General features: G+C 35.7%; 1 long non-coding RNA gene across 1 annotated transcript; it reads left to right on the top strand.

Moving 5' to 3' along the window:
- Window positions 1-680: 680 nt before the first annotated feature.
- LOC129144303 (uncharacterized) lies at window positions 681-35,640 on the top strand. Its single transcript, XR_008548605.2, has 3 exons — window positions 681-907; window positions 6,100-6,153; window positions 33,586-35,640. It is a non-coding gene; the product is annotated as an uncharacterized LOC129144303 (long non-coding RNA).
- The last annotated feature ends 25,308 nt before the right edge of the window (window positions 35,641-60,948 follow it).

Genomic DNA, 60,948 nt, shown 5'->3' with positions numbered 1-60,948 from the left:
AGTTGCAGCAGCTGGGCTTGTAGAACATTTAATTCTAGGAGCAGGTGCTATGTGCCCTAAGTGCTTTATTCCCCTGGGCTCCTTGATGGCAGTGGCGGCCACTGTGAGGACGCCAGCTGCAGCGGGGGAGGCATAGCCAGTGCTGTGCACTCCACAGAGCCAGTGGGGACTGGGAATAGGTGATTCCAGCAGAAGCTCCAAGCCCTACCGAGTTGTTGGGGCAGCAGCCCGCCCTCCTGGGCGCAGCTGCAGCTCGGAACCTGGGCATCCCTGCACTCTCGGGGCCCCAGGAAGCCCCCTTCTTCGACAGGCTCAGAAGTGCCTGCTTCCGCTCCCCGACCTCTCCCTGCTCCCTGGCACCCGACCTGGTGCAGAGCAAAATTGTGTCAGAGCCCAGGCACTGTAGCAACCCAGCAAGGTGTGCGCATGCTCAGGGCGGCACTGACAGGCCGGCCTCCTGCTGCCTTCGCTTCCTCCAGATTTTGGGTGCCAACAAGCGTGGGAAGGAAGTGGGGGAGCTGAAGGGCGGGGGAGCTGAAGGGCAGGGGAGCTGAAGGCAGCTCAGCACAGACCTACAGGTGCCCCACAGCACAGACAGCCTGAGCGTCATAAACCGCATGTTGATGGTAACAGGAGGCAGACAGGTTCCTGGGCGGGAAGGCGGGTCCCAGAGAAACCCCACCTTCAAGCGAGGGATGGCCTGAAGCCTGCAGGCCGGACTGTCAGTTCCATGTGGAGTCCAGGACCCAGAGTGAGAACTTCACTGATGCCTTTCGGCCAATCGGATGGTGCTTTTTCCAGGCCCACCCATGACCGCCCATGGACCAATCAGCATGCACTTCCTCTATTCTGAGTCCATAAAAATCCCTGGATTTGTACACGCTCTCTTCGGGATGACCTGCCTATGGTAAGGATTCGTTAGGGTGTCCTGAGAGCTGTTCTGTTACTCAGTAAAGCTCCTCTCTGCCTTGCTCACGCCCAATTGTACACGTAACTTCATTCTTCCAGGATGCAGGAAAAGAACTCAGGACCCACCAAACGGCCAGAGCAAAAGGAGCTGTAACACGTTCCTGGCCCGCTCACCAAGCTGCAGATGGTGACACACTCCTGGACTGCGGGAGTAAAGGGTGGTGACCCTCCTGGGGGTCCAGACCTTGGGATTCCCCTAGCCAGAGATACTGTAACACTATAGGTCTCCTGCTCTTTGCCTAGGCTGGGCAGCCGCCCCACATGACAGGAAGCAGTGGCAGGGCTGGGCCAGCCCAGGGGTGGCGGAATTGAAGGAGCTGTAATACAAACGGGCTGCACCATGCCCCACCTCCCCACCCGCCTCTCGCCACACTGGGCTATAAGGAGAGAAGAGCTGCGGCCCTACTGGGGGCCCAGAACTCGGGGCTCCCTAAGCCTAGGCTGTGACAAGCTGTAACACCCTCTTGGGGGGCTCTGCGGTTACTAGCGTCTCCAAGCTTTCAGGCACCGCCATGTTTCCCTCTGCCAGCAGCGGAAGCTGCTTTTGGTATGGCTGGTTCAGCCGCAGCCTCCCACACAGCCAGCGCCTGTGCTGGTGCCTGGAGCTTCTCCTCCAGCCCAGCTAGTGCGCCTGACTGTGCCCATTGACCGCACCCTGATCTTGCTGGCTCACGCACCCCTTGCCACTCAGCTTTCCTTTTAGTTTACATTTAACTAACCAGCTTTTGTCTATTTTTAAGATTATTTTATTTTTAGATATGTCTTTCTAAAGAGACATCATTGTATTGTGCTCTTTTAAAATTCAAACCCTTAGTATTTGTTTTTTTAATAGAGACATTTTAAAGCATTTATATTCACTTTTGTAATGTTATCCTTGGCTTAGCCTTTGTCACTTAATTATCATAATTTCTCTAATGTTGCCTTCTTATGGTTTTGTTTGTTTTTCTCTTTTGCTGGTGGACTAGGATTTATTATCTATTGAAACAATCTGGTAGTTCAAAATTTCATTTTTGTTTATCCTCACTCCTTTTTAGAAACATTTTTATGCTTTCCTAATTATTATATTAAAATCTGTGTACTTATTTTAGCTGTACTTTATAGAAAAAATAATTTTACATTGAATCAAAATGAGGCTTTACACCTTTTTCATAAGACTACATTTGGGTTTCTTTTTTGCATTTTCATTTTAAGTTACCTTGTGTATATATATTTTTCAAAATTAATCATTTCTTTATTAATGAAGGCAGTGTAAGTGATTTTTTAAAAGTGTTTACACTAGGAACATAGTTACTGTGTATATTACTCGTGATTGTTGGGGCGCTTTTCTAATCAGAATTTGCAGCTATGCTTTCTCTTTAATATAAACGTGAATGTACTGTGTGAATAACACTTTAACCAATCAAGTTAATCAAGTGTAGAAGCTGTCCAATAGTGGCTTCTCCTTCCATCAGCTAAAAAAGGTTCCTAGTGCTATGTCAGGGAGTGAGGCCATTGCTCTGGGTGTTGGCTGCCTCTCTGAGAAACACTGTCAACATTTGACTTGGTAACTGCATGTCTTTCCCATGGTGAGTGGGAGTACAACAGATTCTCTAGCACAGCAGTCCCCAACCTTTTTGGCACTGGAGACTGGTTTTATGGAGGAAAATTTTTCACAAACCCAGGTGGCATGGGAGGGGATGATTTTGGGGTGATTCAAAGTGCATTACACTTATTTTGCACTTTATTTTTATTATATATAATAATTTGTATATATAATTTATATATAATGAAATAATTATACATTGTGCCATAATGTGGAATCAATGGAAGCCCTGATCTCATTTTCCTGCAACTAGACAGTCTCATCTGAAGGTGATGGGAGACAGTGACAGATCATCAAACATTAGATTTTCATAGGGAGCATGCAACCTAGATCCCTTATATGTGCAATTCACAATAGGGTTCATGCTTCTGTGAAAATCTAATGCTGCTGCTGATCTGACGAGAGGTGGGGCTCAGGTGGTAATGCAAGCGATGGGGAGAGGCTGTAAATACAGATGAGATAATGTAAATGATCAGGAGTGGCTGTAAATACAGATAAGCTTTGCTCAGTGGTCTGCCACTAGCCTCCTGCTATGTGGCCCAGTTCCTTAGAGTCCATGGACAGATACTGATCCATGGCCCAGGGGTTGGGGATGCCTGCTGTAGCAGACAGGTGAGTCTGGAGAAATGTGGTTACCATTGCTCTGGTAGATTACTGAATCATAAAATCCAGCAACTTTCAACTGTAAGAAATACCCTGACCTAAAAATAAGGGTGGGAAAGGGAATAATAGTGAAATTCATATTATCTTCTTTGATAATTTGCTCTCACTAACACAGTCTTCTGATTAAAGAAACTGGGTGTCAAAGGTGTTAAATTAATTGTCCACAGATGGGTTGTGGAGGATTGAAGTAATTATTCTTTCTGTTGGAGAGATCTGGCTTCACTATGGAATCTGTTGTTGACCTTAATATATCCCAGGGATACTAGAAGGATAGTAACCTTCAAAACTGAAAAACCTGACCAACATCAGGAGTGAAAGAAGGCATAGAAATCAATATTTCCAGAGTCTAGTATCGCTCCTATACACACTAGAACTAGCTTTGAGATAGGTAGGTATAAAAAGTATCCTGGCTGTCTGGCTTAACTTCCTCATGATGTTTGCTAAATTGTCCCAGTATCTTTTAGTTACATCAGAATTATTGCAGAACACTGTATGGTTTAAATCACACATGTCATTTTTTAAATCAAATTGCCTTGGATAATATCTCACTTAAATGCATGTTGCACCATTTCTTTTCTTTCTCCACAACCTTTACAGCTAAATTTTATCCATTCTTGCCTTATATTTATCTCATGGTAATTGTAAAAACAGTATAGAATAATTTTTTTCCTAAAAAAGTTATTGCTATTACATTTTCTGAAGCCTTAAATAAATTTTTATTAACACTTTGATCTGTTTTGCATTAATTTAATTATAAATTTTGCTCCTTGAGTGTTTAAGGCATTAACATTCTTATGCAATTGGTAACATTCTTATGTCATGTGTCACTATTTTTGTCTTTTCTTTCCTTATCTTTAACAAAGAGACACCTATGCAAATGCAATGTTGAAGAACAGGAAAAAAGGACCCTCATTTAATTTTGGCTAGGTGCTGTCAGGTTTTGCTTCACTCTTTTGAAGATGAAAGACAGGTAGTGAGTTAATGCCCAATACTGTGGATGACACAAACCAGATATTCAATAACTACTTTTTCTCCTTCTAAATGTGAGACGCCATTTAGAGCTTCCCATTTTTATATACAGAGATCTTTTCTGGGTTCTGCAGTGGAAACAAGAATTCCCTTTCCAAGGAGTTCTAATTTGGAAAATGGCAGTACAGAATAGGCTTAAAGTATCTTTGAGAATTCTAAGGCATAGAGGCAAAATAGAGGACTAGGGATTTAATTTTTCTTTGGAAAGCCTTTCTATATTTGTGTGTCCAAGGTTAATAATGGCTCCATTTTTCAGGTTGGCTTTTTTCCTATTTCCTTGAATTGGAAATTTTTGTTAAGCAAGTCAAAGACTCATCTTATTTACGTTCTTGTCCATTCTTATGGTGTAAGTCAAGGATAAGGATCCTAGTTACGTTATAATTGCCTAATTGACTTTTCTAATTATTGAGGATTTGGGAAAAAACTGATAAAATTCTGTATAATACTTTAATTCTATAAAATACTTTACTTAAGGTTTTTTTCCCCTTAGTATTTGGATATTCTCATGGAAATTTATAAAACAGTTAGGAGGTTGACGTCTTCTAGCAATTTTAGTGCTTCATTGTCATGCTGGAAGTCAGCCTTTCCACTGTCTTAAGACCCCTGAAGCCTGAGTGATTTTCCTGAAGACTGACGGCTAAAGCAGAGTACGTAACCTGAAAACCCTAGACTAACTCTGACCTGCAGATATACTTTAATAGGTCCACATAAGGGTTTGTTTTTAATGGTAAAATAAGCATAGCGACATAAGCTTACCATTATAATAATTTTAAGTGTACTATTCAGTGACATTAAGTACATTCATATTGTTGTGTAACCACATCACTATCTAACTCCACAACCTTTTCATCATCCCAAATTAAAATTTACTCACCAAATAATAATTTCCATCTCTTCCTCCCCCCAGCTCCTGGTAACCACTATCTGCTTTTTGTCTCTATGAATTTGACTGCTCTGGGTACCTCAAATAAGTGGAATCATGCAACATTTGTTCTTTTGTGTCTGGCTTATTCTGCTTAGAATAATGCTTTCAAGGTTCATATATGTTGTAGTATATATCATAACTTCCTTCTTTTTTTAATGTTGCTGAATAATATTTCATTGTATGTACATGTCATATTTTGTTTATTCATCTGTTCATGGATATTTGGGTTGTTGCCACCTTGTGACTATTTTGTGAGTAATTCTGTTCTGAATATTGGTCTGCAAATATCTTTTCAAGTCCCTTCCTCTGCTTTCAATTCTTCTGAGTATGTACCTCGAAGCAAAATTGCTAGATCAATGGTAATTCTATGTTTAATTTGGAGGAGAATCTCCAAACTGTTTTCCACAGTGGTTTCACCCTTTTACATTTTTTTTTTTCCAGCAATGTATGAGGGTTCCTTGTTTCTTTTTCTTTTTCTTTTTTTTTTTTTTTTTGAGACGGAGTTTCACTCTTGTTGCTCAGGCTGGGGTGCAATGTTGCAATCTCGGCTCACTGCAACTTCCACTTCTCATGTTTAAGTGATTCTCCTGCCTCAGCTTCCCAAGTAGCTGGAATTACAAGCACCCGCCACCACACCCAACTAATTTTTGTATTTTTAGTAGAGACAGGTTTTTACCATGTTTAGCCAGACTGGTCTCGAACTTCTGACCTCAGGTGATCCGCTTGCCTCTGCCTCCCAAAGTGCTGGGATTACAGGAGTGAACCAGCACACCTTGCCTCATTGTGGTTTTAATTTGTATTTCTATATAGTGTTTTGATACATTTTGAAAAAGTCAATATTGAAATACCTAAAGATTTTACATAGAAACCTTGAATTCCAGCTTATCTTGAAAAACCAGAAGGTATGATAATATATATTTCTACCTTTCAGCCATGAAGCTGAGGATTGGTAGCCCTTTTAGAGGAACACGTGCTTCCAGACCAGGTATATGCTTCCTATTTTGTCCCAAGCCACCCTATATGGCCCACTCATTTATGTTATTTGCATATCCATATAAATAGTAAGTTTGCAGTCTCTGTCATTTAGTCATCCCAGACAACATATGTTTTCATCTGGGATTAGTCCATAAATATTCTGATACTTAGTTGCTATGGGGTGATATTTAGTTGCTATGCTGTGATGATAATTGACACAAGTCATAAAAAGTAACTTAGCAGGCTAAGTGAAATTATAATATTTCAGTTGTTATTGCCATTTTAGATCAATAAACATAAAGTTTGTGGGCAGGTTTTGACTCAGAATGTGTCTTAAATTCGAATTATCCCCAGGAGGGTTGCTATTTTGAATGTTTAAAAAATCTAATTAAATTAAAGAAACGTTTGGAAATTGCCTGTAGTACTTGAACAAGCAGTTTTTGTAAAAAATAAGAAAAAGTAAATAGCTATTTTAATGGGAAAAACATCCAGCCATGAAGTCTATTTTTCTTGTCTTTTACTGTAACAAAGCAGGTTAGGCTGGAGTCCATTCACTGCCACAAAAACCAGCACCTCCACAATGTCTGCTTGAATTCATTGAAACTTTTCCTTTCTGTTAAGAAACGGAGAGAGATGAGATAATAATAGCAGTGATATGATGCATTCTGTTTCCCTGCATGGCCTGTTTTTGAGCCCTGAATGAAGGAGGAGTTAAAGGCAGAAATGTGTAGAGTAATTTTTGGCAAAGTCAAAACTGCATTGGGAACAAGGAAAACATGTGTTGTACAGAACTAGGGATAGCATGTTTTGCCTCTCTGTGCAGAAAACAACAATGCAGCCAGAATCTTAAAAACATTTGTCAATGTTTGGTGATAGCCAACTTTGCGTGAATATTATTTATTTTTCTGATGAGCACCACCAATGTTGAGGCTTCTCTGAATAGTGGGAAGAGGAGTTGGATAATCAGAAGACAGAGCAAAAGAACAAGACTAGAGCAGAGACTGTGCAGTAGCTATAGTTGAAAGAGTGATGTGTGGATCCACATATGAAAAACCTATTTGGGAACAGTCAGAAACAGTAGGGACACTTCGGAGGGTCTTAATTTTCAAGAATATATTCCTGGGACTCTTGCCATTATGATTTTAAAAAGAAAGAAATCTACAAAGTTACTTGGAATTATTGGGTTACTAATTTGTATCAGTTAAAATGCCATCTATTGTACATAACAAACAAGATTCTTTTCTCAATGGGATTGAAACAGTGAGAAAAATGGTATATTGCATAACAGAAGTCCAGAGCAAGTGTAGAGTTCAGGCATAGTTCACATTTCTGCAGTCATTTTGGTTTTGCCCTTCTCCCTAAGTCTGGTAATGGGGAATATGCAGCCGTTCCAGGTACCATATTTAGCTGTGTTCTGAGAAAAATTAAGGGAAAGTATTGCCAGAGGCCCTCATAGACTCCTCTTTGCATGTCATTGGCCAGAAATAGGTGAAATACCCTATTGCGAGAACACAGTGTTTAAGGAAAGGAGAGTTCTGAGCTTAGCTTGGGATATATCAGATTACCCTTCTGGGGTAAGAAGCAAAAGTCACCTTCCCCTCAGTCACATGGGATAGAGAATGAACTTGAACAGAAAAGGAATTCAAAGGTAGATGAAATAGAAGTTATTTAGACAATTAAGAGTGTCCATCCTTCTTTACATTTTTCCCACTCTACTTCACCCATTATTTCTATATATTATTATTTTGGGAGGTGTATTAGCATTTGTAAGCTGTCCTTGTTACTATTTGGTATTAAAAATTATGGTGAGACTATGCATGCCAAAGTAAATAAAGGGGAGATTCTGAATGAGAGAGAGTTTGGGAGGTAGAAAAGAGTTACATGACCTTGCTGTAATGATTTAATATTTTATACAATTTTGCTATAAAATACTGCTTTAGATATTGGATTGGATATAGCTGAGAATTAGAAATCGATAATTATTTCATTCCTTATTTTTTCAATTCAATGCTTTCATATGAATAGCACTAATAATGTGTTAAGAACAGATCATATATCACCTACCTTTTCTTTGCATAACTCCTAACATGTTAAATTCAATATAAATTCATATTTATTGTCAATCTTATTTATGAGAGCACTATTTTTCTGAAATTTACTTTAAACGTATTTACACATGTATAATGTATTTACTTTTTTATGTTCTTAATTATTAAGAGAGTAAGTCTACACTCATTAAAAAGTTTACAAGAGAATTACAAGCAACAATTTCTGAAATAATTGGCTTTCCTTTTATGCAAACAGAATTAAGAAAATGCATAAGGTGATAATTTTTATTTAACTTTCACAATTTGTTCCAATAACTGTTTGAGATATCTACAAAGTAACACAGTTTATATAGTACATGTTTCCAGAGGAAATAGATTTTGAGATCAGGGTTGCGAGGATATGTGTCAGGCCAGGATTTATGTTAAAGAACATGTGACAGGAAGGCCTCCTAATGGGTTCCACGCAAATATCAAGGCAAGGAAAATTGATTTTTCCTGTTAGAAGGAGTGCAAGAAAATTTGTTTGCTGCGTTATAGGAACTGTGGTTCTTGAGATGATGAGAAGGGGAACCTTAAATGTTTTGAACCTTTCAAAACCTTGTATTGAAAGCTTCAGAAACCACTGAGTGGCCACTTACATTTGCTTGGTAATGGCAGTTGTTTGGGGGGAAAGATACAATACAATTATTCTATTAACTCTAATCTGCTGTAAAAATTTTGCAGAAAGTAAAGAGTATCTATGTTAACTGATAGTGTTGGGATAAGAGCAAAGATATGCATTTTATTGCTAATTCATATTATGGTTGGTGCCTTAATTTCAAGGGGGCTTGATTTCACTTCATTGAAGTACTTGAAAAAAAAGTTTTCTGTAAATTATTCAAATTATACAGTTTAATATTTTCAATTGGCTATGCTTTATTGATTTCTAAAATTTTTGAAATCAGTGATGCACATTTTTATAACTTTATTTTTATATTAATCATATTTCTAATTAGCTTGTAGTCCTATATAATTTCTTGATAACATGATAGACTCCTTTAAAATCCTGAAGATACATTTAACTAAATTTTCATCACAATTGACAAGCTGCAATTTTACCTGACAATGATATTTTTAAAGTACCTGAAAATATACTAATTTTATTTTCCTTAAAAAGATTTAAAGTGATCATTAATTAGTGCACTTGATGTTTTGTCTCTTGTCATTGCTAGTTATCCTGTCAAGATGGTAAATACAAACCTACAATTCTGTCCATTTATAATGAGCCACTAAGTTTGCAATACTTGATTTGAAATTTGAATTCCAGGTGGCAAAACTCCCATTAGAAATATTTGTAGAACCTGCAACTTATTTAAAAGTTCTATAGATTTAAAATGTGCTTAGCCATAAATATGTGATTATTATGAGACGTTTTACATAGAAGTGCAAATAGTCCATAAATGCCTTTACATTTTCCATGTTAATGTGGATGCTGCTATAAAATCGGAAAGTATGCTGTGGCAATTTTTATCCAATTTGTAGTTCTTTGCTTTTAACATTGGTAACACACTGATGCACATAAGACTCTCTTGCTCATTTGATTAAAACATCACCATATCTAGGTCCCAAACTGCTCATTTCAAATATATGTCCTATCATTTTATAGTTAACTTGTTTCTTAGACCTAAAGGTATAGGTAAAAATTTGAAAATCCTTTTTACTCATAACCAACTTCAAATATTTTAAATCTATTTATTATAAAACAAAACTTTATTTCTCACTTACTAGATGACAAGTACTCTTCTACATGAATGATAAGATAATAAGACATAAATCTTACAATTAAGTTCCCTTGTAGATAAAGTACATGTTCCCTTGTGCTTTCTTAATATTATCAATACTTTAATCAATAATTTTCTTCTCTAGTCTCATGAAAATTATTTTTGTAAATAATTTTTGTGTTTGAAAATTGCAAGAAATGCAACAACCCCTGTGGTAGATTTCAATGGATATGGTATTTTGCAATTCATTACATCAAAAAGTGGAATCTATTCTCCCACCCATTGAATCTTGATTAGCCTTGGGGATTTGGATTGACCCATAAAATATCACGGAAGTAACAATTATATGAATTCTGGAACTTAGGGCATACGAAAACTTGCAGTTTCTGCTTTTGCCCTTGTGAAACATTGTCCTTATGATGCCATGTAAAAATGCTAGTTTGGTTTACTGGGGGACAGAGGGACACATAGAGTTGTACAAGACAGCACACACTATTGGACATGTGAGTGAGACCATCATACCCCATCCAGTCCAAATGGAGCCATCAGATGACTGCAACCACTTAAGGTGACCCCAGCTGAGACCAACATAACAACTAGCTACCTGAGCCCAGATCAAGTTGTTATACTGTAGACTCTCTAGCAAATAAATGGTTGTTCTAATTCACCAGGTTTTGAGGTGGCTTATTCTTTAGCAACAGATAATTGAAACTGACTCATACACTTGCTTTAAAGCAGACTCATTAGTCTCCACTGTCTTCATGAATCAGAATTTGTTCAAAGTTCTCTTGTTTCAGTCCTATGACATGCCTATAAAAATTGTCAGCAGTTCCTTTTCCCATATGTACACTATTTCTGTTCCCACGTGTAGACATTATTTTTTCATCTTTATGAAGAAAATTCCCAATCTTGTTTATTTACCACTAAACGTCATAAGGAAACCTAGAAAAAAATAGACATTAGAAAAACAGGAATAAATACATAGTATGTGTGCCACAAATTCCTCTCATTTAAAACTGACATCACTAGTTTATTATTTTTTTCTCATATAACGATGACATCGCTTAAGAATAAAAATTGATCTAAACTGGCACATAAGATACATTTCCTTATATCTAACCATTCTATTAGTGTGGCTTCTGCCACACTGAGACTATTCTAAATTCTTAGTTGAATGTTTCATCACTGCAACGTAAATTATCTTGCTTATGTAAAACTATTGCAATTTTGACCTCTTAACCCTTGTTTTAGGACAACATTATATTTAGTGCATTTCCACTGTTCTGTCATGTTTCTAAATTTCATTTTGCTTTCAAAGTGTTTGAGGAAAAAAATATCTCTTTTGCTTAATCCTTGATTTTGGTATACCAAGATTAGACCAAGATTTTCAGAGTTAACATAAAGAGCTGAGGATACTAAAAATCAAATCAACGTTTTATAAATATTCATCAGAAATCATTAAATTTAGACTTTTAAAAAATTTGATTTTTCTTTTTATTTTATTCCTTTGAAAATGTGGCAAAACTGATAAAAATAATTACCTAACATAAAGTAAAAATGCCTGTGAAGAAAAGCTGAATGTAAAATATAACTGATGAGGAGCATACTCAATAATTTGATAACTCCATTTGGAGCATTAGTCATCTCCAGCCACATTCTGAAATCTCAGTTATTTCAATGGCAGTTTTGTTAAGTGGGGTGGAATCTTATTTGTCCTTCTTTTTTCGCTTGTGGTTTTGGGGTCATATCCAAAAAATCATTGCCCAAACCAACTTCAACAAACTATTTCCTTGTTTTCTTCCAGTAGTTTTATAGTTTCAGATATTATATTTAAGTCTGTATCCCATTTTGAGTTGATTTATTTATAAGGTATGAGATACAGATGCAATGCCATTCTTCTGCATGTGGACATCTGGTTTTCCTAGCACCATTTATTGAATAAACTATCCTTTTCTCATTGTGTGTTCTTGGTACCTTTGTCAAAATATAATTGTGCAAAAATACATGAGTTTATGACTTTTTTTCTGGGCTCATCTGCTTCATTGGCCAATGTGTCTGTTTTTATTCCAGTACTATGTTGTTTTAAGTAGCTTTATAATATATTTTGAAATAAGGAAGTGTGATGCCTCCAATTTTGTTCCTCTTGCTCAAGATTGTTTTGGCTATTTAGTATCTTTAGTGGTTCCATATAAATTCTAGGATTTTCTTCGATTTCTGTGAAAAATGACATTGAAGTTTTGATAAGGTTGTATTGAATCTGTAGATCACTTTGGGTAGTATGGACATTTATATAATATCAATTCTTTCAATTCATGAACACAGGATATATTTCCATTTATTTGTGTTTTCCTCCATTTCTTTCACCAGTGTTTTATAGTTCTCAGTGTATAGATTTTTCATTTTCCTTGTTAAATTTATGTCCAAATATTTTATATTTTGTTGCCATTGTAAATTGAATTGTTTTCTTAATTTTCTCTTTAGATAGTCTATTATTAGCTTATAGAAACACCTCTGATTTTTTTCTTGTTGACTTTGTATCCTGCATCTTTACTAAATTAATTTATTAGTTATAACAGTTGTGTGTGTATGTGTTTGTGTGTGTACATGTAATCTCTAGGGTTTCCTGTATATAAGATCATGTTGTCCGGAAACAGAGACAATTTCACTTTTTTCCTTCACTACTTGAATGTCTTTGATATCTTCCTCTTGCCTAACTCCTCTGTTTAGAGCTTCCATTACTAGGTTGAATAGAAGTGGTGAGACAGGGCATTCTTGTTTTATTCCTGATTTTAGAGAAAAATCTATCAACTTTTCACTGTTTAGAATGGCATTAGCTTTGGGCTTGTCATATATAGCCTTTATTGTGTTGAAGTACACTCCCTCTTACTTAATCTATTGAGATTTTTTGTGAAAGCCTATTGAATTTTGCTAAGTACTTTTTTTACAACTATAAAGATGATTATAAAATTTTAAATTTTCATTCTATTAATGTGGTGCACCACATTTACTGATCCACATATGTTGGAACCTTTTTGCATCTAAGGGTTAAATCCCAGTTGATCATGATGAATGTTTATTTTATTGTATTGTTGAATTCAGTTGCCAAGTATTTTGTCAAGAAATTTTACATCTATGCTCATCAGGGATATTGTCCTGTAATTTTCTTTTTTGTGGATTGTCCTGTCTGGCTTTGGTATCAGGGTAATGCTAGCTTCATAAATAAGTTTGGAAATATTCCCTTCACTTCAATTTTTTGAAAGAGTTTGAGAAAGATCGGTATTAAGACTCCTTTAAATGTGTGTATAGTTCAGCTGTGAAGCCAACAGGACCGGGACTTATTTTGATGGGAGGTTTTTAAAACTAATTCAGTTTCCTTGTTTGTAATTTATCTATTCAGATTTTCTATTTCTACTTGATTGGGTCTTAGTATATTGTATGTGTCTAGAAATTTATCTGTTTCTTCTAGGTAGGTAATACAATTTGTTGGTGTAGAATTGTTCAGAGTAGTGTCTTGTAATTCTTTGTATTTCTGTTACATCTTTTGCAATATCTCCTCTTTCATTTTATTTATTAGAGTCTTCTTCTTTTCTTAGTTTAGTTCAGTGTTTGTCAATTTCATCTTTTCAAAGAACGAAGTCTTTCTTTCACTGATTTTTTTTTATATTGTTGTAGTCTCTAGTTCATTTATTTCTGCATAGATCTTTGTTATTTTCTCTTTTTTGCTATCGTTAGACTTAGTTCTTTTTCTAATTCTTTGAGGTCTATCTTTAGATTACTTTTTCTTTTTTTCTGATATAGGCATTTATTGATACATACTTTTCTCTTGAAACTGCTTTTGCTACATCTCATAAATGTGGTATATAATGTTTCCATTTTCATCAGTCTCAAGGTACTTTTTGCCGTCCCTTTTAATTCTTTAACCTATTTTTTTCAGAAGCCTGTTGTTTAATTTCCACATATGTGTGAATTTACCTAGATTTCTTCTTTTATTAATTTCTACTTTAATACCATTGTGATTGGGAAAGATATGAGATACTTTTTAATCTTAAATTTGTAAAGACTTGTTTTTTGGCCTAACATATTATCTATCATGGAGAAGGTTATATGTGGACTAGAAAAAATGTATTCTGTTGCTGTTGGATGTAATATACTGTTTATGTCTTTTAGGCCCATTTGATCTAAAGTAGAATTCAAGTTCAATGTTTCTTTAGTGATGTTCTGTGTAGATGATCTCTATTGTTCGAGGAGGGATACTGAAGTTTCCTATTACTTTATTGTAGTCTTTCTCTTTCTTCTGATTATTTAATAATTGCTTTATATATTAGGTTCTTTATATATTTTGTATGCATATACATATTTACAATTATGTTCTCGATAATATGTTCTCTTTATTATTAGATAATAATATTCTTTGTCTCTTTTTACAGTTTTTATCTTAAAAGTTTATTTTGTCTGTTATAAGTGTAGCTACTTCTGCTCTTTTTTGGTGCTCAATTTGCAGAATGTCTTTTTCCAACTCTTTACTTTCAACCTATGTGTATTCTTGTAGGGACATAAGTTGGATCTTCTTTTCTAAAAATACATTCAGTCACTCTATGTCTTAGGATTGGAGAATTTAATTCATTTATGTCCAGGGTAATTATTAATAGGTAAGGACATGCTACTGCCATTTGGTAATTTGCTTTTTGGTTATTTTGTAGATCCTTTGTTTCTTCCTATCTTCTTTTGAGGTTTGATGGTTTTCTATGCTGTTACGCTTTGGATTCTTTCTTTTAATGTTTATGCAACTATTACAGTGTTTGCTTTGTGGTTACCATGAGGCTTACATAAATCATTTTATACTTATAAGAGGCTGTGTAAGTTGATAATAGCTTAATTTTAATCACATAAAAACTCTATACTTTCATTGCTCCCTCTAACATTTTATGATTAGATATAAAAATTTACATCTTTGTATACTTTGTTTTTATCTGTAATTTTGTTTTTAATTGTCTTATGAGCACACATAATTTTTAAATTTGTGTATATCTCCTCTACTTTGATCCTTTTAATTTGGCAAAAGTACCATTCCCAGTCGTAAATACACAGCAGTTCTACAGTTTTATGTTTCTGAATGGCTGTTTAAAGACAGTCCTAAATTATAACTTAGTCTGACTTAGATAGTAAAGAATTCAAGAGTGACATTTACCTTGCTATTTTTTAAAGCATCTGACCTTACAGATGATCGATAAAATGTGAGAAGTGTTAAATAATCTTTATTTGATATTACACAGAAACCACACTAAAATGCCTTTCAATAAGTAAAAGGAACCATTTTAGATACAGGGAATTCTAATTACATTGGCACAGTTAAGACCAAAAACATAAAGTAGACATTTGCCACCTTATCTTTAGCCCTTGCCTTTAAGACACAAATGAACACAAAACAGTTGAATCTTGCTTCGCTCTGAGACAGTGAAGGAATTTCCCCAGTATTTAAATATATTCACATAGCCAGTTATATGTCTAAATATAAATATAAAATCAATCTCCAATAATTTGCCATCTTTGTAAAAAGTTGAACATTACTAATGAAGTCCAATTATGTCTTTAGAAGGAGTAAATAGTGACAGCATTTACAGAATCAGAATTACTATTAAAATTAAAAAAAAAAAAAACCGATTCATTTAACCACAAGCCAGTCTTAGTTATATCAGGACTACCCAACAAAAAATATTCTGTTCAGTCATTTATGATCTGAATTCTGGTGTATGAGATCTATTAAATTATGGTACCTATAAAAAGGTCATGAGACATTTCTCTTTTCTAATAAATAAGTCAGTGACCATTTATTACTCATTAGTAGCTTTTTCCAAGATAAGTGATCAAGTCTGCCCTTTCTGCCTTCTTAGTGCCAGAAAATATCATCATTTTGTTCCAGGGATGTACTTCTTGAGATTCTCCAAATACTCTTTCAGTGTATCCTCTCCTCAGGTGATGCCTTTGTTCTTATTGGAGTCTGTGTAAGAGAATCCAATGACCTGACCTGTCTTCTGCCCAAAGAGACCATGGAGATTTAGCCCAGTCTCTGCTTGCCTTCCTTTTCCATGGTGTGCCACTGGACACACTTCTGAATAAAAATCTTTTTGCCTTTCTCAACATCACTCATATTTAATTCTGTCTTTTATTCCTTGCACTGCAAAGGTTCCCACTTGGAAGCCAGACATCCTGTTCTATCCTTTGTGTAATTTGTAGCACTTAACAATTCATTGTAGCTAAAGTTGTTTTTAGTAATTTTGTCTTATAACCCTCACATCATAGATAAAATTGCTTTATACACCACCTTTTAATATTAGAGAATTTCAACTATGACTCTTTATTATTTATTTTTTGAGTTATTTGCCTTCATGTGTTTTATGTTATTGATTAGTAGCCCTTCGTCTCAACTTAAATAAATCCCTTTAGCAGTTTCTCTAGGGCTGACCTAGTAGTGATGAAATCTCTTAGCTTTTGTTTGTCTGGAAAAGTATTTATTTATCTCTCATTTCTGAAAGATAGTTTTGCTAGGTAAAGTATTCTTGGTGGGCAGATTTTAAAATTTTTCTTCATCATTTTAAATATATCCTTCCACTCTCTTGTAGCCTGCAGGGTTTCTGTTTAGAAGTATGATGACAGTCATATTGAAACTCCTTTGTATGTTATATGTTTCTTTTCACTTACTGCTTTCAGAATTCCTTATTTTACTTGAATTTTGATAGTTTGAATATTGTGCATGTTGGTGAATTTCTCTTTGGATTAAATTTAATTAGAGATCTCTGATCTTCTCATATCTGAATGTATGCATCTTTTCTCAGATTTGGGAAATTTACAGCCATTAATTCCTTAAATATAGTTTCTAGAACTTTTAAAAATTCTTCTCTGGGCTTCCTTTCTGCAAAGGTTAGTTCTCTTGATGGTGTCCCATGATTCCTATATGCCTGCTTTATTATTTCAATTTTTTTTGATTTTCTCCTCTTTATAATTTCAAATGTTCAGTCTTCAAGTGTACTGATCTTCTTTTCCTGTTGGTAAAGTTTGCTGTTGAAGGTTTATATTAAATTTGTCAGTTCAATTATTGTAGTCTTTATTTCTAAAATTTCTATATAAATTTTTTATATAGAAATTTTTATTTTTTGTCAAATTTTAAATTTTATTTATACATCTTATTCCAAAGAAATAGAAATATATATTATATATAGTTTATATATAATATATAAATATACTAATATGTATTAGTATATTTATATATTATATATATACATATATATACACACACACACACACACACACACACACATATATATATATATATATATATACACACATACATATTTACCTGTACTCCCTTAGGATGATTATTCTGAATTTTTTGTCAGTCATTTTATAGATGTCTATTTGTTTAGGGTTTATTATTAGAGCTGTATCAGTTTCTTCTGATGGTGTCATATGTCCCTGGTGCTTCTTAATTCTTGGGTATTTGTGTTGGTGTCAGCACATTTCAGATAATGGCCACATATTCCAGTCTTTGCAAGTATTTTTTGGCAGTGATAGACCTTTGTTATTTGGTCTGGCCTGGGATTCTGAATAGGCCAGCTGGTAGTAACCATGGATAGGCAGACCTTAATGTTAGGTTCTTTGTTTGGGCTGGGACACTGACTGTGCTCTGAAGTTGAGTCGAGCTGCTGGTTGTGCTTTGTGTCACAATGATACCACTGGCTGGATTCTATGGATTCTATGGTCAGGTGATCACCTCTAATTGGGCCTGGTTGCAGGCTGAATTCCCTGGGTGGGCAGTACTGCTGTTCATAATTTGTTGTTGGGCAAGACTGTAGGCTGGACTTTAAAACTGGGTAAGGCATTTGGGGGATTCTTACTTGGCCACTTGGAATGGCTGGGGCCAGATGCTCCACTCTTCAGATATTTGTAGATACGCACATTCCTTCAGTCAAAGGAAGTCTTATACAGAGCATCAGAGCTTTGCGTAGTCACACCTGAGCACTGGAGTGAGTGGGGCCGCCAGACGTTCTCTTCCACAGATAGTCACAGATGTGCACTTGTGTTCCAGACTAGAGAAGTATTAATTAAAGCACCAAAGCTGGCTGGAGAAGCTGGCTGGACACTCTAACCTGGTAGACTTTTTGATACTGCTTCTTGCAGAGCGATGCTATTGGCTGGTTTCTCTGGTCGGGTGCCTTCACTGGACATAATTCAGAGCCACCACCAAGATGATCCAATCTTGACAGCTTCTATCACCCTCCTTGCATTTTGTATGTCTTGTAGTTTGTTGTTTGAAGTTTGCTGTTGTGTGTAGAACAGTGCAGACTGAAGTAAATTCTGTTTATGCATTGAAATAGGGATCCCTCTTCTGCTAAGCCTTTATTGTGGTAATTGAGTCAATCTAGTTAGTTATTAATTTTTGTGTAGGTTTTGCTATGCTCTATCTTCACATTCTTCTTAGTTAACTTTGTGCTTAGAGTGTGATTTGGATTCCTAGGGGGTTTTTCTCGCTGTCCATGTTCCAATCTAAGCTTTAGTCTGTCCCTTTGATCTTGGACTTTCTTGCACTTACTCCTCCCCTGGAGATAAACTGTTGACACTTGATATTTTCTGCTTGCTGGCTTTTTAGTGAGGAGTGCAGGGCATTCCCTTTTGTCCTTTGCATTCTCAGTCTTAGGAAGGCTATGTGTACCTCTGTCTTGGTTTTGATGGAGAGCTTTTTCTATTATGTTTCCCTCTCCAGTGTAGAATATAGTTCTACACTGGGTACAGAGCAACAGAACATTTTCCTGCTCCTCCCACAGAGTTTCTTTGTTTGTTTTTTCCTGTTCCCTTACTCTAACTATAGTGGCTCTTTTATTTTTACTTATTTATTTTTTTTAAGATGGAGTCTCTCTCTGTCACCAGGCTGGAGTGCACTGGTGCGATCTCAGCTCACTGCAACTTCCGTGTCCCTGGTTCAAGCAATTCTCCTGCCTCAGCCTCCGGAGTAGCTGGGACTACAGGCGCCCGCCACCACGCCCGGCTAATTTTTGTATTTTTAGTAGAGACGGCGTTTCACCATGTTGGCCAGGATGGTCTCGATCTCTTGACCTCATGATCCACCTGCCTCGGCCTCCCAAAGGGCTGGGATTACAGGTGTGAGCCACTGTGCCTGGCCCTACGGTGGTTCTTTACCTGTGTCCTGGGGGTGACAGGGTTTGCTGGCTTTCTTCCAGAGGATTGAGTCTTTTGTTCCATGTGAGAGAAGATTACAGCTAAGGCTTCCAGCCCTTTCTGAATCACTGAGAGAGTCTTTCTTTAGATTCCTGCATTTACCTCAGTCTTTTCTGTGTACAAATTGTGAGGTCCATGAAGTAGAACATACATGTAGGTGCAAACTCTCCTGATGTCCGAGGCTTTGTGGGGTGGGGGTATACTCACATTTGGCCTACACTTGACTGAATACTTTAGTTTGGCAGCCTTATCTTCCACTTGTCCTCTGCCCCAGATAAGCCGCTGTCTTGTTACTCATGGAGACAGTTGACTTTCCTTAGATTTCAGGCTGGTTGATGATGACTCTGTGACCTAAGTTATCTGATAGATTTAGCAAAAGGTATAATTTGTTATTTTTTTCTTATTTTCTAATAAGAATAACAATTCTTGCAACTTTCTATGTTTTAAACGGAAGCTGAAAATCAGACATCTTAAACAGAATCTGCATATAATTTGAAGATCAAGCCAAAAGTATTTGTTATTATGTTGGATGAAGGTTTGAAGACACATATGAGCCAAGAATGTATAAATATTTTCTAATTATTGCCAATTAGTTCATTATCAGATTAAGTATATTTTATATTTTAGCATAGAAAAAGAATTGAGAAGATGGTTATATGAGAGGAAGGATAAGAAGTTTAAAATGTAGATGATAAGGATGGATAAAAAGCAAAATATGCTAAACTCTCCAGAATTGAAACACTTACGTTACAATATCATTCCATTATTGCAGTGTATTTATAAGGATTTATAATGATTGAGAAATAGTTGAGGCTTTGTTTTAAATGAGAAGGCAAGACAAAAGTGTAGAAGACATCAAAGAAGGTAGACATAGGCATGGAGAATTTATGTAACTCGGAATAATCAACATGGATCACACTAGCTAGAATAGAGGACTTTTGTTAGACAACATAAGAGATGAGCCTGGAGAAATACAATGAGAAAAAATTGTGGAAGACACCAACAGCTTTGAGAGCATATTAAGTCTTTTTCTGTAGCTAATGTGAAGTCATTTAAAGCTCATGATCAGAGCAATGTCTACTGTTTACAAAGGCCATAGGAGCATGATGCTTGAAGAGTTAAGTGGAAAATATAATAAAACATTAAATGAAAGTTTTATCTGAGGCTTATTGCTAAGTGGGTGCTAGGCAACATGCAAATATTTTTAAAGCACGTTACCAAGAAACAGCTAGAGTAACTTTCATCTTTTAGCTTTTGGGGGAACATGTAAAAGACCATGCTATTATTTATAATCAAACACTTTCCACGTTTTAAAATTTATAATGGTTACTTTATTCTGATTATTCAATAAATGGACTAAATTATGGTATGTGGAAAATTATTGTAATTATATGAACAATGGAATACACTGTACAGCGTAAATCTTTTAACAGATGGATCCTAAAACAAACAAGAAATAACTAATAAGAGATCAATAAATCAAATTGGAAGTTAAACAAAATAATAACAATAGACTTTTGGATAACTAACAGTTATTGTATGGTAATGTGTCCGAAATTGGTGGGTTCTTGGTCTCACTGACTTCAAGAGTGAAGCCGTGGACCCTCATGGTGAGTGTTGCAGTTCTTAAAGATGGTGTATCTGGAGTTTGTTCCTTCTGATGTTCACACGTGTTCTGAGTTTCTTCCTTCTGGTGGGTTTGTGGTCTCGCTGGCTTCAGGAGTGAAGCTGCAGACCTTCGTGGTGAGTGTTACAGCTCTTAAGGCGGCGCGTCTGGAGTTGTTTGTTCCTTCCGTCCAGAGTTGTTCATTCCTCTTGGTGGGTTTGTGGTCTCGCTGGCCTCAGGAGTGAAGCTGCAGACCTTCGCAGTGAGTGTTACAACTCGTAAAGGCAGTGCGGACCCAAAGAGTGAGCAGCAGCAGGATTTATTGCAAAGGGTGAAAAAAATGAAGCTTCCACACTGTGCAAGGGGACCTAAGTGGATTGCTGCTGCTGGTGCGGGCAGCCTGCTTTTATTCTTTTATTTAGCCCCACCCACATCCTGCTGGTTGGTCCATTTTACAGAGAGCTGATTGGTCCATTTTACGGAGAGCTGATTGGTCCGTTTTGACAGGGTGCTGATTGGTGCATTTACAATCTATGAGCTAGACACCGAGTGCTGATTGGTGCGTTTACAATCCTCTAGCTAGACATAAAAGTTCTCCAAGTCCTCACCAGATTAACTAGACACAGAGCACTGATTGGTGCATTTACAAACTTTGAGCTAGACACAGGATGCTGATTGGTGCATTTACAAACCTTGAGCTAGATACAGGGTGCTGATTGGTGTGTTTACAAACCTTGAGCTAGACACAGAGTGGTGATTGGTGTATTTACAATCCTTTAGCTAGACATAAAGGTTCTCCAAGTCCTCACCAGATTAGCTAGATACAGAGTGCTGATTGGTGCATCCACAAACCTCAAGCTAGACACAGAGTGCTGATTGCTGCATTTACAATCCTTGAGCTAGACAAGAAGTGCTGATTGGTGCATTTACAAACCTTTAGCTACACATAAAAGTTCTCCAAGTCCCCAACTGACTCAGGAGCTCAGCTGGCTTTGCCTAGTGGATCCCGCGCCGGGGCCATGGATGGAGCTGCCCGCCAGTCCCGCACCATGTGCCCGCATTCCTCAGCCCTTGGGCGGTCGATGGGACCAGGTGCCATGGAGCAAGGGGCGGTGCCCGCTGGGGAGGCTCAGGACGCACAGGAGCCCACTGCGGGGCAGGAGCTTGGGCATGGCGGGATGCAGGTCCTGAGCCCTGCCCCTCAGGGAGACAGCTAAGGCCCGGCGAGAATTCAAGCACGGCGCAGGTGGGCCAGCACTGCTGGGGAACCCAGCGCACCCTCCGCAGCTGCTGGCCCGGGTGCTAAGCCCCTCATTGCCCAGGGCTGGTGGCACCAGCTGGCCACTCTGAGTGTGAGGCCTGCTGATCCCATGCCCACCCGAAACTTGCGCTGGTCCATGAGCACCGGGTGCAGCCCCGGTTCCTGCCCATGCCTCTCCCTCCACACCTCCCTGCAAGCAGTGGGAGCAGGCTCTGGCCTCGGCCGGCCCAGAGAGGGGCTCCCACAGTGCAGCGGCGGGCTGAAGGGCTCCTGAAGCATGGCCAGAGTGGATGCTGAGGCCAAGGAGGTGCTGAGAGGCAGCGAGGGCTGCTAGCACATTGTCACCTCTCAGTAATATGGCATTTTAAATCATGCAGAAATTAAGAATTATATAATAATTATTTGCATATTTATAAAAAGGTAATACTACATTACATAAAAAATTCTCAATTAAAAATAAAGTAAAACAAGCAAAAGCTATAAAAATTGTAAATTATTTGTATTTTTCATTGTTATGCACATGAAATGATGATTATTATATCAGTGAAATGCAGTGAATAAAATGTTAGCTTCAAGAAGGCAAGGCTTTGTGTGTCTTTTCCAATAAATTATTACCTATACCTAGAACAGTTATTGACATAAACTAGAGGCTTAGTGTATGTTTTTTTAATGTCAGAGGGATGTTGAGGAAACCATAAAAGACTGAGAGATTTAAGTACAATAAAAATGAAAGCTATAAATCAAATTGTATATGATGAATGATGTACAACAAATCATACATAAAAAAATTAAAGGCCAAATAAAAAAAGAGAAACAATTTTATGAGTTGATATCATAATTAAAAAGCACATTAAATCCCTGAGAAATAATTGCATCCCATTAAAATAAAATATAGTAGACTATAAACAAACTTTAATAAAGAGAAAAACTTACTGATAAAAACAATTAAAAAGAAGTACGTGTATAACACTGGTATTCAATGGTACAACTGTGAAAAACAGATTTTTACTTCTTAAATATTCAAAGATTTAAAAATTATTATTCATTGTAATAAAGGTATGTAGGAAAATTAATTTAATTTTAAAATTTGCAGTCACAAGTATAAAATATAGGGACAACAGGACAATGTGTGTTAATCATCTTATAATTTTTATCATTATATACTATAATTTAACTTTTAATAATTTAAAACAAACTTTTTTTTTTTTTTGAGACGGAGTCTCGCTCTGTCACCCAGGCTGGAGTCCATTGGTGCGACCTTGGCTCACTGCAAGCTCCGCTTCCCGGGTTCATGCCATTCTCCTGCCTCGGCTTCCCTAGTAGCTGGGACTACAGGCGCCTGCCGCCAGGCCCAGCTAATTTTTTTTTTTTTTGTATTAGTAGAGATGGGGTTTCACTGTGTTAGCCAGGATGGTCTCGATCTCCTGACCTCGTGATCCGCCTGCCTCGGTAAAACAAACAGTTTTATATAACTATTTAGCCATAGGAAAATGTTTATTTTGGTAGTAGTTAAAATTGTGGCGTATTACAGACAGTCTAAGAATCATTAAAATAAAGACTTGGCTAAATAAATTGTGACACATCTGTGAAGAAAAACTGCAGCAAATGTATGTTGGTGTAAACAATAATTTGATTAATGCATTCACACACAACAAGACTCTTAGATATTCATAAATAAAATCAAATCTTATTTTGCCTACGGGACCCATGTGTTTCAAATAATCTCATGAATCTAATATATTCCTTGTTTGATTTCCACAGATACAGAATCTGCTGCTTAGTCTAACTTTTTCTTATGTTATCTTGACAGAATAATCTAAAAATGAATGATATTACAGAGGAACATTGGATAACCATAATCACAATCGGAATACAATACTTTAAATACCTCTTTCAATATTCAATAGACAAAGCAAGGAAAAATAATGCTATAGAATATTTAATTGATGCTATTAGTAATGCTCGTTAACATTCATTGAATAGTGCTCGTTAACATTGAGCTAATAGACAAATAAAACCTGACAACAAAAGATTCGTGCATTATTTTTTTGCTTTCTTTGTAATTAAGGTCTGCTCTTTTCTGTATTATTCCTTTTGTCACTTTCTTGAGTTTATTCTGATGTATATTCTCAATTCCTAATTTGTATATTTCCTTAATTTCAATAATTTTTCTTGTTAAAAATGGAATTTGCTTACTAGTGTTGGATAATGAATTGATTTAGCTACCTTGGAAAATAATTTGCTATATTGAATACTGTTTTAGCTGCACATATTTAAGACTCGGCACTTCTACTTTATCCTAGGAATATACTCCAGGGAATCTCGTACAGGGAATACATACAAGGATATATGCTCAAGGATGTTTATTGTAATTTTGTTTATAATAGGGAAAAGTGAGGAAAAAAACCCAAAATACATCAAAAATGGCAAAATATATTGTATAATTATCACATATTACAAAACTACATAGCAGTAAAAATTAATGACCTAGATTGTCATATGTAGTTTATAAACATGGATTAAAAAGTAAGCAAAATGTTAGGTGAAAAAAGGAAATTCCTGAAAGATGTACAGTATGGTAGGTTATGTGATTTATATACATGTATACAATTATATATAATATATACATATCAAATATATGTCCTATATTTAATACATTATCTGCATGTGTGTGTTGGTGTGTGTATGGTCATACCTGTACAGTAAAACTATTAAAAATTGCTTTGGGTTAATATATGCAAAATTTAGGATGGTTGTCATTTCGAAGTAGGAAATGAAGGAAAGGGATTGGGAACACTAGCAAAGGGGATTTAATACAAATCTGTAATGGTGTTTTATTTTTATTTTAAATAATCAAAATTTAAGATGCAAAAACGTTAATAATTAACCAAATTGAACTGGAGAAACATGAATGTTTCTTATATCATTCTATTTATTTAGACTTAAAATGGTTCATAATTTTTTAAAAGAAGTAAACAAGGGATCATTGAACATCCTCTTATCCTCTCATATTCTCATTTTTTTGCATTTGAATCATAAGGGAATTGTGATTTTTTTTTTACTAGCAATAGAAGTTTTTTCTTTTTTCAATGTTATGCCTTGAAATTTGTGTAGTTGAGATATGCAAGTTAACTTTTAAAATGTGTCTCACCAATGAGAAAGTACCTTGATTGTAATGCTTGTCTGAGCTGTAAGCCTTATTTCTAAACCTCAAAAATGGAATTTTAAAAATATTCTGAAGCCTATATTTTCCTTTCAATAATTTAGGAAAATATCTCTTTTAGAGGATCGTTTATGCTGAACAGAGTATCGATGTAAGTTCTAATACACCAACTTGAACTTACTTGGAAAATATCTTTGAAACAATTGATTATTATCATACCTGAGAAATATCAAAAGTTTTAAAAATAGTTTATTATTTGAGAAAAAAGTTCTGTCATCTGTGATAGTTGTGCAATTCAACACAGTTTATAATGATATTTAATTAGCAGAATTTTATATTTGAGAGTTATATCTGAGTGAAAATGCAAAATGATACTTAAACAACAAGACGTTCAGAAATAAACCAAATAATTTGTAGGTACACATTAGGATATTTCCACTGTAACTGAAAAATCTAATGCAAATTGGCTTAAATGGTATTTTTAAATATAAAATATAAATCCAAAGGTAAACTCCAAGGGCGATATGAACTTATTTTGAAAATCCCCCAAATCTGGGTTCTTTAATATCCACTCAGTCAACATTAACTTCACCCTGCCCCATTTTCCCATGCTTGCAAGAGATGTTCTGTTTACATTTACTGTGAGGAAGGTAGAGAAACCTCTCCTAAACAAGTGTAAAATAGTAGTTCTCTTCACACTAATTGGGCTAGCTTAGGTCACATGCCCAAACTTAAGCCAGAATCTATCACCAGAGACAGAGGTAAATACATTAGGGTAAAGCTAATGAAGCTTTAGGCCAGAACTTGCATGAACTTTTACTAAGACCTGGAGAGGGTTCCTTAACAATGTGCTCACATGTTCACATTTTATTTCTTTTTGATGAAAATTGCAAAATGAGTCATTTTAAACTTCAAATAGTTAAGACCTTGGTGTCTCTGAACTCTGACTTACCTTTTCTCACACTATTCTTCATTGCAGATGATGTTCAAGCAGCTTTGAATATTTTGGGAGCTCTTGCTAAGGAGAATTTTGTTTGGGGTTCTCTTAGTTTGGGGTTAATGGGGCATATTTATGTGGTTTGCAGTCAACTTCCTGTTTAGTTGATACAGTGAAGTTTTTGCTAGACTTCTTCTGACTTACTGCCCATTTTGCATAGATTGAATTATGATATTAACATATTTTAACATGTTTGGCACTGGAAAGTTGTCATTAATGACGGGAAAAAAAGATTAAAAATACAAACATAAGGAACTAGTCTGTGGAATACTCTTCCACTATCAGATGAGTAAAATTGTGAGCTGAGGATTCAGTTCTCATCTATAACTTACTAAAATGGAAGATTTTTCTTATTTAGAATACATGTCATACCATAGAATATACAAGTATTATTGAATTATACATTTTTCCCTTTTAACTGGGAATTACATGAAACAAAATTTATCAGAATTCTATTATTTGTAGGGCACAGGCCAGTAGCAGAAGTTAAAAACAAGTTATTAGCAATAATAAAAACTAAAGTTGAATTTAACTTTACTAGATAAAAAGCTGAAGTATTTTTTTTATCCTGCTATAGGCATTGAATCTATAAAACTATAAGAAGTGGTGATCAAGGGCTATGCGTTTTGAAAAGGAGGGAAAATGGGCCAGGCATGATGGCTCACGCCTGTAATCCCAGCACTTTAGGGAGCTGAGGCAGGAGTATCACTTGAGCCCAGGAGTTTGACACAAACCTGGGACACATAGAGAGACCCTGTCTCTACAGAATTTTTTCAAAATTAGCCAGGCATAACAGTGTATGCGTATAGTCCCAGCTACTCAAGAGGCTGAGGTGGGAGGATTGCTTGCATCCAAGGTGTTGAGGCTGCAGAGAGATATGATTGTACCACCGAACTCCAGCCTGGGAAACAGTGACCCTGTCTAAAAACCAACAATAAAAAAAAAAAAAGAAAGTAGGGAAAATATACTGTAGAAATGAACTTCTTGTAGTTCTTTAAAGTTATATTATTTTTCTAAATTCTGTTATATTTATAGTACCTTTAGTCAGCTTTAAAATTTTTAATTTATTATTAATTTTATTTTAAATAAATATTTAGTTGTACCTATTCACAGTTTGTATTGTTTTTTAAGAGATCCCCCACATTTTATAGGCTTTTGAGCCCCAAAGAACCTTGCTCCACCTGAACAAAGGAATGAAATGCATAGGTAGACTACACAAACCGATCGAGATTTTTCTTTGGAAACAAAAATAGGATATATTACTGAACATGATTTGGGTTATTCTGGAATGGGAGGAAATAGAGGCTGGGTGACCTAATAGGAGTTTTCAAGTCAGGATAAATGAAATAAAGTAGATTCAAATGAGTTAATTTACAGTTTTAAAAATACCAGTAAAGTGTAAAGAAGAGGAGAATCTTCCACATGTGTGCAAGAGCAAAGAAGATTCTACATGTTTTATGGCCATATTCCTTCTTCTTTTTTCCTCCAGACAAAAATATACATTAATGAGAAATGTATAATACATAAGTCTGAGTTTATAAAATAACTAAATAAAAGGAAGTGTTAAGTCAATAATGTAAACATTCTGATTTTAAAAAGAATGCATATCAAGATAATTGACAGAGATAATCTGTTTTCTTTATAAATCTTGTCTCAACAGAAAACATATGGATCACTGCAAATAGAATAATTCTTGATGTGTTTAGTGACATAGACAAAAGGGAGACTATAAAGGCTACTAAAATAACCTGGAGTCGGCAGCAGCTGACCTGGTACCACCCTTAGACTTAAAGGAGGAAGAGATAGCATGGTTATTGGAACCCAGAAGAATAGAATGGGATTTGGGTGACGCTTATTGAAAGGATTAGCTAGTTTGACCTCATTTTGAAAGGGAAGGAAGAAGCCAGGTAATATTCTGACTGACCTTACTCTCTGGTCTTCCTCTTTCTTTCTTCCTCCAAACTGCTATGTTTCTCCACTGATTGGACTCAACTGGAAGCCAGATGAGTGAGAAACCATGACTGTGTGATTCATACAGATGAACCTCCTGGGTTAGAAAGAAGGACAGATAATAGATATTGAGGAGCAAAATAGCACTAGATGCTAATGAATGAATGATACCCAAACAATTTCAATTTAACTATGTGAGTGAAACAGATTATTTGTGGTAAATAAAAGGTTAAATTCGTTGTGTACTTCAGTTGATTGGCTATCTAATGACATGGAAAATGGATAGTCACATATATTCAGCTGTTCATAAGACAGTTATTTTTCTGAGTTGGGTCACCTGCTTCCAAGAAATATGTATCATCATTCAGATTTCTCTCATATTCATTATTTCTGATGTTATTCCTTTTTCCCATTGACACTTTCAATATTACACATAATTATATTTGAAGAATCTACACAGTTCATTTCACAATTGCATTCATATCAAAAAAAGATACGAGAAAATTCTTTTTAAAGAGAAAAAGAATAGTTACTTCTTTAGCTCAGTTCCTTAAAGAGATAATAAAAGGAGTACACTATAATTTAAATTTACAGAGTGATTATAAGGAATTTTTAATACAATTATTACATTCACTTGTGCTGTTAAAATAGAACACATTTTAAGAAAAATGTTTAATCTATTTATTTGATTCTTCCCAAATGAAAAGCTCAATCTAGATCCTAAAGCGAGATTTCACATTTCCCCCGATAAGAGAAATGTACAATGAGCTTCAGTTCATTTTATCCAAAAATAATTAAGGAATTATAGATTATACGACAAATGAGATAATGAGATTCAGTCTAAAGAGTTTCATGTATATGTTAACTGTGTGAGTGTGTGTGTGTATATGTGTGTGTGATATATATCTACCACATATGTGGTAGATATATGTGATATCACAAATACCACATATGGGATATCTATACATACATATGTGTATGTATGTGTATGTGTATAGATATATAAATACACATCAAAGGTGGTGTAATCACACATTTAAAAAATACAATGGACTGCTTTCTGTGTTCCTTCGTGAGCACTCATTGGAAGAAAGCTTTTTCAGAAGAAAAAGAAAAAAAACCTCTGCCAATTTGTTTATTAATTATCACTGGATTGCTTTTACAAACAGTTGTTTTCCTCCATCATTATTTCAGAAGGATTAAATTGTTTTAAGGATATTTTCATCTTCAGGCTTGAAAAAGCTGTAGCAAACAAAATCAGCCCTTTTGGTCTCACTTATATAACTTCCCTCACTTTGTGCCACAGCTGAGTCTGGGATCATGTGGCTTCTTGTTTTGGGGATTTCCAGCATTTTTGCCATTATTTAAATGAATGAGGCACTGCTTGTTCATTTCTACCTTCATTCTTACTCCCTTTTCCCTTCTTTCTCTACTTTTATTTTAAACAAATATTTATTGAGCACTGACCCAGGAATGGCTCTGGTGATATGATTGTGACATTATATAGAAGATCTCTTACTTCAAAGCATTTTTATGTCGTGAGGATACAGACAGGTAGAGAGGCAGGTTAATGAAACGTGACAAATACTGTGGTACAGGAAGTTCAGGGTGCTGGGTGCACACATAGCACTCTCCTAACCTAGATTTGGCTTCCTGGAAGAAGTGATATCCAAGTTGAGATTTCAGTGATCAATAATAAGTAAGAATAAGTAAGAATCATCCAAAAAGAAACAGCTGACAGGTCAGGGAGGGAATTCCAGGCAGGGAGATCCATATGAACACTAGTGGAGGGGCAGGAAAAGAGAGAGAACTTGAACTAGTTGAATGAGATTTTTAATCTCCTCATTTCATTTTGCAGTGTCAAAGATAACTCATATGATTATTCTATTTCCTGGAAACAGGTTGTGCCACATCTCTTGAAGTCTGTTTCAGGATCTTTAAAGCATATATTTTTTTTCCCTCTAAAGAGTATCCCTTTACAAGCTTTCAGTCTGTAGTAAGCCAATTCTATATGTTTGGGGTGACTGATCATGGTTTGCCATTTTATAATTCCTAACACTGTTCCAAAATCCAGGGCAAAAGCATTGATTACTAAGTTAGTTCTCATCTGAATATTGATAAAACCATCACTCTATATTTTTGCTTTAAGTAGTGATGGGATGACATCTTCAAGTTTCAGCATCTCTTTTAGGTTTGGTGTCTCTAGCACGTGGTTTTCCTCGTAAGTAGATTCATATGAGCACTAACCCACATGGGATATCATAAAGCAGTTGAATTTAAGAGAAAACTGTGTCCCAAAGAAAATACATGTTCAGATGGTATGTACTGTCCTTCAGCTATGTGGTTACTATGTAGATAATCTATCGAATTTTAGATAGCAGAAAATGTGTATATAACACACAGAGACCTATTTTTACAGTGATAACTGGGGTGCTGTCTTTGACATATTCCACTGAACATGTTAACAATGTTTTCCTAAAAGTGAATTTCCCACATCAATTAGGTATTTTTACTGTTCTTTAAAATTCTAACATCTATTATTAACAATTATTTAGCACTTTCATTATGTCAGGCATTGCATCATCTAATTTAATTGTCAAAACCTTATGAAGTTATAATTATTATTCTATATTTGAGGAAACTCAGACCCAGGAGGTTAAGTACTTTGCCTGAAATCACAAACCTAGGCTGTAAATGCAAGTGGTTCGTCTCCAGAATCTGTACTTCTAACCAAGGACTCCCTCTATTACCTCTCAGAGAGGAAATAGGCAAAGTAAGTGATTCTGATGACAATCAAAATTGCAATCATGATACACATGAAAAAATTTTACATTATGATGACTAAGACTTGCTTATATGAAATTAAGCTTGATGAACAATTAAAACACTAATTTGCCTTTCCTGTGTGTATCAATATCATTAAATTGGAAACTTTCTTGTATTTTTGTATTTTTTGTTACACTCAGCATTTATTCCTCTTCAAAGATGTTAAGTCTTTTATTTTTCTCTATTAATGGAGCTGTGGGCATAGGTGACTCCACCTTTAAAGTACTCAGGAAGCTTGAGTGGCATCTAAATATAACCATCTGGTAAATGATTTTCTGGAATCCATTTATAGAATCAATTTAGAGCTGTGCACACTATAATTTTGAAATGTTTTCATTCCAGGAAATGATAATTTTATTTTGGATAGTTATGCATGAAATACTTCGTGATTGTATGGTTCCATTAGTAAATGTGCTGCTTCCATCTTGCCAACATTAATCACAAATAAAGATGCCTATCATATTGGCTTTCTTATTACACAGTATTTATTATCATTATTGCTATTGATTTTGTTAATGCAGAAACATTCTGCTTTTATATAATTTTTGAAATGCATTCTGAAAAATTGTTTAAAATATAAATAAGTAAAATTTACAAACACTTTTGAGTATTCCATTTTTTAGAGCAATATACATTTACTGAGAGGACTTTATTTGTGGATAATGCATTTGATGCATTGTATATAATTAGAGCAAGGAAAATTAGTTCAAGCAAAAGTAGAAGCTTGACTTTATTATTCTCACATCTCATTTTTCATGGCTTTCAGAATGCCCCATCTGAAGCCAATCATTCATCTCATGCTAATTTTGGGATTCCAGCACTATATCTATAAGGTTTAATCTCCTCTCTTGCTTGAGCAAGTTACTTCTCTCTGCTCCAATTAAAGCTTAGTTCTTCTCTGTCCTTTATCAATTAATTTTCATATTAGAAAATTTTCAAATAATACAAATTGCTAATGGTTTAATGAATTATGTGTCCTTACACATTGTATGAAAACTCTTCATTTTGAGGCCTGGCACGGTGGCTCACGCCTGTAATCCCAGCACTTTGGGAGGCCGAGGCGGCCAGATCACTAGGTCAGGAGATCGAGACCGTCCTGCCTAACACGGTGAAACCCCGTCTCTACTAAAAATACAAAAAAAAAAAAAAAAAATTAGCCGGGCACGGTGGAGGATGGCCTGTAGTCCCAGCCACTCGGGAGGCTGAGGAAGGAGAATGGCGTGAACCCGAGAGGCGGAGCTTGCGTGAGCCCAGATCGCGCCACTGCACTCCAGCCTGGGCGACAGAGCGAGACTCCGTCTCAAAAAAAAAAAAACAAAAACAAGAAACTCTTCATTTTGATACAGGGCTGTTGGAAAGGGTAATACTTTAATCTTAAAAGACAAATATTTAAATGTGCTATATTGGCTCACATAGGAGGTATAGCCATATAAGTTTTGACTCCAGGTATTTTTACAGAATTATTTTTATGTAGATATTTATTTATGGTTATATGATTATCCCTGAAGGAGGATATCGTATAATCAAGAGCTTTGAGAAACATGTCAAACAGGGTTGGAACAAGGTTGAGGTTAGTGAGAAACTTGGCTGGGGCACTATATATATATATATATACACACATATATGCATATATACACATATATACATATGTGTATATGTATGTATATGTGTGTGTATATATACATATGTGTGTATATATGGATAGATGTGTGTATATGTGTATATATGTATATATGCATATATATGCATGTGTGTATACATGCATATATATGCATATGTGTGTATACATGCATAATATGCATGTGTGTATATATGCATAATATGCATATGTGTGTGTCTATGCATAATATGCATATACGTGTGTGTCTATGCATAATATGCATATACGTGTGTGTCTATGCATAATATGCATATACGTGTGTGTCTATGCATAATATGCATATACGTGTGTGTCTATGCATAATATGCATATACGTGTGTGTCTATGCATAATATGCATATACGTGTGTGTCTATGCATATATGCATATGTGTATATATGCATATATGTGCATAAGTGTGTATATGTGCATATATGTGTGTATGTGCACATATATGCCTATATGTGTTTATATGCATATATGCAGATATGTGTGTATATATGCATATTTTGCCTAGCATGAGTGCATTTTATTTTATTTTTTATGTTTTTTAATTTTAAATTTTTGTGGGTACATAGTAGGCATATATATTTATGGGTTACATGAGACATTTTGATACAGGCATAGGATGCATAATAATCACATCAGGGTAAATCATATCAGATTGTTTTGGGAAAAGAAGGAAATAAAAATAGAGCTACTATGTGATGCAGCAATCCTACGGTAGGTCTATTTTCAATTTTTATGAGGAACCTCCAAACTGTTCTCCATAGTGGTTGTACTACTTTACATTCTTACCAACAGTGTATGAGGGTTCCCTTTTTCCCACATCCTCATCAGCATTTGTTATTGCCTGTGTTTTGGACAAAAGCCATTTCAACTAGGGTGAGATGATATCTCATTGTAGTGATTTTTATTTATTTATTTATTTTTTAAGATAGACTCTCCCTCTGTTGCCCAGGTTGGAGTGCAGCAGCGTGGCCCCGGCTCACTGCAGTCTTAACCTTCCCTGGCTCAAGTGATTCTCCTGCTTCAGGTTCCCGAGTAGCTAGGACTACAGGTATGTACAGGCTAATTTTTGTATTTTTTGTAGAGAGAGGGTTTCATCATGTTTTCCAGGCTGTCTTGAACTCCTGAATTCAGGTGATCTACCCATCTCGGCTTCCCAAAGCACTGGGATTACAGAAAACAGCCACAGCACCCAGCCTTCAAAGTAGTTTTGATTTGAATTTCTCTGATGATCAATGATGTTGAGTACCTTTTCATATACTTGTTTTGTACTTGCATGTCTTCTTTTGAGAAATGTCTATACAGATATTTTGCCCGTTTTTAAATCAGATTACTAGATTTTTTCCTACAGAGTCGTTTGAGCTTTTAATATATTCTGGTTATTAATCCCTTGTAAGACAGATTGCAAATATTTTCTCTCATTCCATGGACTGTTGTTTCACTTTGTTGATTTTTTTTCCCTTAGCTGTGCAGAAACTTTTAAACTTGATGTGATCCCATTTGTTCATTTCTGCTTTAGCTGCATGTGCTTTTTGGGTATTCCTCAAGAAATCTTTGCCAGTTCAATGTCCTGGAGAGTTTCTCCAAAGTTTTCCTTTAGCAGTTTCATAGTTTGAAGTCTTATATTTAAGACTTTAATCTATTATGTTTGATTTTTGTATATGGTGAGAGATAGGAATCTAGTTTCATTCTTCTGCGTATGAATATTTAGTTTTCCAAGCACCATTTATTGAACCTTTCTAAAGGTATGCTTCTTTAGAGGGACAACTAGATTTTAATGCTGCAGCTGAAATTTCGTTTCAAAGAGTATAAGATGTTTACTTCACAAATTACATGACCTCTTTCTCTTATTTTTGTTTTTATCATTAGAAAACTGTGGAATCTGTTTTTTACTGGCACTTTCCAGGAAAAAAAAAAAAATTGCATAGGTTTCTCATTTTCTGGTTGGTTTCTCATGTAAGTTTCAGTGTGAATTTGAGAACACAGCAGAGTTTTAAAGATAAATTCTTGGTGGGGAAACAAAGAATTTGGTTTAGCTGTGAGTCATCTTGTATCCAAATTATATGAAAAGGGGAAAATATATTTTGGGGGATATCTTTCACACATACAAAAAACTTGTATTGTGCAATCGATTTTGCTTATCAATGTGACTTAGAAGAAATGTCAGTACCTGAAAAAGAAATAATTGTGGTGAATAATTTTTTGATGTGAGGGGACAGGGTCTGACTCTTGCCCAGGCTAGAGCTTAGTGACACAGTCACAGTTCACTGCAGCCTTGGCCACCATGCCTGGCTAGTTTTTTGTAGAGATGGGGTTTGACCATGTTTGCTAGGCTGGTCTCAAATTCCTGGATTCAAGCAATCTTCCCGCCTCAGCCTCCCAAAGCACTGGGATTATAGGTGTGAGCCACCACACCCAGCCCAGGAATATTTTTAAGTTGACTTAAAACTTTACGTTTTGGTGAGAGAAAGCATTTATATTTAAATATACATTGTTAAAATTTTGAAACTTACGTATTTCCCTAAAAAGAAATAAAAGTATCTTAACTTATTTTTCAAATTCATGTCACAAGAAAATAATTTAGTAAACAGAAATCTGTCATATTCACTAGAAAAATTAGGTCTTATATTTAGTTTTCAAAATAAATAAGTGGAAACTCTAAAGCAAGGTTAAATTTTACCTTTCCTTTGTGTACAATAACATAGCTAATATTTATAGAACAGGACTATGGTGGAGGCATTATCTATCAATTTTTAGAGTTTAATATACAATTGTATAACTGAATAAGAGAATGTTTAAGAGAGGAAGCTTCTTAGTCATAATTTAATTGCTTTCCTCCAATTTAGACATAATACAATTGACATAAACATACACCTGCAATGTGTGATAAGTTTTATGTTGTGGTACTATTGAAGCAGAGGAATAGCTAACACAGGCTGAAGTGGTTTAGTAAAAAAAAAAAAAAAACAACAACAACTTTAAAATACGCTGGCTCTTGCAGTCATCCAAGTAAAGAAAGAAAGAAATACATTCTGAATAGAAGAAATAGTACATTGATATTTATTGAGGTAAAAAGGTCTGTACCACATATGTAGCTAATAACAGAATCCAAAAGTCAACTGGCTTTAATCGTGAGTCCATATTTTATGTCACCTAATGGAAAGTAAAAAAAATAAATAGTGGCCTACCAGTTGTAGATTTGTCTCTGGCTCTGTTTCTTGACTCTTTACGTAGCTCTGGTTTCTTTCTTGAACAAAAAAAACGGCTACCAATAGCAGCTGGACAATGAGTTTACATGTTGAAATCTAATGAAAAAGAAAGGATACCTCTCACACAATATTGGAATGTAAATCTGTATTAGGTCATTCTTTCAATGAATACAAAGAAATACCTGAAATAATAATTTATAAAGAAAAGAGGTTTAATTGGCTCCTGGTTTTGAAGGTACAGATGTCATAGCAGCATCTGTTTCTGGGGAGGCCTCAGGAAGCTTCCATTCATGACAGAAGGCAGAGGAGGAGCACGCACATCACTTGGCAAGAATGAGAGCAAGAGAGAGAGGTGGGGGGAGATGCCACACACTTTTAAATGACCAGATATCGTGAGAACTCACTATCACAAAGACGGCACCAAGCCATGAGGGATCTGCTTCCATGATCCAAACACCTGTTCCAGGTCCCAACTCCAGCAGTAGGATTTACAATTCAACATGAGATTTGGGCAGGGACAAATATCTAAACTTTATCAAAATTCTTGAGACTGATTGGGTCAATTTAGGCCATGTGTTCAGATCTGAATGCAACTAAATTGCCAGACAAACGTTTGAGTTAATTGGTTCTAGCCTGAGATACATTGCCTTTGGCAAGGCGGTTTGAGTTTATCATCACTGACTAAGACAAATAAGTGTCACCTTGAATCTAGCATTGGGGTTGGCTCCCATGAATCAGAAATTTAATGGAAAAAGTGCATAACTTGTTATTGCTGGTACTGTCAGTAGTTTCTACACACAGGTACTGCACTTCCTATTCCTCTTATTCTGTTTTATTTTATTTTTACATCACTGTTTATGAAAAGTTATATATTATTTTATTTTTCTATTTATATTCTGTCTTTCTACAATGAAATGTAAACTCAACAAAAATGGATATTTTTGAAATCTTTTCTAACTGATAAATCCGTAATTGATAGTCAATAAAATGTACTTAAAAAAAATAATTTCAAGTTTTATTTTAGATTCAGAGGGTACATGTTTAGGTTTGTTACATGAGTATATTGCATGATGTTGAGATTTGGGGTAAAATTGAGCATGTCACCCAGGAAGTGAGCATAGTACCCATCAGTTTGTTTTTCATTCCTTGCCCTCCCCCTTTATCCCCCTTCTAGTAGTCCTCAGTGTCTACTGTTGCCATCTTTATGTCTGTGAATAACCAATGTTTAGCTCCCACTTATAAGTGAGAATAAAGGGTATTTGGTTTTCTCTTCCTGCATTAATTCACTTAAAATGATGGCAGCTAGCTACATCCATGTTGCTGCAAAGGGCATGATTTTGTTCTTTTTTATTTTATTTATTTATTTATTTATTCATTCATTTATTTATTGAGACAGAGTCTTGCTCTGTCGCCCAGGCTGGAGTGCAGTGGCGCAATCTCAGTTCACTGCAAGCTCCACCTCCCAGGTTCACGCCATTCTCCTGCCTCAGCCTCCTGAGTAGCTGGGACTACAGGCACCTGCCACCACCCCCAGCTAATTTTCAGTATTTTTAGTAGAGACGGGGTTTCACCGTGTTAGCCAGGATGATCTCGATCTCCTGACCTCATGATCCGCCCACCTCGGCCTCCCAAAGTGCTGGGACTACAGGCGTAAGTCACCGCGCCTGTCCCAATTTTGTTCTTTTTTATGGCTGCGTAGTATTCCATGGTGTATATGTACCACATTTTATTTATCCAGTCCACCATTGATGGCACCTAGGTAAATTCCATGTCTTTGCTATTGTGAATAGTGCTATGATGAACATATGAGCGCATATGTCTTTTTGGTATAATAATAATAACCACCTGACTGTTGTGAGATGATATCTCATTGTGCTTTTGATTTGCATTTATCTGATGATTAGTGATATAGAGCATTTTTCGTATGTTCGTTGGCCACTTGTGTGTCTTCTTTTGAGAAGAATCTATTCATATATTTAAGCCCACTTTTTAATGGAGTTAGTTGGTTTTGGTTGTTCATTTGCTTAAGTTCCTTATGGATTCTGGATATTAGATCTTTGTTGGATGCATAGTTTGTGAATATATTCCCCTATTCTATAGGTTTTCTGTTTACTCTGTTGATAGTTTGTTAATGTGCAGAAGCGCTTTAGTTTAATTAGGTTCCACTCATTAATTGTTTTGTTGCAAATGCTTTTAAGGACTTGATCATAAATTCTTTTACAAGGCCAATGTCTAAATGGTATTTTCTAGATTTTCTTCTAGGATTCTTATAGTTTGAGGTCTCATATTTAAATATTTAATCCATCCTGGGTTAATTTTTGTATATGGTAAAAGAGGCCAATTTCATTCTTCTGTGTATGGCTAGCCAGGTATCCCAGCAACATTTATTGAATAAAGAGTCCTTTCCCCACTGCAAAAAGAGCAAATCTGGAGGCATCACATTACCCAACTTCAAAATACTTTATATGGCTACAGTAACCAAAACAGCATGGAACTGGTACAACAGCAGACACATAGACCAACAGAACAGAACAAGGAACCTAGAAATGAATCTGCACACCAGTAGCCATCTGATCTTTGACAAAATTGACAATAAATATTCCTTGAATAAAGAAAATAGTAATTGCAAGTAGGAGGGAAAAGACTAAGGTTGCTTTCACAACATATATGTCTATGTGAATTTTGTGACCGCCAAAGATTTAGAAATTTAAGATAAGAGTAAATTTGAGACAAATATGATACAGTTAAGGTGGAGCATGTTAAGAGTTACCAGCTGTCTCAGTTTCCTGGACCTGAAGGATTTCCCAGAATGCAGGAATTTCAGTGACTAAACTGAGGCAGTTCCTGGACAACTGGGATAGTAGGTGCCCGTAACATAGAGATGTCTGGGAGAAATATGCCAGAGAGTCAGCAGGTTACTGAGTTGTAGAGTTTAGAAGAAAGACCTGCACTATAGAAATATATTTGTTGATTCATCAACATTGGGTATTATGTGATTTTATAAGGGTAGATGAGTTTTCTAAAGACTGTGTCGATGTTAAAAAAAGTTATCTTTAAGTTCAATGTTCAGAGTGTAGGCTTAAGGCTTGCTGTGCATTTTGCCTTTCAGGGGAGATATGAGTTCCAGAAGAATCTTCTGAAGATTCCATAGGTCTGGTTCTGTCCTTGGTTTACACATAAGAGTTAATCAAAGGTGTATGAAATTTCTACCCTATCAAGCTCAGCTAACTAAGAAAGATTCCAGGCATGTGCCTCGGTATAAAAGGGAATAAAATATCATGGAGAAAGCATTGTGGAACCTAAAATAATTAGTTAATAAGCAAATTTTTTTTTTTTTGGAAAGATGAGCAAACTTTTCAGAGCGAAGAAATTCTAACTTGCTCTTATTTTAAAACTCAAAGGAAACCACATGAAAGGTATTGTTTTCTCTGCTTTGTTGGCAGCAGAGCTGATTGTACTGATTCCTAGGTCTGTAAGTTACATTGTAGGCTTGCAAATGATAAAAAATATTAAATAATAATAGAGAATGAGATATTGAAGTTTATGAAATATTAGCAGTGACACTGAAAGGCTAATGGATATATGGATCTTAAGTACATCTCATGAAATGTAGTCTAGGCCGTTGGGAAGCATTAGTGGAAACTGTTACATTCTGAAACTTTGTCCTTGTCTACCTTTAAGCATTTCTGAAAATTACCTCATAAATCTTTTATTCATTTTCTATAATCCTGTTGGGCGTTGCACTCTCTTTAAATATGTCAGATCCGGCATTTTTCAGGTATACATATTTTCTTCCAGTTCTGGCACTGGAGGTTTGTAACCACCAATAGAATTTATGAGAGTTGGGAGAGTAATTTTAAAAACTCCGTGGAATTTCTTTCTGACCCATGGAAGAAGCAGAAACACTTATTCTAACCTGTGCCATCCAACTTGGCAGCTGCTAGCTACAGGTGGCTATTGAGCACAGGAAGTGTAGCTAATTCTAATTGAAATGGGCTCTAAGTGTGAAATACACTCTGGATTTTGAAGACTTCATATGAAACAAAGAATATAAAATACTTTATCATTAGTTTTATTTAATAATGATTTAAATAGTATAATAAATTTATTTAATGAATTAGATAAATGTAAAACATTTATTAACTATGATTAAATATCAAAATAATATTTTTGATATTATTTTTTGATTTTTGATTTGTTGTGTTCAATAAAATAGAATATTAAAATGAATTTCACCTGTTTATTTTTGCTTTTGTAATGTGGCCAATAGAAAATTAAAAATATACATATATATGTGTTGCATTTGTGGCTCACATTTAATTTCTATTGTGTGATGTTCTACACTTTACTTCTTAATCTCTTCCCATTCAAATACAAGTGCAAAATGAGAGAACACATTGTATGAGCATGTCTGTGTGTGCGTGTGTATGTTGATGGGGTAGTTGGAGTTAACAAGTTTGTAATCATGTTGTTTCTCTCAACTATCTATAGTTCTTGTCTGACCCTAAATGTAAAATTCTAAATACCAATGACATAGCCTAACAATGCCTTTTTATCTCTTTATACATAAAAAACAAATATTAAATGAGGACTTTATGGACTGGGCCTACTATTTCATCCTTAAACAGAGAAAATGTTTTATAGATGTATAGTTAAATCTAGGGATACTTCCCCCTAATCTTTTTCAAGCACTCTCTTGAGAGGAAGACATACTTTAAAGCATGCATTACAGGTATTACAGGTATTATTTTATGACAGCTTTCAAATGTTGATACCTTTTTTACTTATAAGCTTGTGAACCCTGAGATAATGCTGAAATTCTTTAAAAATATATTATTACAGTATTCAAGTTTAGCAATGTGGTATTTGCTGAATTTTATATGTAATTCTGAATTATAAATCATAAATGAAAACTGTCCTCAGTTGTATAATGATAACACATATTCACATTTTCTTTCCATGAAAGGAATTATTTGAAAATGCTTATTAAATGCTATTGTGTGCAAAGTATTTTTCTAAATCCTTACAACAAATCTATGAGTTGGTCACTATAAATACTCCTTTTTATAGATCAGGCAATGGATACACTGAGAAATTAACTTACTTGAACGAAGTCACTCAAATAGCCAAAGAGCAGATTCGGCCCTGGCAGTCTGGTTCCACAGTTACAACCTAATCATCATGAGATACTGTTTCTCTTGATGCTATTTTAATCACATTTCATATTTCAACTATTTTTCCATATATATGTGTATATATATGTATATATATACACATACAGACATATATGTATATATACATACAGACATATATGTGTATATATAGGTTAACATTGATTAAGTACTAACGTATCAGATACAGTAAAAATAACTTTATATTTATTATCTTGCTAAATCTTACAACAATCCCTGTGGGACTTGTGGTTCCTAGTTTAAGGACAGCAAATTGAAGACCGCAGAGATTGTGAGCACAGCTGGGGCTGAAGCCCTGATCATGTCTGTGGCCAAAGTCCTGTTCTGTATTATGACACAACTGAGAGAGTTTGCAAGACAAAATCTTAGATCCTTGAAGGCAACCAAAATAGAGTGATTGTGTAGAGTTAAAATACAGGACCTGATGCAAAATTTAATGGGAAGTAAAGAAAGGACAAACCACTGGGTATAGAAGCAGATAATTAGATGGAGAAAATGAATGCAAAGGTTTAACAGGAGATACGCTACATTTTAATAATTTTTTAAGATTATACTTTAAGTTCTAGGGTACATGTGCACAATGTGCAGGTTTGTTACATATGTATACATGTGCCATGTTGGTGTGCTGTACCCATTAATTTGTCATTTACATTAGGTATTTCTCCTAATGCTATCCCTTCCCCAACCCCACAACAGGCCCCTGTGTGTGATGTTCCCCAGGCTGTGTCTAAGTGTTCTCACTGTTCAATTGCCACCTATGAATGAGAACATGCAGTGTCTGGTTTTCTGTCCTTGTGATAGTTTGCTCAGAATGATGGTTTCCAGCTTCATCCATGTCCCTGCAAAGGACATGAACTCATCCTTTTATATGGCTGCATAGCATTCCATGGTGTATATGTGCCACATTTTCTTAATCCAGTCTATCATTGATGGACATTTGGGTTGGTTCCAAGTTTTTGCTATTGTGAATAGTGCCACAATAAACATACATGTGCATGTGTCTTTATAGTAGCATGATCTATAATCCTTTGGATATATACCCAGTAATGGGATTGCTGTGTCAAATGGTATTTCTAGTTCTAGATCCTTGAGGAATTGCCACACTGTCTTCCACAATGGTTGAACTAGTTTACACTCCCACCAACAGTGTAAAAGTGTTCCTATTTCTCCACATCCTCTCCAGCACCTGTTGTTTCCTGACTTTTTAACGATTGCTATTCTAACTGGTGTGAGATGGTATCTCATTGTGGTTTTAATTTGCTTTTCTCTGATGTCCAGTGATGATGAGCATTTCTTCATGTGTCTTTTGGCTGCATAAATATGTTCTTTTGAGAAGTGTCTGTTCATATCCTTCACCCACTTTTTGTTGGGGTTGATTTTTTCTTGTAAATTTGTTTAATTTCTTTGTAGATTCTGGATATTAGCCCCTTATCAGATGGGTAGATTGCAAAGATTTTCTCCCATTTTATAGGTTGCCTGTTCACTCTGATGGTAGTTTCTTTTGCTGTGCAGAAGCTCTTTAGTTTAATTAGATCACATTTGTCAATTTTGACTTTTGTTGCCATTGCTTTTGGTGTTTTAGACATGAAGTCCTTGCCCATGCCTATATCCTGAATGGTATTGCTAGGTTTTCTTCTAGGGTTTTTATGGTTTTAGGTCTAACATTTAAGTCTTTAATCCACCTTGAATTAATTTTTGTACAAGGTGTAAGGAAGGGATCCAGTTTCAGCTTTCTACATATGGCTAGCCAGTATTCCCAGCACCATTTATTGAATAGAGAATCCTTTCCCCATTTCTTGTTTTTGTCAGGTTTGTCAAAGATCAGATGGTTGTAGATATGTGGTATTATTTCTGAGGGCTCTGTTCTGTTCCATTGGTCTATGTCTCTATTTTGGTACCAGTACCATGCTGTTTTGGTTACTGTAGCCTTGTGATATAGTTTGAAGTCAGGTAGCGTGATGCCTCCAGCTTTGTTCTTTTGGCTTAGGATTGACTTGGCAATGCGGGCTCTTTTTTGGTTCCAAATGAACTTTAAAGTAGTTTTTTCCAATTCTGTGAAGAAATTCATTGGTAGCTTGATGGGGATGGCATTGAATCTATAAATTACCTTGGGCAATATGGCCATTTTCACGATATTGATTCTTCCTACCCATGAGCATGGAATGTTCTGCCATTTGTTTGTGTCCTCTTTTATTTCGTTCAGCAGTGGTTTGTAGTTCTCTCTGAACAGGTCCTTCACATCCCTTGTAAGTTGGATTCCTAGGTATTTTATTCTCTTTGAAGCAATTGTGAATGGGAGTTCACTCATGATTTGGCTCTCTGTCTGTTATTGGTGTATAGGAATGCTTGTGATTTTTGCACATTGATTTTGTATCCTGAGACTTTGCTGAAGTTGCTTCTCAGCTTAAGGAGATTTTGGGCTGAGACGATGGGGTTTTCTAAATACACAATCATGTCATCTGCAAACAGGGACATTTTGACTTCCACTTTTCCTAACTGAATACCCTTTATTTCCTTCTCCTGCCTGATTGCCCTGGCTGGAACTTCCAACACTATGTTAAAAAGGAGTGGTGAGAGAGGGCATCCTTGTCTTGTGCCAGTTTTCCAAGGGAATGCTTCCAGTTTTTGCCCATTCATTATGATATTGGCTGTGGGTTTGTCATAAATAGCTCTTATTATTTTGAGATATGTCCCATCAATACCTAGTTTATTGAGAGTTTTTAGCATGAAGGGCTGTTGAATTTTGTCGAAGGGCTGTTGAATTTTTTCAAAGGCCTTTTCTGCATCTATTGAGATAATCATGTGATTTTTGTCTTTGGTTCTGTTTATATGATGGATTACGTTTACTGATTTGTGTATGTTGAACCAGCCTTGCATCCCAGGGATGAAGCCAACTTGATCGTGGTGGATAAGCTTTTTGATGTGCTGCTGGATTCGGTTTGCCAGTATTTTATTGAGGATTTTTGCATCGATGTTCATCAGGGATATTGGTCTAAAATTCTCTTTTTTTGTTGTGTCTCTGCCAGGCTTTGGTATCAGGATGATGCTGGCCTCATAAAATGAGTTAGGGAGGGTTCTCTCTTTTTCTATTGATTGGAATAGTTTCAGAAGGAATGGTACCAGGTTCTCTTTGTATCTCTGGTGGAATTTGACTGTGAATCCTTCTGGTCCTGGACTTTTTTTGGTTGTAGGCTATTAATTATTGCCTGAATTTCAGAGCCTGTCATTGGTCTATTCAGAGATTCAACTTCTTCCTGGTTTAGTCTTGGGAAGGTGTATGTGTCAAGGAATTTATCCATTTCTTGTAGATTTTCTAGTTTATTTGCACAGAGTTCTTTATAGTATTCTCTGATGGTAGCTTGTATTTCTGTGGGATCAGTGGTGGTATCCTCTTTATCATTTTTTATTGTGTCTATTTGATTCTTCTGTGTTTTCTTCTTTATTAGTCTTGCTAGCTGTCTATTTTGTTAATCTTTTCAAAAAACCAGCTCCTGGATTCATTGATTTTTTGAATAGGTTTTTGTGTCTCTATCTCCTTCAGTTCTGCTCTGATCTTAGTTATTTCTTGCCTTCTGTTAGCTTTTGAATGCGTTTGCTCTTGCTTCTCTAGTTCTTTTAATTGTGATGTTAGGGTGTCGATTTTAGATCTTTCCTGCTTTCTCTTGTGAGCATTTAGTGCTATAAATTTCCCTCTACACACTGCTTTAAATGTGTCCCAGAGATTCTGGTATGTTGTGTCTTTGTTCTCGTTGGTTTCAAACAACACCTTTATTTCTGTCTTCATTTTGTTATTTAACCAGTAGCCATGCAGGAACAGGTTGTTCAGTTTCCATGTATTTGTGCAGTTTTGAGTGAGTTTCTTAATCCTGAGTTCTAATTTGATTACATTGTGGTCTGAGAGACAGTTTGTTATGATTTCTGTTCTTTTACATTTGCTGAGGAGTGCTTTACTTCCAAATATGTGGTCAATTTTGGAATAAGTGTGATGTGGTGCTGAGAAAAATGTATATTCTGTTGATTTGGGGTGGAGAGTTCTGTAGATGTCTATTAGGTCCACTTGGTGAGGCGCTGGGTTCAAGTCCTGGATATGCTTGTTAACTTTCTGTCTTGTTGATCTGTCTAATGTTGACAGTGGGGTGTTAAAGTCTCCCATTATTATTGTGTGAGAGTTTAAGTCTCTTTGTAGGTCTCTAAGGACTTGCTTTATGAATCTGGGTGCTCCTGTATTGGGTGCATATATATTTAGGATAGTTAGCTCTTCTTGTTGAATTGATCCCTTTACCATATGTAATGGCCTTCTTTGTCTCTTTTGATTGCTATTGGCTTAAAGTCAATTTTATCAGAGATTAGGATTGCAACCCCTGCCTTTTTTTGTTTTCCATTTGCTTGGTAGATCTTCCTCCATCCCTTTATTTTGAGCCTATGTGTGTCTCTGCACATGAGATGGGTCTCCTGAATACAGCACACTGATGGGTCTTGACTCTTTATCAAATTTGCCAGTCTGTGTCTTTTAATTGGGGCATTTAGCCCATTTATATTGAAGGTTAATATTGTTATGTGTGAATTTGATCCTGTCATTATGATGTTAGCTGATTATTTTGCTCGTTAGTTGATGCAGTTTCTTTCCAGCATCGATGGTCTTTACAATTTGGCATGTTTTTGCAGTGGCTGGTACCGGTTGTTCCTTTCCATGTTTAGTGCTTCCTTCAAGAGCTGTTGTAAGGCAGGCCTGGTGGTGATGAAATCTCTCGGCATTTGCTTGTCTGTAAAGGTTTTTATTTCTCCTTCACTCATGAAACTTAGTTTGGCTGGATATGAAATTCTGGGTTGAAAATTCTTTTCTTTAAGAATGTTGAATATTGGCCCCCACTCTCTTCTGGCTTGTAGAGTTTCTACCAAGAGATCAGCTGTTAGTCTGATGGGCTTCCCCTTGTGTGTAACCCGACCTTTCTCTCTGGCTACCCTTAACATTGTTTCCTTCATTTCAACCTTGGTGAATCTGACGATTATGTGTCTTGGGGTTGCTCTTCTTGAGGAGTATCTTTGTGGCATTCTCTGTATTTCCTGAATTTGAATGTTGGCCTGCCTTGCTAGATTGGGGAAGTTCTCCTGGATAATATCCTGAAGAGTGTTTTCCAACTTGGTTCCATTCTCTCCATCACTTTCAGATACACCAGTGAAATGTAGACTTGGTCTTTTCACATAGTCCCATGTTTCTTGGAGGCTTTGTTTGTTTCTTTTTACTCTAAACTTCTCTTCTCACTTCATTTCATTTATTTGATCTTCAATCACTGATACCCTTTCTTCCACTTGATCAAATTGGCTACTGAAGCTTGTGCATGCGTCACGTAGTTCTCATGCCGTGGTTTTCAGCTCCATCAGGTCATTTAAGGTCTTCTCTATGCTGTTTATTCTAGTTAGCCATTCTTCTAATGTTTTTTCAAGGTTTTTAGCTTCCTTGCTATGGGTTCGAACATCCTCCTTTAGCTTGGAGAAGTTTGTTATTACTGATCTGCTGAAGCCTACTTCTGTCAACTCGTCAAAGTTTCTCTGTCCAGCTTTGTTCTGTTGCTGGTGATGAGCTGCAATCCTTTGGAGAAGAAGAGGTGCTCTGGGTTTTAGAATTTTCAGCTTTTTGTTCTGGTTTCTCCCCATCTTTGTAGTTTTATCTACCTTTGGTCTTTAATGATGGTGACCTGCAGATGGGGTTTTGGTATGGATGTCCTTTTTGTTAATGTTGATGGTATTCCTTTCTGTTCGTTAGTTTTCCTTCTAACAGTCGGGACCCTCAGCCGCAGGTCTGTTGGAGTTTGCTGGTGGTCCACTCCATACTCTGTTTGCCTGGGTATCACCAGCAGAGGCTGCAGAACAGCAAATATTGTAGAACAGCAAATGTTGCTGCCTGATCCTTCCTCTGGAAGCCTTCATCTTAGAGGGGCACCCAGCCGTATGAGTTGTCAGTTGGCTACTGACTGGGAGTTATCTCCTGGTTAGGCTACTCGGGGGTCAGGGACCCACTTGAGGAGGCAGTCTGTCTGTTCTCAGATCTCAAACTCCGTGCTGGGAGAACCACTGCTCTCTTCAAAGCTGTCAGACAGACAGCTGCAGAAATTTCTGCTGCCTTTTGTTCAGCTATGCCCTGCCCCCAGAGGTGGAGCCTACAGAGGCAGGTAGGTGTTGTTGAGCTGCAGTGGGCTCCACTCAGTTCGAGCTTCCTGTCTGCTTTGTTTACCTAGTCAAGCCTCAGCAATGGCGGACACCCCTCCCCCAGCCTCGCTGCTGTCTTGCAGTTCGATCTTGGACTGCTCTGCTAGCAGCAAGCAAGGCTCCATGGGTATGGGACCCTCTGAGCCAGGCGCAGAATATAATCTCCTGGTGTGCCGTTTGCTAAGACCAATGGAAAAGCGCAGTATTAGGGCGGGAGTGTCCCCATTTTCCAGGTACCGCCTGTCATGGCTTCCCTTGGCTAGGAAAGGGTATTCCCTGACTCCTTGTGCCTCCCGGGTGAGGCGATGCCCCGCCCTGCTTCAGCTCACAGTCCATGGTCTGCACCCGCTGTCCAACCAGTCCCAATGAGATGAACCCAGTACCTCAGCTGGAAATGCAGAAATCACCTGTCTTTTGTGTCGCTCATGCTGGGAGCTGTAGACTGGAGCTGTTCCTATTTGGCCATCTTGGAATGATCCCCTATTTCAATAATTTTTTTACTTAATTATATAATTAGGAGAAAAGAGAGCACCAAGACAAATCAGATGGTAAAGATATAGGAATATAGGTAAAATTCTCAGATATCATAGTATATGAGATACTTACTATAGAGTATCTTTATAAATGATACTAGTTTTACACATTCACATTTGGTTTCACTAGATCACCTTCACTGTATTATTAAATACAAACTGCTTTTGATTCTTTGAAATTTATGCCCTGAGGCCTCAGACAGGTTTTCAGAATAAATAGGGATTATTTTACTCTTGTTACTATTTGCTAACTTCCTGTGGGTTTCACTTAAAGGTTGGTTGATGTAAATTACCCATAGGTATCTCTAGCCCAGAAAAATATTTGGTTCATTTGGCAATTAGTGAGATAGGGATGTCCAAAGTTATACAGATCTGGCAGCAAAGATTTTTCATGGACTGTCCAATGTGGGAAAGTTATAAACACTGGATCGGATCTCTTTACCCCACTGTTTTTGTGTGTGGGCTTTAGGACATTGTGAAGTGAAATAAATGTTCAGTGTTGTGTGGCGTGTAAACTCATATTCAGAGCAGTGGGAGGCAGCTGTGTGTTGCTATGTTTTATATTTAGTGAAAGATTAATAATGGCAGAAAAATGAAACAAATGCAATTTTTGAGACCCTCTTTGGGATTAGATACTGCATGTGTTATAATTTGATATCCTTACAGTGACTTTCTAAAGTAGGTATTATTGCCATTTTTACATTTAGAGAAACTAAGGCTCAGGGAGCTTATATAACTTGCCAGATATCACATAACAAATAATTGATGGGTTGAGGCTTTAATGCCAGCACTTTCAGTTTCAAAACCCAGCTGTTGCAGAGCAGAGAATCCCCAGGAGAGTAAAATTTAGCAGAAGACCTGGAGATTTCCACATCTTTAGTCTTTCAGAAAACACTTACGGTGTCCTTTTTGTGAAGGTCCATACTTGACACATAATGCATTAAAACTTTAAAAACAGTATTGTCCTCATAATCAAAAACATATTATTTGGACCTTGTCTCAGAATTACTAACCAATAAAAATTACTAGCTATGTCAAGGATAAATAGCATTGTGGCCAACAGGGCCATACGACTGAATGATTTTTATGACATTTTCTGATAATGCCATCCTGACATTACAATTTAGCAACTGTTAGAAGAAACACATTTCTCACTCTTCTGATATGTTTTTTTCCCAATAGAAAGAAATCACATTAGCATCGCACACCTTCCACACTATTCGTCCAACTCACTCTGGCCCTGGGGCCTGGGGAAAAATGACAAAATAGGTGAATTTGGGAGGCATAATCTGTGCGTACAGGCTTGGCACTGTCCTTCTTTCCTTTTGGGAAATCAGTCTACCTTCAGAAAGTGAACTTTCTCTCATGCTTCTCTAGGGTCTGGCCTCCTGCATAGGGCCAACCTGGCTGTGACTGGAGACATAAGATTGTCCATTTCTGGGCTTAGGCACAAGGCCCATTTCAATCTCATATGAAGCTCGGTCCCCAAAATTAGACTTTATCAGCAATAACATTGACATTTTAACATTTATCCTTTAGTACTTTTTCTTCTTCTCTTGTGGTTCAGTAATTGAAAAAGTAAAACAGAAAGTATTTATTTTACTTCTCAAAGCCTGAAACATTTGGTATATTTTCTGAGAAAACAGAAGAATAAAAGAGGCAGTGGATTTGCAGACTCAGCATGTGGAGAGGTTTTGTTGTGTGTGACTTTGAGCTTCCTTAAGTGGGCAGCAAACTGGGATCTTGGCAACCTTTTAAGACTGACCATAGGCCCGTTTTTGTCTTTTTAAAATTAAAAATAAGTATTTGTACATATTTATGGGGTACCTGTGATATTTTGATACATACATGCAACGTGTAATGATCAAACAGGGTATTTAGTCTGTCTATCACCTGGGCTTTTATAATTGTGACATTTAAGATGTCCATCGGGTATTAAATCTTGGAGGATAGAAAGAAGCACTGTCCTATGGACTATGTAACATGGGCTCCCTCTCTTGAGAGGCCGAAATACACTCCAGGATGACACAGGAGTAATGATTAGGCCCAATGGGTTAAGGAAATTAAAAGCTGGGACTATTGTAAATGTCTTCCCTAGTTCTAACATTTTCTTCCTTGTTTAAGTAGCCCCATTTGTATAACACATGGTCTCTCCCCACACATTTGTTCAACCCATTTCCTGGCAGGTGGAGTGATTTATCTGAATGTTATATTTGGGAAGAATAAATGGGTGTGTTTGGCTCAATGTCAGCCTTCTATCCTCTTTTGGATTCTGTCTGCTCACAGACAGCAGGTCTCCGTTTCTTTCCAGGACAAGTTCTACTGATATGTCAGGGATGCCCGCCTTATTCCAGCATTATTGTAATTTGGTAGATACGTCTGATTAATTCTTGCATTCAGTTTGCATACCTATTGGTCTTATTTCTTAATTTAGTCAAATATTCAGTGGGAATGAAGGACGTTATTTATTTGGTCTTCTTAGAGATGACAGAAGCAGTGAGGGCAAGGAAGAAGCTTGATCAGTGATTTAAATCAGTGTTTTCTAAACTATGCTCCATGCAACATCTATGTTTTACCTGACACATTTTTGAGATAGTTTCAGAAAATTTGTTCTATAGGCAAATATATTTGGAAAACATTGAGTTAAACAAAGATAAACAAGGAATTTGTTTCATTTTGCTTTTCCTACCATGTGATTTTGCAAAGGCTTTAAACTGACACCTCTATAAAAAAAAACACTAAGATACATAGAGTTTAAACATTTTGTTTTCTCATATTCTTTTTTACATAAATCATTTTTTATCTCTTTGTTATTTTTAAAATATTGATTACAATTATTTGGAAACTTGATTGCATATTTTTATTTATATTCAAATGAAACTTCCTCGGTGACTTTTAAAAAATCATACCAACTTCCAATCCCATACTCCAAATATTTTTTTGAATTTCTAGGTATACAGAATAACTACAATAGCTAGTAAAGACTATGATTGTGCAAAAATACAGAACTATAATTTCTGCACTAATGAAAGATCTAAAAAAACAATTTTTAAAAACCTTATATTAAGTTTGTAAAATGTGATGAAGACTTGGTTAATAAACTACCCAGTACATTTAATCTCACACGTCACAAAACTCCAAATGAGAAAATGCACACTACATTTAACCTCATGAGCTAAAAAACTCCAAATGAGTTTCTGTGCATTGGCAATGACATGAGGAAAAAAATGCTTTGTTGTGTATTTGCTAACTGTGGGAGGTTACATCTTGTTTTATAATGAGGATAGATAATGTAGTCTTTTTTTTTTTTTCGCATTTGGGTTTCTTTAACAAAAAGTGTCAAAGAGTTAGGAAAAGCAAACCGTGGGTAACCCTGAAACAAGAGCATCAAAAATAACAAAGATAATAATAGAAATAAATATAACCGAAAAGGATCATCAAATAGATAAAGACGTCAAATTAAAAAGTTGGTTCTTTAAAAGACAACAAATTGATAAAAGATAAACAAATTGAATTCAATATTAGTAAAGAAAAAAGAAAAGTCAGAATTAACATAAACAATAAAAAGGGAAATAAAACATGTAAAGTAAGACTAAATATTACAAGTGAGCATAATAAACAACTCCGTGTCACTGTTTGAAAGCTTAGTTGAAAAGGTTAGTTTTCTGAAAGATTAATTGAAAATACTGTCTCAAAAATTTTAAAATGGACAATGATAAGTTGTTAAACATTTCTCCAACCAAAATTTGAAACCCAGTTGTTTTTATAGTTAAGCTTCGATCAAGAAAGATAGGAATTGTTATGGTTTGGCTCTGTGTCCCCATCCAAATCTCTTTTTTTTTTTTCTGGCAATAAATATTTTAATTTTTGTTTCATTTTTATGTTGATAAATAATTTTCAAGTTTATTTCCTTGTTTGTTTAAATACAAAGCTAAATCACAAACACGTACAATCAAGACAATCTCACATTTACACCCCTGTTGGATCCTTTCTGATTTGCTGACCACTGACCACACTAGCGGGGAATGGGGGGAAGACTTTCTTAGGTAGCACCATCGTGAGGCCATGGGTGGGGTTCGGGGAAATCAAAGAGGAGGACAGGCTCTCTTGCCTGCCTCCATTCACATTTACTTGGGATCAAGGTGGTCAGGAGACCCCAGGTCAGGGCTCCTGATCCCCGGTGCCCTGGACTGAAGGGACAGTGAGTGAGAATCAGTCCTGTGTAGGGAGGGAGGAGGCGGTCACCTATTCCTCCTGCCATCACAGTCAAGGTGAAAACCTTAGCCTTATCCTTGATTCCTAGGGGCCGCTGGGCTCTGCACACTCCCCTGCATACCTGGATGCCTTTCTCTGAGGCTGGCAGTGACAACTGGGGTCAAGAGTCCTGGGTTTGTAGGTTTACACCTCAGCTCATGGCTGCATCCTCACAGGAGGGACACCAGTGTCTGACAAACACAAGGCTCAACCTTTTAACCCCCAGCAGGATGGGGGAAAAATAAGCCGGAGGACAGAGGGAATGTTAGGTAAGTAATTCTGGTCCCACTGCAACCAAATCTCATGTTGAATTGTGATCCCCAGTGTTGGAGGTGGGGCCTGGTAAGAGGTAATTGAATCATGGGGATGATTTCTGAAGGTTTAGCACCATCCCCTTAATGCTGCCTCCTGAGAGAGTTCTCACAAGATCTGGTTGTTTGAAAGTATGTAGCACCTTCCTCTTCATTCTCTCTTCCTCCTGCTCCAGCCATGTAGGACATGCCAGATTTCCCTTTGCCTTCAATCATGATTGTAAGTTTCCTGAGGCCTCCTCAGCCATGCTTCTGGTACATCCTGAAGAACCATGAGCCAATTAAACCTCTTTTTAAATAAATTACCCAGTTTCATGCAGTTCTCTATAGCAATGTGAGAACTAACTAATACGATAGTGTTAACTTTTGCAAACTCTCTAGCTAATAGATAAAGCCATAGATTTACAATTCATTTACTGAGTGTAATATGACTTTGAAACTACAAGTGATCAAGCCATAAAAAGAAAATTACAGACTAATATCATCTGGATATAATTCAAAATTCTACATACTTATTTACAAAAAATTCTGGAATATTTAAAAAAATTTTAGTAAGACTAAGCTAACTTGTAAGCAACAGAAAATTTATTAGTATAAATCTTCACAGTAAAAGAAAATAATCAGATGATCAATTTTATTGCAGTGATTCTCTCTTCTTGCCCTCTCTCTGTCTCTGTGCTATCTATATCTCATTCAATATCATAATCAATGAAATGCTAGAAACAATTCATTTCATTTTGTAACAAAAAATTCTTAATAATGTCACTTTTATTAACATTTCCCTGGGGACAGTGAAATAAATAAAGAGAAATAGATAAAATAAGAAAAACTAAAAAAGAAAAACTCTTAGGTAAATAATTGAAGAAGTTATACTGCACACTTTACTATCTAATTAAGAAATTCAAAAAGTTTGAAGGACAAAAGACCCATACTTAGTAATAAATTGTATTTCTTAAATTAGGACTACCTTGTTAGAATATAAAGTTTTTTAAAAGAAAAAATTAATAATAGCAAACATACTGTCTAGTTTTTTTTGTTGTTGTTTTTTTTTGGGATGGAGTCTCACTCTGTCACTAGGCTGGAGTGCAATGGCACAATCCTGGCTTACTGAACCCTCTGCTTCCCAGGTTCAAGCGATTCTCCTGCCTCAGCCTCCCAAGTAACTGGGACTACAGGTGCCACCATGCCCAGCTAATTTTTGTATTTTTTAGTAGAGACGGGGTTTCGCCATGTTGGCCAGGATGGTCTCAATCCCTTCACCTCGTGATCAGCTGGCCTCGGCCTCCCAAAGTGCTGGGATTACAGGCATGAGCCACCGCACCCAGCCTATCTAGAAATAATTTTTGTAAAACTGTGTACATCTTTCGGGAGGCAAAATTCTAATTTTATTTGTTTCTTTATAATTAACCACCTTTTATTGTATCTTTTATTGGAGTCATTCATTTCTTGACAGTCTAATAATACTGCTTTTCATATATCCCAATGAAACTTAGTCCTAAAAAATAAAAAAGGCCTAAATATTAAAAAGAAAACCTAGCTAAATAGGGATGTAATATGTCTAAAGGTAGGATGGTTTGATGATAGAAAATGGCTGTTCTCTCTCAAAATAATTTATAAGTTCAATGTAATAATAACAAAAATTCAATAAGGTTTTTAAAAGAAATTGAAATGCAGTCTCCAAAATGTATGTGGTAGGGCAAAGGCCATGAAATATCAAAGCGATATTGAAAAAATATAATGATTAATGATTTACCCTGTTAAGTATCAAGACTTACCAAAAAACAATAGTCATTTTATTGGTATTATAGTTGCACATTGATTAGCAATTAAACAATGGAATTAAATAGATAAAGAATAGACTCATATGTATTTAGTAGTTCAGTATACAAAACAGTGTACAAAGCAAATTTAAAATTCTATAAACATATTTACAAAAAAATGCTGGAAGTAAATGCTGTTTTGAAAAAAGATATTTTGTTCATATGGAAACAAATATAATTGGAAATATAATTCATAAATTGTATGAAAAAATTGTAAATAATTAGATACTTAATTTGAAAGTTGTAAGTTTTTTAGAAATAAATAGGAAATCATCAGTATGATACTAGATTATGGAAGGATTTGTTATATGAGATGTCTAAAACACTAACTGTACAAAATATATTGATAAACTTGATTACATTAAAATTCAAAATTTCTGTAGGACAGGAATGTAATAAGGAATAAAAAATTAATCCATGGATTGAAAAAAGACCTGTAAATTTAAATTTATAATATATGAAATGCACAGATGAGTGGATGAAAAATCCAATTGAAAAGTTGTCTAAAAGTATAAGCAAAAAATTAATAGTAGAAAACACCTGAATGTCTAATGAATACATAGAAAGACTTTTCAACCTCAGCCAGTAAATACATTAAAACAACCTTTACTTTAATACAACAACAACAAAACCTAATATAAAAGTAGTCAAATAATTTGAACAGATATTTCTTCAAAGAAGATATACGGATGATCAAGAAGAATATGGAAACATGCTCAACATCACTAATTATTAGGGAAATGCAAATCAAAACCATAATAAGATACCACTTTGCACACATTAGGATGGCTGTTATAAGTCAAAAACCAAATAGCAAGTATTGATGAGGATGTGGAGAAATTGCAACCCTTGTGCATTGTTGGTGGAAGTATAAAATTGTACAGCCACTTTCAGAAACCATATGGCAGTTCCTAAAGTAATTAAACATAGCATTACTATGATCCAGCAATTCCACTTCTTTGTATATAACCAAAAGAAGAAGTGCAACCAGAGATTCAAACAGATATTTAATGTCAATATTCATAGCAACATTGCCCAAAATGGAAACAACCCAAATGTCCATTGTCTGACAAATGGATACACAAAATGTGGTATATACATGTAATAGAATGTACGGTTGACCCATGAACAACACAGGGGTTTAGAGGTCCTATTCTTCTGCACAGTTGAAAATCTGATCATAACTTTTTGCCTCCTCAAAACGTAACTACTAATAGACTACTGTTGACCAGAAGCCTTACCAATAACATAAAGTCATTTAGCATATATTTTGTATGTAATATATATTATATACTGTAATCTTACAATAAAGTATGCTTAAAAATATTATTAAGGAAATCATAGGAGGAAGAAGAAGAAGATGAGATTGGTCTTCTTGTCTCAGGGATGGCAGGGGCAGAAGAAAATTTGAATGTAAGTGGATTCATGCAGTTAAAATCTGTGTTGTTCAGGAGTCAACTGTATTCAGTCTTAAAAAGAAATAAAATCCTGACATATGTCACCATGTGGATGAACTTTGGAAACATTGTGCTAAGTGAAATAAGGCTAGATACAAAAGAACAAGTATTATTGTACTGTATTATTACACTTATATGAGGATCTAGAGTAGACAGATTCACAGAGACAGGAAGTAATAGCTGGAGGGAAGAGGGGAATGGAGAGATATTGTTTAATGATTATACAGTTTTATTTTGGGAAGCTAAAATGTTCTGAATATGGATAGTAATTATGGTTGCACGACGTTGTGAATATACTTAATGCAACTAAATTATTCTATATAAAGAAAAAGGGTCAAAATGGTAAATTTTATGATATACATATATATTCCTACTGATATGAATAAAATAACACTGATATAGCACTTCCTGCACATCAAAATGTGGAAAATAAAGTCTTCTGTTACCAGTCATTGGGGAGAATATGGAATAACAGGGGGCTAATCTATTTGGAATGAGTGTATACATTGATATAACCATTTTGGAGAGGGATTTTTGCAGGTGCCAGTAAAGTTGAAGATGGACATACCCAATACCCAGAAATTCCTTATCTTGTTTGTTGTTCAAGAGTTAGTCTGTGCTAGTGTTTAGTTATCTGTCCCCTTTAAAACTCATGTTGAAGTTTCATTCCCAATGTAGTAGTATTGAGGGGTAGGCCTTTAAATGTGATTGGATCATGAGGGCAGGGCCCTCATGGATGAATTAATCTATTCATGGATTAGGATTAATGCATTAAAGGATTACTGAGTTTTGGGAGAGGGGAACTGGTGACTTTTTAAGAGTAAGAGTTCTGAGCTAGCACACCACCACGCTCAGCCCCCTCACCTTGTGATGCCACATGTTGTCTCAGAAATGTGCTGAGTCCCCACCAACAAGAAAGCTCTCACCAGATGTGGTCCCCGGAATTTGGACTTTTCAGCAACCATAATTACAATAAATAAATTCCTATCTTTACATATTACCAAATCCAGCTATTCTGTTTTAAGCAACAGAACATAGATGAAAAAGTCTGGTATGTGCTAAAGGGACACACTAACTTGTGTACCAGGATGTTCATTGCAAGTCTGTTTGTAATTGTGAAAAATAGGAAAATATGTAAATAAGCTGGAATTTTTGTCATACAATATCATGTTATACAGAGTTAATTTTTTAAAAACCTCAGCAATATAATGATTAGTGAAAAAGTTGCAAAAAGAAACAGAATAATTTTGTATCCAACACTAAATAATATTACTCATATATATTGCTATAGTTTGAATATGGTTTGTAACCACCAAATCTTATATTGGGGTTTGGTCCTCAATGTGGCAGTGTTGAAAGTTGGTGCCTTTAAGAAGTGATTAGTCATTAAGATGCATTAATATCTTTCTTGAGAGACTGAGTTAGTCCTCAAAAGACTGAATTATTTCTCTAGAAATCAGGTGGTTATAAAGCAAGGCTGCTTCTCATGGTTGGTCTCTTTGCCCAAGCCCTCTTCCCCTTCTGCTTCTCTGCCATGTTATGATGCAGCACCAGTCCCTTGCTGGAAGCCGACCAGATAGAGCCACCTGATTTTGCACTTCCCATCCTCCAGAATCATGAGCCAAATAAACTTATTTGCTTTATAAATTACTTAGTCTCAGGTATTATGTTATAGCAATAGAAAATTAAGGAAGATACATATGCAATAAAAGCAAAACTCAAATGATATACATCAACTTCGGAATGGTGGTTATTTCTAAAGAAAGAGCATATAGGATGAAGGGGGAACTTTCAGTGACTATGTAAGTTTTAAAACACTTTCGATGAGATCTGATTTATTTTTAAAATAATTTTTTAAACAGATCCGTACTTTCATATGTTACCATGAAGAATTTTATCTATCTTTTTTTCAATTGGTTTAAAGTATCTTTCTGGAAAACATCACTTCATCATATGTGAAAAAAAGAATATAGTGCTTTGCTTTCTATTTTCACCATGGCAAGACACAACTGTGGAATATTTCTTTTCAAGAAGTTTAAACTGATCAAATCCTAAAGTCTCTTCAAGACTCCAGCCATAATTAGACAAGGTGACATTTGTAATGTGAAACATAAAATATCTAACTAGTCTAACTTGAGATCAATTTATTGATCTTGTGATTACTGGGATAATGTTCAAATCAATATGGATGGTAAACTTTGATTTTGTAATAACTCTTTCTCGTATATTCTATTTTCCATAATGCAATATTTCAAATATTTCACAAATATTATACAGCACCCTAAAATAACCCTGAGTGCAGATGGCTATGCGCATTTATGGACTTCCATTTATGGACTTCATCAGTCTGTTGCCTGGATGTGCTTCATAATAGAAGAAGTGTACAATTCCTATGAGTTATGATCTCAATTACATTTTTGCATCAACTGCATGAAGCTCATTTCAATTTTACAGTGAAGAAATGAGTCTAATAAAGCCTAAGTAACTTTCTCAAATGTGCATAGGCAATTTTTAAAAATGTCTCAGAAATTGTAGGAAGGAGTTAAACCCAGATTTGTCTGACTCTAAATTCTGGGCTGATTCCAACATATATTATGAGAACACACTTATGTTGGGTTATGATGACTTAAGGTGGGTATTGAGCTGTTTTATTTTAAACAGTGTCATTATGGGGAACAATTGATAAATGACAAAGTACATTCCAGCCTACTCTTGGGAGATGCTATGGTCTCCTGCTGTTTTACCTACTGTACATTGTTTTATTTTATAATTTATTTTATCTAAAAATTTAAGTTGGTATTATTTAATATCATTTTGATTAATAAATCATAGTTTTATACATATATGGAGTACAGTATGGTGTTTTAATATATGTATACAATGTGGAATTATGAAACCAAGCTAATTAACATATTTATCACCTTACTTTCCTACAATTTTTGTGGTAAGATTTGAGATTTCATCTTTTATTTTGAAATATACCATACATATATTGTTGTCTATAGTCACCCTGCTGTCCAATAGATTTCAAAACCTATTCATCCTGTCTATCTAAAATGATGTTCCCTTTGATCAAAAACTCCCCACACCTCCCTTCTCAACACCCCTAGACCTTAGTAACTATCATTCTATTTTCTACTTCTGTGGTTCCACTTTTTTGATTCCATGTATAAGTGATATCATGGACTATTTGTCTTTCAGTGCCTGGATTATTTGACTTAGCAAAATGTCTTTCAAATTAATACATTGCTGATGACATAATCTTATATATAGAAAACTCTAAAGACTTTACCAAAAAATTGTTAGAATTGATAAAAGAATTCATTAAAGTTACAGGATACAGTTGGCACATAAATATCAGTAGCATTTCTATATACTAATAATGAATTATCCCAAAAGAAAATTAAGAAAACAATACCATTTAAAATATCAACTGCAACAAAAAATACCTAGGAATAACTTTTGGTTAAAAGACATGTATACTTAAAACTATAAAACACTGCTGAAAGAAATCGAAAGAAACAAAAATAAATGAAAATATACCTCATGTTCATGGACATTAAAAATTAATATTGTAATTAATTATTCATATGTCTTCAACATATTGATTTCAGTTCCTTTAAATGTATACCCAAAATATATGTGGGTATAAATTTTGTCCGTACTACCCCTAATCATCTACAGATTCAATGTCATCCTTATCAAAATACCAATGCCATTTTTCACAGAAATAGAAAAAAAATCTTAAAATTTGTGTGGAACTACAAAAGACCTTGAATAGTCAAAACAATCTTGAAAAAAAAATTCTCCCTGAAAAACAAACAAACAGACAAACAAACAAACAAGCAAAGAAGAGAAAGCTGAAGACATCACACTTTCTGATTTCAAAACATATTATAAAGCGATTGTAATCAAAACAACATAGTACTGTCATAAAAACAGACATTTCAACCTGTGCAATGGGATAGAAAGTCCAAATATCAATCCAGGCGTTTATAGTTAATTAAATTTTGACAAAGTTACCAAAAACACACAATGAGAAAGCAAAATAAATAATAAACAAAGTGAAGTGACAACTCACAGAATGAGAGAAAATATTTGCAAATTATATTTCTTATAAAGGGTTAATATCCAAAGTATATAAGGAAGTTAAACAATTCAATAGCAGGAAAACAAATAATCTGATTTAAAAAATGGGCAAAGGAGTTAAAGAGACATTTCTCAAAAGAGGACATACAAATGGCCAACAGGTATATGAAAAAATGCTCAGCATTACTAATCATTAGAGAAATGCAAATTAAAACTACAATGATATATCACTTCAGATCTGTTATAATGACTTTCATCAAAAAAATTAAAGATAAGTGCAGGTGAGGATAAGGAGAAAAGAAAACTCCTGTACTTAGTTGGTAGGCAGATAAATTAGTATGGCCATCATGATAAACAGTATAGAGCTTCCTTAAAAAAACAAGAATAGAACTCCCAGATGATCCGTCAATCCCACTACTGGGTATATATTTGAAAGAACTGAAATCAATATATTGAAGAAATATCTGCATTTCCATGTTCATTGTGGCAGTATTCACAATGGCCAAGATATGCAACTTACCTAAGGTCCATCGTCAGATGAATAGATAGATAAAATTTGATACACACACACACACACACACACACACACACACAGAGTATACTAATTAGCCCTAAAGAAGAAGGAAATGCTGCTCACAGCTCTTGATCCATCAAATTCTTCTGGAGAGATGACCTTGGCAATAGAAGGACTATTTGGGCTAATATACTCTGAGCTATAAGAGTAGAAGGTATGGCTGCACATGGGTGGATCTATAGGCTTAATGCATCAAAATGTTTCTTCACCTTATGATTTTCTTTAATGCAGTCTAAGATTTGCTTGCTCTTTCTGTGTCTCTACCTTTAGCTTTCGTTTTGTTCTGTTTCTCATACACAATCTATGGCATAGATTCTCCCTGAGGATAAATTTTGATAGAATTTAGTTTTCGTAATCAGATTTTCAGAAAAATATACCTTTTAAAATTCAACTGTCTTCAGTGACGCTTTAAACACTGCAAAAATTGACAAGATTAGGGAGGTCACTCTAGGTTTCAATGTTTTTTTATTTTTTTATTTTTATTATTATTATACTTTAAGTTTTAGGGTACATGTGCACAATGTGCAGTTAGTTACATATGTATACATGTGCCATGCTGGTGTGCTGCACCCATTAACTCGTCATTTAGCATTAGGTATATCTCCTAATGCTATCCCTTCCCCCTCCCCCCACCCCACAACAGTCCCCAGAGCATGATGTTCCCCTTCC

Source organism: Pan troglodytes, chromosome 5, assembly GCF_028858775.2.
Source record: "Pan troglodytes isolate AG18354 chromosome 5, NHGRI_mPanTro3-v2.0_pri, whole genome shotgun sequence".
Classification (NCBI taxonomy): Eukaryota; Metazoa; Chordata; class Mammalia; order Primates; family Hominidae; genus Pan; species Pan troglodytes.
This window is presented reverse-complemented; position numbering and strand designations above follow the sequence as displayed.